The 71559-nt window shown below is 40.9% G+C and overlaps 3 protein-coding genes across 3 annotated transcripts; all 3 read right to left on the bottom strand.

Moving 5' to 3' along the window:
- Window positions 1-11396: 11396 nt before the first annotated feature.
- On the bottom strand, window positions 11397-15745 carry IFNG (interferon gamma). The gene is made up of 4 exons (XM_026074946.1): window positions 15555-15745; window positions 13545-13613; window positions 13001-13180; window positions 11397-11595 (listed from the first exon to the last, which is right to left on the bottom strand). The coding sequence occupies exons 1-4, from the start codon at window positions 15675-15677 to the stop codon at window positions 11470-11472; spliced, it is 498 nt and encodes a 165-aa protein (XP_025930731.1). The 5' UTR covers window positions 15678-15745; the 3' UTR covers window positions 11397-11469.
- A 23703-nt stretch (window positions 15746-39448) lies between these two features.
- Window positions 39449-46685, bottom strand: IL26 (interleukin 26). The gene is made up of 5 exons (XM_026075014.1): window positions 46515-46685; window positions 46045-46101; window positions 44398-44529; window positions 39621-39686; window positions 39449-39535 (listed from the first exon to the last, which is right to left on the bottom strand). The coding sequence occupies exons 1-5, from the start codon at window positions 46683-46685 to the stop codon at window positions 39449-39451; spliced, it is 513 nt and encodes a 170-aa protein (XP_025930799.1).
- A 16884-nt stretch (window positions 46686-63569) lies between these two features.
- Window positions 63570-65908, bottom strand: IL22 (interleukin 22). The gene is made up of 6 exons (XM_026074980.1): window positions 65845-65908; window positions 65508-65765; window positions 64660-64725; window positions 64422-64565; window positions 64123-64188; window positions 63570-63706 (listed from the first exon to the last, which is right to left on the bottom strand). Exons 2-6 carry the CDS (start codon window positions 65709-65711, stop codon window positions 63593-63595), a joined length of 594 nt encoding a protein of 197 aa, XP_025930765.1. The 5' UTR covers window positions 65712-65765; window positions 65845-65908; the 3' UTR covers window positions 63570-63592.
- Window positions 65909-71559: the final 5651 nt, after the last annotated feature.

Raw genomic sequence — 71559 nt, 5'->3', positions numbered from 1 at the left:
TTGATAGCACATCCAATCATAATTTGTAAAAATGCATATACGCTGACAATCATCAGCTCTGACTAAGCCTCTAAGCTCCCCCTGCTTGCCTGCCTGCATGCTAATTGGGGATACTTGGGCATGCTTAGATTTTCTAATCCAAGAGATACAGCCAAAGGAATCTATGCTTCACAGACTAAAGTAATAGGTTTTGTTTGCTCATTAAAGGCCAAATGTCTTACTTGGGAAAACTAGGAACCCTAGGAAACATTGCTTTTAAGGTTTTAAAGAACTGTTCTATGGCTGCTGCTTTTGTGTTTGTTATTCAAATGGCAAAAACATTTGAGTTAATTATTTCCATTTTCCTGAAGTCGTAAATTGTGAGTGTCTGCCTGTGTGTGTTTGTGTGTGTGTGTGTGTGTGTGTGTGTGAAAGTGAGAGAGAGAAAGAGAGATCTGTAGCTGAATGCATGCATGCTGGATCCCAGCATTATAGCAGAATGGAAAAGATCAATATTTTATTTTACATTTTTTTCTCATATATTTTCTAGAAAATTTTGGTAGCAGCTCCCTGGACAAAGATTATGGTTATCTGAGGCATCGGTACCGAAAGAATGAGACATTGATACCGATTCATATACCTATTAGTACCAAAGTCAGCGCTGGTCTCTTTGAAGCGCCTTTGACCTCACAGCCTACGGTATATGCAAGAGTTAGGAGCGGCCTGTGGTTTCACTAGCTATTTTTTCTAACAGAAAAACCTCTCTCAGAACTGCAGCCTCCACTATGGGGAAATTGGTTAGCCTCATATGGCACACCCTGATCATGTTTCCCAACAGCATAAGGGTGAAGCATACTACCAAAAGATTTAACAGTTTCTAGCTGAAATGTCCTGTGTCTAAGAGCTGAGGCTGCCTGTGCAAGTGGCACACATGAGCTCAGGCCGTTTGTCTACATGAATTTGAATTTTTATAGCCTGTAGAAATAGCCAGTTCAGCAAATCCATGGTATTTTCTGTAACTTTCTCATTAAGAGGAGAGTAGAGCAGTGAAACTCAAAGCTCACAAGGTTCCTGTTTGATCTATATATTTGTCTTGTAAATGATCCGACCAGCCTTGTTATCTTCACTTTGAGATATATATCTTGCTATTTCAAGAGGAATATTAGTATAATATTAAATATTGTACCCCACTGCATGAGCAACTTGGAATGAAAAAAGTAGGAAAAAAAGCTCCCTTTTTATCTTAATCCTTCCCCAAAATGATACAACAAAATATTGTTACCACAGAAACCATCTGGGAAACTCCAAATTCTATCCCAAACAGAAGTAAATAAGTCCTGCCAGATAAGTTTGGCACGAAATTTAAGTTTTACACAATGTAAATTAACAAACCTTAAAATACTGCAAGACCAATGAAACTATTCCCACAACTTCTGGAGTCCAGTTTGCCATCTCTTGGGACTTCTGTTTGCTCGGCAAATAGGTTTATTTTGAATTGTAACCTGAAGACTGCAGTCATAATGGCTCAAGAACATGAAAACAAGTCATTTCCAGCCAAAATGATACATTCAATTACTGCTCCAGCTTAAAGGCAAACAAGTAAACCAGCTTAGAAAATTAAAAGTTAATTAAGATAAAGGCATAAGTTGCTTCATTAATGCAAGATATTAAACATAGCTAAATCAATAGGTATAGGTTTCTACTTATGCAAAAATGCTATCTTCCTTAGAAAACAGATGGTGGCAGGAGAGGAAGGCTTGAGGAGCTAGGTGGAAGCATTTGGTGAATTGAGCCTCTCCAGAGGCAGCAGGCATGGAGGCAGGAGCTGCTCTGCTCTGCCCACCCTTGTGCTTGGTCCTCAGTGGCAGCCTGTGAAGTTGGGTTAACTCATGCCTCAGCCATGGGGCTGATGATTCAACCTGCAACATTAAAGGAGAACACGGCAATCCCCTCCGCTTGGGGCTGTAACCCCCAGAGCTTCAGGGCTTCCCCCTCTGGGCCCCCGGGAGATGGGGGCACAGACCTGTCCCCTTGAGAGTTCCCATCTCCAGGCATGCTCCTAGGTTCACTTAACGTCTGTGCAGTAAACACTCAAAATCGTTTTGCATTTGAGCATCTATGCAGCGTGCTGCCTTTGCCTTCCAGCCTCTAAATGCCTTTACTCCCAGCCACATTTTCCTTCTTATTCTTCAGCTGATAGAACCTGTTCTCATGACTTTCGCTTACCTTGCCTGTCTGCCTCTGCAGTACAGATGTGCCTGTCAAAAATTGTAGGCTGTCTGAGCAATTTTTAACTACAGTAGGTGATATCCATTCTAATGCAGATTTTTTTAAATCTGATTTTTTTAAAAGAATATGAATCATTAATTTTTTTCTTGTAAAGCATTATCAATTGATAGGTGATATAGTCCATGAATGATGAAATAATCTAATGCCCATTGCAATAATAATCATCCTTGACTTTTACATTAGCCACTCCTTTCCACTATTCTTTAATATCTTGGAAAAGTAACTATAAACTGTTTTTCTTGAACATATCCTTTCAGTTACTTTATCGTCACTTTACTTTTATGAGTCAGCCAGATGTTTGCTCAGTAGCCTTGTGACTAATTTAGTGTATTCTTTCTACAAATATCTACACTGAAGAGCAGATAAATAACATCATTTAAGTGCTACTTTAATGCATTGGGTTTGAACTCTTTGCTCCATTACTGCAAACTGGGCTCACTGCTTAGTTTTGACCATTACTGAGTAAGACCACGGTGGTATTCATTCACCTTCTTAATAAAAGCTTGTTCACCTCAAAATTTGCCACAGTAGGCTTGACCATCTCTGCTTGCAAGCCGTCCAGCAACAGCAGGTATGTAATGCTATGTATTAGAAATATGCAGGAAATAATGGCTCCTTGAGCCATACGTCTCTGTAAGCAGTGATATACTCTCCATTTCACAAGGTCTATGGTTTGCTTTTCTGTTGTTTCAGTTGCCTGTGCAAGCTGGAGGCAGGGCAGGGGTCTGAGCTGAGCTGTGTGCAGTGTTCCCAACAGGTCTGTTTGGAGGTCAGCCCAGGGGTGAATTTCTGTCCAGACAGCTCAGCAGTTTTTAAAGTTATGTTTCTGAAGAAAGAAAATTTGACTTGCTCCCAGCAGGCTGAGGCTGAACCCAGAGGAGGTGATATGAAACCAAGCTAAATATCAGATGGTGCTACCGTGTTGGATCTCTTCTGCATTTCATTTCAGACCTTCCCTCATCACAGTCTTCTCAAATATCTGAAAATTAACGATTCCTTTCCAACTGGTTTGTTTAACAGTTAAACTCAGCTGCATATTCCAGGTGCTAAGTACAAATGAATTAATTCTGCTACAGGGAAGACATTTTTCATGCGAGTTGCGTGAGTGCGTGCAGCATCTGAGTAAGATAAAATGTTATGTGGCAGTACCTTGTGGAGGCAAAGCAGGGCCATAGTGAAAAGAAAAAAAATCTTTCTTCTTGGGCTAAAAAAGACATTTACGAGCCCCAGGACACCTGTCCCCCCTTAGTGCTCTTTGGAGGCAGAAAACAATAACTATGCTTATGATGATATGTCAGAATAACAAAAGCTACTTGGATGCTGAATTTACTGTATGTATGTGCCTTACATATTCCTGGGGGAGGAGAGGTATTAAACAGGAGAACTCTTCTAACTCAAATAGAGACAAACTAAGAATAACTACCTAGGAGAAAATACTTACAGTAAAAAAGCAGCAAAACCCACAGACTTTCCTATGAAGATAAAACCAATTAGCCACAGGTAAGAAATAGCCAGGCAAGAAGTAAACCTCCCACACTTAGTTGTCAGACTTGTTATTTCTTACGTGGGTGAGGAAGAATATCTTCAAATAATGGATATTGCAAAAGATGAAAGGGACAGGACATAACCGTATCAGTTGACTAGATATTAACTAATAATATTTGATAGTAGCTCATAAGGTGCTGGTCCCAGCTGAAAGCTGTTAAATCAAGTTGTATAAAGTGAGTATGATCGAAAGAGCTCTTTCTCACAATTGAGAAGTCAGATGGACCATCCCGTGTCCTCCAAAAGCATCTCTTGTTTGAAACAGGACTTTCAACTAGGTCAATTCCATGGTAGTGAAAATGTCATTTTTATAAAAAGGGAAAAGGACAATATGTTTAGGTGTTCAATCACTTTTAAAAAGGAACTACACATGTTTATTTATGGCATGATAAATGCTTATTTGGATGCAGCTTTCACTCCTGAATAGAAACAATTTAGCTGAGATGACTTCTACTTTTCATCTGAGATTCTGGTTCTTTTTATGAAGTTTAAAGGTACCTTTTTTGACCATGTATGGCTTATTTTGGAGATACAGGGACAAATGCATGGATATTTCTTCTCTGAATTATTGTCCTCTCTAGAGAATATATTCATGTACCATTTGTGCAGCCCATACATGATTTTAGAATTCATAACAAGACTGTGAAAATGAAGAGCTACCTTAATAAAAAGGACAAGGTTTACAACTGACTACTTTTTTCCATTCATATCCATGTCATTAGCCACTTGTGATAAAAACCATCTCACAAGCATACCAAGATATTTTTTGCAGTGTTCAAGAAGCAAATAATTTTTACAATGTCTATGGAAAAAACATTTGCTAGGTAGGTAGCATAAACTTCATCAGCTGGATAGTGTGAGTGGACTTTCATCGTTGCTTGTTTGTTTCAGATAAGAAACCACAAAGATTCGTTGAGTTCATTTACCATTTTTCTTAAATTCCTCTGCTAATCTACAAACTAAGAGAACAAGTATATGAACAACATAGGGCGAATGGTAGTACTTTATATATTTTCTACAAATCTCTGAAAAATACTGTACACATTTTGAATTTAGTTTTTGCCTTGTATTTTATGCTTTTTGTCATTTACCAATAAATACAGCCCTTCAATAAAGTCACAACCATTTTATGCCAAGCATACTTGTGCAGGGCTAGAAGAGGGAAAGGAGTATAACACATTTATTTGTGATCAAAACCAAAACAATTTAGCTTTACAAAGAGTAATCTTTCCAGAATTAGGTACAAGGTGTTCCCAGGGTGCCAGGAGTGGCCGTAAGAGAAGCATGATTCAAGAACCTCAAGACTGAAAGACTGGACCGCACAAATTAAACAGAGCCCATGGTCTGTAGAGGTTTTCTGATTATGTGAAGCTAGTCACATGTTTTATACTTCTAAAGAGTGTATAGTAGGTGCAGATTTGAAGAATTTTGAGAAATATTTAGGGAAAACAGTAATATTATCCTTTTCATTAAGTGGTCACCAATTTGCTTGTACTACTTGTGAAATATTTGATTTTAAAAAATTAATGGAAGTGTAAGCAACAAATAATGTAAACACTGGCATTTATTTCTGATATGAATGTTCAGAATCTATACTGAAGTCTCAACCTTTTTTATATCGTTTCTTTTAATAGACTCATTTGTGTGGGCTCACCACTCAAAGGAAAGAAAGAACCTTACATCCTATTTGCCTAGAATTTGATTCAAATCATTTTGAAATCAAAGAGAATCTTTCCATTGACTTTAGTGAGCTTTGAAATCAAGCAACCCGTAACAGAATCCTCAAGTGGAAGAAAGCTGCACTAGGAATTATAGTTCAAGGGAACAGCATCACACTAGCTTTTCACTAGTAAGACTGAGTTGTTTAGCATTTGTTTAGCATGGTAGCTGAATTTCCAACTCATATATATTTTACATGTTAATTGTACTACTCAATTTAGCATCAAGCTTCCCTGAGGTAATGTAGTTATGTAAATGTAGCCCAGGTGGGAAGGAAATATTTTATAGATCACTGTAACTAAATTTAAAATTAATGAAAAAACATTATTTGCACAGCGTTTCTGTTCAATGATCCCTCTAAAGATGAAGCTAAAATGGAACATCTAAATCTGTTCCAAGAAGAACATAAACCATCAACATCTACAGTCTTTGAGGAAAAGAGAAATCTGTGGAGGAGGGCGCGAGTTCGTGTTACAGGATCAGCAGCTACAGATTGCTAAGGCAGGTAGACATGAAAATGGAGTAAGGACAGAGCTGTGCATGTCCTAGACAGCGATTTGCCAGTCAGCAGCATCTGTTGTTTGACCTTCAGGAGCTTATAAGAGGGGTAGGTGTGGGGGAATTTCCTCACCGCTGATGACATTAACAGCCTGAGGATAGCATAAAATCGTGAGTTCTGGAATGACTTTCCTTCAAAGTATCATTGGTTTGGGGTTCATTGTATATAAACCTATGGCAAAAGGGTGATACACTTTTCAAGAATACTTTTCTGCGGAAAAGATTATGCAAATAGATATATTTTCCTGCATCTCATTTTACTTACATAGGTACCATCTGTGATGTGATGAAAATACCTGAGAAGTGCTGAGTGCTGATAATTCTTATTAATGGCATCTTCCAGAAAACTGTCAGCTCCTTACAAGAGTGAACCTATAGGGAGCACGCTGAAAGAACAGTGTACCTGGCTATGAATACAGAGAAATCCTCAGCTATCCCCAAACAAAATATACCTATATGTATCATTGATCAAAAACTTCACACTGTGTCATACTTGTGTGCTGTTTATATCCATGTACTTGGCAGACGCATGGCTGAAAGGCAGGTCAAATTCTGTACGTACCGATCCCAGGAAATGTTGAATGCAGGCCTCCAAAAGCTGTTGGAGTGGCAATAACTCCCAACCATGGGCTGCTGGACAGACCAGGTTTCTCTGACCAGCTTGTTCTCTATTTTCTAAGATCAAGATCATCTTAGACCTGTGATTTAGGGGGAAACTTTACAAATGACACCTGTTTACCTGCAGGACAGCAGTGAGTGTGCAGTGATGTGGCAGGTTCTTGCCCACATTGAATAAGAGGTAACTTATCCCTCTCTCATCTTGGGCTCCCCCAGCATGACACTACAGCTATAGCCATCCTTGCCACTGATCAAGGCATTACTCTGCTTACTTCTGCAGCTAAATTTCTTGCACAGGCTTCCCTTACTCTTTCCCAGGAAGAGTTTGTTCGCTGTGAGTGGGAACCTCAGAAAGAAAAGAGGAAGCTGGAGGAGGAATAGCCTTATTTTCCTATTGTGCGCCAGGACGAGCTGCAACATAATACACTCAGAAGTCATATCTGTTGCTGCTGCCCGGCAGTTACGCTGCTCCTCGCCTACTTCAGCAGCCTACATACATCCTATGCATTGCCGAAGTTACTGTTACCACTGCTCTGTCCTACACAAGATGGTAGACAGGTGGGAGTTTCTGCATGAATAGCTATTTGGGGCTGAAAACCCCGCACTTGTCTGGCAAAAACTTCCACTGGGCAGAAAATCTTTTCCCTCATCTCAGGACTTTTTTTTGATTTGTTACTCCTGCTTCCTGCTGGGTAAAAAATCCATTGGTCACTGCCTGACCTGTGGATGAAGGTGACGGCAAGGACAGGTTTGAACCAACAGTGCTCATCCCAGGGTCCTGCAGGACTCACGGGTGAAACAGCTGGACTGCTGACTGTGGGACACAAGCTGCCACTTGAGTCTGCCTCTGTACCAGGGATGCACAGGGTGGGCTTATACGCTACAAATTTTCTAAAAGGTGCTGGGGGAAGCCCAGATAACTGCAAGGGAGTAGAGCTGACATCCATGCCCAGCAATACCGATACAGAGTGGGCCCATGGATGAATGTGGCACACAAGAGAAGAGCGGATGTGACGTCTGTGAAAGGAAGTCACGCCTCTCCACTAAACCAGCCCTTACTGAGGAGTCAGTGAATATGTAGACAAGGGAGAGCCAAATAACATAAGCAACTTTCATCTCCATAAGAATCTCAGTAAATCTTACGATAAAGGCTTCTCAAGAAGTGATGCTGTCACGTGGTAAGCAAATCTTCATATAAATGGGCAGCTGGTTAAAAGATAGGAAATAAGGGGTAGGAATGAGCATATGGTTTTTGCAGTTAAGAGGGTGCAGTCCTGACTAGGGCTTGTGCCTTTTAATGTAGCCATCAGCAATTGGGGAAACAGGGTGAACTGTGAAATACTGAAGTTTGCTGACGTACTAAGGTATTCAGGGTAATAGAGAGGAGGCCCAGATGCAAACAGCTGTAAAAGGACCTCAAAATGCAGAGCCACAAGGCGATAAGATGACAGATTAAAATCAGTGCCGACAATTGTAAAATTATGCACATAGCAAAAAAGGAGGAACAAGGAACAAGACTTTAGGATTACAACAGTTAGCTCTTTAAAAAGATCAGCTCTGCTCAGCAGCAGTAGAAATATCAGATAGAAGGCTAGGAACACGCGTTAGGGTCCACGACACAGAAAACATCACTATGCCTCTGTACAAACCCAAGGTTCACTTCGTTCTTGATATGTGGCACTGGTTCCCTGTCCCCAAAAGAATATAGGAGAACTGAAATAGTTTCAAAAACATTCAGTAAAAAGCATGGCTTCTACAAGGGAGGCAACTAAATAAACTAGAACCCTTCAGACTGAAAAAGAGACAACCGAGTGGGGATAAAATAAATGTCTCTAGATGGACGGGTGGCAGGGAGGAGGTGGAAGGGGTGTTCCTTGTCTCTTCCAAGGTAGAGGTGTGAAGCTAGCAGGTGTCAGCTTCAATACATACAACACACAACATTGTTTACATGGGGTTAACATATTTACATGTGCTAAAGGTTTACACGGGGTCAAAAAGTAGTCAGACGCCTTCATGGGGGAAAAGCGCCTGGGTTAATAAGCACAAAGCTCCTACCTCTGGCTTTTGCTGCAAAATTGCTGGGGGCTGCGGGAGCACCCTGGGGCCACACCGCTATCTGCTCACCCTGGTCTTACCCTCTTCCCTATCGCCTGTGCCCGGCCGCTGCTGAGTGCCCTGCAATGAATGCTAATTTTTGATCCAGCTACTCTAAACCCATGAATGCCTGCACCTCCTTGTCTGTGAGTGGGAGAGAAGAGGGAGAGGGCGAAAGAGCTATGCAGAAATAGAGAGTAAAGGCAGAATAAATGTGCTGCAGAAGTCACCCATAAACCACAGTGACTTTCTGAGCCAATTTTGTCTTTTCTTTTGATTTTCTGCTTTTCTAAGCTTAACTGTTAGACAGTAGATAATATGTTTTCACTCCCATGCGTACACATCTATTAACTCTCTTCCTCAGGCTGCACAGTTGGAAAAATTTGCAGTGACCATCAGCAAAAATGTTCAACAATTTTGATATGTTTCTGGTTGGAAATATTTAGGAAAGCCATTAGAATTCATTTCACACTGAAATTTAGTTTAGCTGAAAATGGTCCTGTGGATATGAGAGAAGAGATGACAAGCATTCATCTTAGAAATGATTCACCTCATTTGTTTGGTGTACAACTGAGGAAAAAAATATGTGGTCTTGTGGAGTCTGATTTTTATACCGTTCTGCTCTAACGCTATCATCATATTAACAAAGCAAAGCAAGGAATGACTAGTTCAGCAGTTGATCCTATGCACCCAGCAGAAATGGGTCTCACCTACTTACCCTGGATAGGGAAGGCTCAGGGGGAAGGCCAGTATCTGAGACAAATTGTTTGGGTTCTTTTGAGTGGTTATATAACTACGGCAGCGCTGGTGAATCTTTGCAAAATCTGGTGTCGGATTTATTATAAAAGGTTCGAAGATGTTTAAAAACTTTCCAATGGAACATAAGAGCCCTTCTAAATTTAAAAAAACAAACAAACAAACAAAAAAAGACACCTACTGAAATCAGGGTGTACAAACACATTTTGGCAGCAGTGCCAGCTGCTGCTCTGTCTCCCAGCTGTTATTCCCTCCCTGCATCCCTGCCTCTGTGACACAGCACTAACACAAGCAGCGGCACAGTGAACCAACCTGGGAAATGATGTGGCTGAGCAACAGCTTCCCCCCAGAGCCCTGATATTCTGAGCCAGAGCAGAGCCTGTGTCTGGCTAAGTGCAGGAATACGTGGGACGGCACAGCACGGACAGCGTCACAGACATGGGAACATGCACCTAAGGCATGATATCCATCAGGACAGATGCATATCTCTGCTGGATGTACAGCAGTGGCCTTAGTTATTTTTCCATGGACCCCTTTGGCAAGGTGCAGAAGGACTGCAGGCTGAAAAGTAATAAAGTAGACAACTTTCCTTAGAGCTTCTAACCAGTCCTGGCTCTAAATTCCAAAACCAGAGTATTAATTCAGTCAGAAGTGATGTAGAGACTCAAAGTAAAGATGCTTTAACCTTCTCTGCTGGTTTCTCTTTGTTTTCTTTTCTTTTATGTTATGGTATTAAGGAACAACAGGATAGCAAGCTGCTACAGCTGGCTTTGCTTCCCTGGAGGGCAGCTTTTCCCTTTTAAGCGGTGGCTTGTGAAATAGCCGTATGCAGAAGGACAGGTTGTCTATGCTAAATGCACACAGGAGCTTCTCGTGCTTAGCCCTGGAAAGGGAGAAATCCCACAGCGTTATTTCGCTTGTAATACATGTATGTCTGCGATGAGTACAAACAAGAACAGCTGTTTCCTACAAAATCAGTTCAAGTCTCCAGGATTACTGAGTCAGTCGGTTGTGACTGCAAAAGGAGGAGATGAGCACAGGTGCTCTTTTCACAGAGATTCTGGTAAATAAATATGCAAGCATGCTTTATTTTTTTTTAATTTTTTATTTAATATCAACATTTTTAAAAGCATTCATTGTGAAATTCAAAGTTTTAAATAATATTCCAGTACAAAAATATAGTCCCTGAGATAAAAACTTCCATACTACTACCTCCAAATAAATATAATGACATCAGACACATTCAAATGTTTTAATACAAAAAATACAGAACTTTTTAAAAATCAGTGAGTTGAAGTTAAGTCAGTGCATTACAGTCAGTCACATTTCATGGAATTACTATGTAGCCTAGCCTCCTAGTCACTTCAGTGCTTAACAGTAATCGGCATCAATAAGTTATCAAGGCCCCAGTTCAGAAAAGTGCTTCAGCATTTGCTTATCTTTAAGCATGCCTGTTTGCTTGAGTTAGATTTCCATACACTAAGCAAATATGAATGTATTTTCCTGGATAGAGATACTTCCCCAAATTGGTGCCTGCATTTTCATGCCAAAAACAGGTGAATGATGAGACTGATCTTACGACATCCCTCTATCAAGACACCACCAGATGGATAGCTGGGGACAGTATCATGTCAATTCAGTATTTCCATGTGGGAACTGGGTAAACATTGCCTCCTTCTGTATTTTCCAGTCAATAAACATATAACAGACAGGATTTTAAGACAAAGTCATTTCTCACATAGCAGTAGGAAGTATAAATACTCTGGTGTTTCTTTATAAATAATTATTTAAAATACTTAAATATTAATAAATAAATGTATATAAGAGCTGAATAAAAAGGTTGACATGAAAAAAATGTGCATCATAATTCAATTTGTACAATAGCTCAGTACAAAAGGCCGTATGATGTCATTAACATTTGCATCTCCTCTGAGACTGGCTCCTTTTTCTTTTGAAAGAAGCTGGGGTCTCCACTAGTGTTTGTAGGACGCTGAACAGCTCATTCACAGCTTTGCGTTGGATTTTCAGATCACTCATCTGTTTTGAGTAAGAAACAGAATGAAGGTCATGCCAAAAACTGTCATTATTTAATGCTCACATCCTACAGGCTATGCTGTTACCAGGGTAAAACACAGGGAAATCTGCAATTTTCAATTAGTCTACTACCCAGTTCCTACAACGAAGAGCCACCTTTTCACAGATACTGTTTTTTGCAGTTTCCATGTTATTCTGCAACATGCCACAGACCAACAATATTCTGTGAAATGGAGTTACTCATTAATTATTGATTCGTTGCAATGGTTTCTGAGTTACTCATGAGCAACTACCTCAGCCAGAGTATGGGCTGCAGGCCTCTGTGAAGGGCTTGGTTTGTGTCATTAGCGATCACGCAAGTGTCTTCAAAGCTTACAGAGACATGCTGTAACTGACCACAAATTTTCAACCTGATTTAGATAACAAAAGGCTGTGAAATGGTTAACATTTGACTTAAGGTTAAGACTGATAAGTGTGCTGAATGACTTCTAAAAGCCCTTTACTTTTTAGATCATTTAAGCCCATAAACTGGTAATTTTGTGAGTCCTTCTAGAAACATAATATAAATATTAATTATAAATATGCTCTGGAGCATGTAAGTAGTATGTCTCTCCATTAGGGTATTTAGAGTGTGTCTGAATGTTTACAAACCATCTTCATTGCATCAAAAAGTGAAATAATTCTACATTTGACAATCCCCACTATAATAATTTCCCTCATTAAACAAAAGGAAAATAACATGGAGACAAACTGAACTGAAAAATATGTTTTTTCCTGATCTGGGGAGCTGAACCTCAACCTTCATTCTAGGTTTTCTCTCTGTTTTGCTATTTTGAAACCACTGTTGCCACTAAATGGAAACTGAACCAAAAAAGCTTAATTCTGGCTGTTAGTACAGAATAGCAGATGAAGATCCAGCATACCCTCGCCGGCACCAGTCCTGCCTGGGGTTGGGGTTTGCTTCGTAGACCCATGCCCCATTAAATGCATGCCAGGGCCTTTTGACCTAGGCAGTATGAGTCACCATACATGTCTCACTTTTGTATCCCCACAACATAATACAGACACCGTGGAGGGCAGCAGAATTAAAACTGCTTTGGGCCCTGCAGCCGCCCCCGTCCCTGCCCCGGGGCGGTGGCAGAGGTGGGCAAGATGCAGCAGCCCTGCACCGCGGTGCCGTGGCAGGTGCCAGCAAAACCTCAGGAGACCAGCCCCCACACCAAAGCACCACACCGCAGACCCACTTCTGCCTGTTCAGCTGGAAACATCAGGTTTTCCCATATGAACTAATTTGAGCCCTTGGGGGGTTACCAGAGCGGTTAATGAACCATTATTGTCTTGAGTCAGACTCAAGCCTGAACTGGAAAATGCAGTTATGCAAGCCTTAGAAAGAGGGAAAGTTCCTTACCTGAAGCTTTGACAGGTCCATGAGGTCCTTCAGCTTCTTTAAGCCATCAGGAAGGCTGTTTTTCAAAGTGAAGAGCTCCTCAGATATGCGTCTGACATGCCCCTTCGACTTGTCGGTGTTTTCAAGCATTTCCAGGTACATGGAAACAATCTGGCTCAGTATGATCCTTTTTTCATTTCTCTGTTGAAAACAACCAGCCAAAGGAAAGGGCTGTGAGTGCCCATCAGCAGGAAAAGGATGGAAACTAAAATCCAACATCTAGGGGTTTTCAGTGCAGCTTAGAACAGGATGATGTTAAAGATGCTTTAACTCATCTCCTGGACTTGTCTGTACCTCTGGATCAGCTCATGGTGTGGTGGCATAAAGCACCTTGATCTTTACAGGGAGCATCTTTATGGGAGTTTCCTCTCTTGCAAGCTACTGAAGCAGCCCCTGCTCGTGTTTGTTCTACCCTGGCTGATTACACGGGGCTGGGGAGTTGCTTCATACCAAAAGTGTCTTGTAAAGCTCCTGAGATGCTTTGTCATATTTGGTTCTGACTCACCTCTGTCCAGTTTTTCAGTTTTTCTGTAAAAATAGGTCCACCATCAGCTACATCTGAAAGACTTGAGTTCTGCAATGGACAATATATATATCTGTTAGATAAACAATATTTATCACAAGGCAAATAGCATTCTCTATTCAAATAAGCAAGTGTAATACTGAAAAACACAGAAATATGTTTTTTGCACTACTGGCTTTCAGCTATTGCGATGCTTTTACTTCTGAGAAAAGTTGTGAACATATTCTCTGAGTATCAACTCATGTTGGATGACTGCACAGTACCAGAAATGTCATTAGTATGCTGTTCAGTGCCTTCTCCACCTATAACTCATCTGAATAGAGACATTTAACATCCCGTATTTTACCAATGATCTTTGCAAGTTTTGGTATTGACAGCTAAAAATAAATTTTAATGGGCACAGCAACTGGCTAGAAAATTGTTAGATCTGGCCTTGGTTTGTTTTCTTATAAGTCTAAGCCCCACCAGCACATAGTCTGCAGGCTCAAATTTATCCAGCCTTAGTAAAATCTCATATGGAACAAGGACAAATTAATTTTATTATAAAACTACGGCTTCAGACAGACTTGTAGATCTGTAGCGGTGGCTACCAAGAGGCTCGCTGGGCCCAAGTTTAACAATCAGGTGTTAGCTGCACGCTGTGGCAGATTATAGGAAACACAGAGCAATACAATTCTCCTACAAAGGCAAGGTAAAGTGAATCATTTCCTTTTCTCTCTCTCTCTCTCTCTCTCTCTCTCTCTCTCTGTGTGTGTGTGTGTGTGTGTGTGTTTTTGTATACAACAGTCACTGTTTCCTTTTTTGTCAACTCAGTAATTTAAATATTTGAGTGTAATGGGAAAACTTGCAGGCTGGTGGAAGCCTTGTAGGCTGATTGGCCACCCATGCTAAGCACCTTGCTGAACCTTGTTTTGCAGCTCTGAGAGATACCAAGCACCTGCTGGGGAGCTGAATTTTTAATTTCAGTGCAAAAAGTTCACCACCTCTCAGGATCTGTCCGACTTAGTTACATTTCTGGAGAGAATCCCTCCAATATAGGCTAATAGCAAATTTAGGATATAATGCCAATATTACAGCCAGTCTCCTAGCAGTTTGAAAACATCCAGTAAGTATCACCCTAGGCTTCTGAGGTCATTTCCTCAACTACTATGTTTCAACTTTTGTATAAACAAGAATTCTGGAGCGTTGCAAATCGCAGCAGACTCTTGTGGTTACTTTAATGCATTTAAGGAAGGAAGCAAACCCTGTTTTGAGAATAAAAGCTATTAATTAGAAGCAACTCTATTCTAGATCTCTTATCTCTATGACTAATCTCAGCTGAAGTCTTCTAAATGAAAATAGGTGAGTCAATATTAGTTATCAAAATTCAGTCTGAAAAGAGCTAATATTGCTTCATATTCCCACAGCATGAAAGCAGGATGGGTGGAGGATGCTAAAGAATAAGCAGTACCAACAACCTGTGAGCAACATATTAATAATAATTATTATTATGTCAAATAATTTAATTAAATATTATTGGTAAATAATGAAAAGCACCAGATGCAGCTGATAATTCTCTATTCTGATTATACTGGTAACTAATACTAACTATCCCACTAACCTTATTAACCTAAAACTAAAGATGTTTCGGTAAATTGCATCTGAATTGCTTCAAGTTTTTCTTCTTATAAAACAGCCCTTGTAACCAGTGGCTGAATGGAGCTGGGAGAAGCTCTTGTGAAGGAATGAGCGTCCCTGAAATAGACTTGAACTATTACATTAGTTAATAGCATTAAAAAGTGAATCATGGTAGTGAAAGTGATTAGCAAAACCAAATAAATTGTCCATATTCTTGTAAAAAAGTGATACAGTTGAAAAGTTAGTTCTATGATTACCCTCTACTGATACAGTGCTGCATTAAGGTCTATGACAAGCAGTGTTCAAATCTGGATAATATCAAAATCATAAGCAGCAGGAGAAGAGAAGAGAAATGCAATAGAAGATTATACTTACAAAGTCTGCTTTCAGGTCGTATATATCGTTTTGTAGATTAGCAAGTATTAAGCTACTTCCAAAACGTCCAAAATAAATCATGATGATAGACAGACCAAACAATCTGCAAGTCTGGGAAGTCATCTTCTCAATGATGGTTCAGTTAAAATGGTCAGATAATTTCTGGTAGATGTCAGACCTAAAAGCAGTGAGCTTCAACTTCTAATAGTTAAATCTTCTATTAGAAGAAAGCAGACGAATGAACTTCATGTGCCTGTCAGTGGTATTTATACCTGGTCTTGAAATTTTTTATTTCGTCAGCACAGGCTGTGTATATTTAGACAAGATAGTGTCAGATAAGAACGCTTCATTTTTGGCTAATCGAGGGAATCCCTCGAAAGTGTCTTTCTGAAAGCATGGTCCTGGAAAATTTGTAAGTGGTTCGTCAAATGGTAACATTTACGTGACAGATTCTGAAGTTTCTTTTACATGTGATTGGGGAAAAGGGGGAAATTATGATATGAGATGAGGAGTATTCATTGTGGTTCAAGCATACTCTTACAAGCCATCTGAAAAAAATCGTATCATGTGGTTAAGGGGTCAGTACAACTTCTCTCTGGCATTCTTTTAAAGTAACCACTGAGATTACCACTGAATTCTTCAGAGCCACATAGAAATTTAAATGTTCTCCTTACAGCTGTCCTTTTGTGAAACATCAATTGCTTTCTTTTCATAGTCTAAAATGTATTTATGCCTCTTTCTCAGTCTTCATCTCTGGATTCAAACCCAACTCAAGGAAAGTGAGGCTCCAACAACTGATGCAATGATGCATCATGTTAAGTCTTAGCCCCTGTAAATTCTTCCCCAGTTGTCTACAACCTGCAAGAGCAGAGTGTTTATTATTCAGGACACTGCTCTGTGCTTGGCAATAACTGATGTTCCCCACCTGTCCATTCATTTGCCCTTATGTATGTGGAATATGACATCAGAAAGACATGGATGGAAATAAGCCCAGCGGAAGGAGACGGAGAGACGGGATGGTCTCCAAGTGTATAACAGACCCCTGCAACAACTCTCTTTCTAGGGACACAGTTGAGGAAAATGTTATTGTAGAGGAATTGAACCCTGTTTGGTGGATATTGTGGAAAAAGAGCTCACTGCAAAGTGTCTTCTGAAGAAATCAAAGAAATTTTAGGTTTTAGCCCATGAACATAGGGTAGGCAGGAGGCTCATCAGGGAAAGAAGAGGAGGAGCCCAGAGGAAAAAAGAAAGATCAGGAAGAGGATGGGTATGGGCTCAGTTCATGGAGATTACAGTGGAGGATGTCTGCAGCTCATCAGAAACAGATGAGAATCAAATTATCCCCTAGCAAGTGTGATTTGAGCTCTCCATCACAGTCTGTGAGAAGGTGCCCAATTTCTCAGCAGCATCTCCTATTTCAAGAAATGACCACTAGCTCCATCAATGGTTTTTCATCTGCAGCTTGAAAGAGGACCTCCATCTACAGAATAGGTCTAAGCTGCTACCACTGTTGCAAACAGGCAATTGTCATTTTGCAGTGACAACAACAACAAAATATCACCAGCAATTGCAGCCCCAAAAGCTACATGGTAAAATTCCCTGGGAATAGAAGCATAGACAGATGGCACACATCTCACAACAGATGTGGCACTGCACAGACATTATGGCTTACATATGTAAGTGTGCTTAGGGTAGTAGCACTATGCAATGCCCATCTTGTTTTTTTCTTGGAAAATTAAAACCCGGTTAAGCAATGACTTGATTGCTGGAGGTGTCACTGCAGAGGTGATATGATAATGCTATTCAGTGCTATTCCATGATGCTTCAAAGCACTGTAAAAGATACAAAGTCATCACACTAGAAATTTGAAGCAGATTCACAGATGTGCAACACAGTGAACAGCAATGCAAACCTGTCAATGATGTGGAGATATGCGGGTTGCTTTGCAAGGCAAACACAGTCAAGTGCCGTGTCGAAGTAGTAGGCCAAATGTAGGTTTATACATCTATGAAAACCCAGAGATTTTATAAGGTGGGAGATGTGCTGAGGCACATCTACTGGCCCTGAGCCCATGGAGTCAAGCAGGCAGAATATGTAATTCCAGAAGCTGAAAGCTGAAGACGGCAACACTGTCCTCTTTTGCAGAGAACTGTTTATCCATAGTGACTGCGCCAGGTTGAACTGCCTTGTTAAGCCTATCCAACATGCATCAATCAGCTGCAACAGTTTGTACCTCTCTGATGACCTCACATCAGTCTCCCATTACTGAACAGAAATGTTCTGCAAAGCTTTTAAGTATAACAGGAGGTTGAAATATCAGAAAGAAGGGGTTTCTCCACCTCAGCTTTTGTAGATGCTGATTAAGAGCAAACTCCTAGCTTTGGGGGGGAGTGTCATATGGTGCATTTCATCGCTAGATCTCCTCACCTTTCAGAGGAGGCCACTGCCAGTCATCCAGTTTTGCAGATAAGAAAATGGAAGCACAGAGCAATGGGATGATTCATGATCATTCAGCATCCAGGAAAGACGAATCTAGGAACACAAACGAGGTGTCTATTGACATATGCCATCACCCTTCTCCAAATCATCTTGAAACTAGGCAACAGCTGACAGCAGGTGACCAGAACATGAGGGTCCTAGTGTCTCAGGGATCCTGCTTCCCTCCCAGCTCTGTTCAGCTTCTCATTCTCTGAAAAAGTGATGAGACAGATCACCATTGTCTAGTATATGTCTTGTTGGCCAAGGACTGCAAACAGTCAAATTGTGAGGAACACTCAAGTTCAGGTAGTTCCTCTAAACTGCCTTTTCTGGTCATTCAACATAGTTACAAACAAAATAGGGTGTAACCTGCAAATGTCTCCCCATTACTAGACAAAGGCAAGAGCCTAAGAGCATCCAATTCTTCATGCATGTTCCTTAGTACATATCTGTTGAGTGCACATTGGATAGAACTAGGACCAGCAATACAAGCTCTTTGCCTGAGCACTAATCCTAGTCCAGATAAAAGAGATGTCAGAATACATTCAAATCTTGTGCCATGTATCATTTGAGGGGTTCTTGTATGGAGCTCAGCTGTCACAGCTGGGTTGTCATCTGTTCCAAAAGCAGTAGGAAATGAAACCAAGGCATTTTTTCATTGTGCTGCCTGGAAGTCATCTGACTGTTCATGCAAAGCAGAGGTTTCACACCTTTTTGTTCAGGCAACACCTTACACCAATTACCCGATGATGTCCTTGCAAAGTCATGTCAGATTTCATTGCGACCACTGATTGAAAGTTTTTCCCTTTCATTTTTTATCTTATGAGAACTCTTCAGAGTGCTGGCCAGGTGGTTAGCAGGGAACTGCACTTAACAGCCTGGGAGATCTCTTCCAGACTTTCATTTCTGTGAAGTGCAGTGGTTCTCTTACCACTGCCCAAGGAAAGAAGCCCAGAGTTGGAACAACCTCTTTGAGCTCTTGTGCTGACCTTGCATGACACTTCACCTCTTTGTTTCACTTTCCTGTAAAGCAGATGTAGTAAATCCTTCTGTTCCTGCTTCACAATATTGGGGGGAATTAAGGAGTTTAAGAGGTTAAAGTTTGCTTAGCACAGAGTAGCAGTGCTATGTAATTGGTGAATATTATTATTCATGTTACAACTATCTGCAAAGTAGATGTCTTGATAATCAGACTTTATGACTTTGTAACTGACCCAGATGAACACACAACATGACAAACACTTTTCCCTACTGAAAAAAAAAAAAAAAAAAAAGACCACCTGTCCCCTGTAGATACGGATATGTTTCATCAATACTACACACAGTAAAAGGTGGAGCTGTCTACCCCTTGTGACCACTAGGTGTCTATGATTTAAAGGATGTTTCCAATAGCTGATGATCACTGGGCTGAATTTCTTTAGGGATAATGTTGTCAAGAAAACAGCTATTTTCTTTTATTTAAAAAAAAAAAACCTGAGTTACAAAATCTGTTCTCTTTCTGAGGCAGACAGGTGGAGTTTTGGGGGAATTCTACAAATATTTTTTTCCACTTGAAAATGCTGATCCCTTGAAACAGAAACTTTTCATGGAAGAGAATTGATTTCATCAGTCTTTTTATTATTTCGGGGGGGGGGGGGAAGGGGCAAAGTTCTGAAAAATCTCCAAATGATCTGTTTTGGTATTTTCTAAGCAAAATGTTACATTCTGCCCATTCTAAGCATGTTTTAGAGATGTTGTTTGAGAGAACTGGAAAACCAATTTGTACCAACCCGAAATACGGCACAAGGAAGAACTTTGGCCTCTATTACACACTGTTGTTTGTACACAATCAGGAACGAGAAAATATATATCATAGATTCCTCTTTCCATTCGCTAAATTCCATTCGACTGATCTTTCAAAGAAAGGGAAGAAAGTGGAAGTTAACACCTGGTGGTGTTAGACACCTACACAGATAGATGACTGAAGAGATTATTAGTTAATGGATAGAACTTGAAGTGATTAGAGCGTAAGTTCAAAATTATTAAAAACATGGTACTCTGACTGACACAAAGCATATTTTTCATACTTCTCCTTCCGAATTTCAATGTGGTAAGCCTGTGTGGGATAGAAAAAAGTTTGTGGGATGGGAAAAACTTTCCACGCAAAAAACTAATAATTACTTTCTAATTAGTAAGAGGAAATAACTGCCCTTTCATGGTCTGGGTACTCATCTGCCATGTAAGAAAGACAAATTCGATCCTTTGCCTTGCCTGGCCATGTTCAAACTGAAGACCTGAGCACTCACCCTCTTCTCCCCAAGCAAATGTCCCTGCCATCTGTGAATAACTGTTCTGGGTTCGATTTTCTCACACACTGCTGTGGGGCTTTTGATCACTTCCAAATACATCACTGTCGGTTCTGTATTGTCTAGAGACACCAGTAATAGTATAATGTGCCTATTCAAGACTCCAGTAAAAGTAATTTTGTGGAGCATGTGGAGATGACAATAAAATATTTATCTCAGGAGGTCCATCACCATTAGCAGCAGTTAATTGCCTTGTTTATAAAAATAAACATAATATTGTCTTCCTCTCCTTTCTTTGAAAGGCCCTTCCACTAATGTGCGTGAGGAATTCGGAGAATGGAAAGAGGGATCTACAACATACATTTTCTAATTGCCGATTGTGCATGGACAGGAATATGTGATGGAGACCAAAGAGTCTTCTTTGTATGTTGAGCCATATTTCAGGTTAGCAAAATTGTTCTTTCAGCTCTCCAAAAAACACAGTTTGGATGTATATATGAATCATAAAAAGACTGTGAGTTACCAGTGTGAGCTAGCCATGAGAAAGTCAGATGCAAACCTAAAATGTGATTTTCCTTGTAGTAAAGTAAGAAAAACAATGATGGCATTGTAAAAGACAGTGATGGAGAAACACGGTTTGAATTCTTACTCCAGACTTCTATCGTTTGGAGTCTTTTGACATATCTCACTCCTGATTAACGTGGAAGAAAATTCCAAACATTATTCAATTTTAGTTAAAGGTGATGTCAATGGAAAAGCAGCACAATTGTTGGCATAGCAGCAGCCCAAATCAAGGCTGGTGCTGCATGAAATACCTCCTGTGCTATAACCACAGAATTTCTATGTTTTTTTCACATTAAACCTTTCATTTTCATCAGCTCTTCTTCATTCTTTGCTCTTCCAAGAAGAATAAAACATTTACTCTTGAAAGTTTTCTGTTTCCAGTACCATAATATCCTTTGGAAGTACTGACGGTTCTGAACATTATATCATGACTGTGCGGTATTTGTTTCCTTTTCAGAGTCTCAGCTTCTTCCGTTATGTGATTTCATGGACCTTGGGGTTTATTTTAGAGTTTGGGGGTTGACATTTTTTTTTCTAATCACTTTCTAATCATCGTGATTGCAGGGAAAAGATTGAAAACAAGAAGCAAATAAAGCAAATAAAACCAATAAGGCAAATACAGCAAATAAATTACTATTTAAACATAAGTATTTTGAAGGTCTTCCTGAAGACTTTTGAATACTTCCAGCTGGGCTTTGTAGGCAGTAATGGAAGCTACAACATTAATATTTTTGTTTTTTAATGTGATCCATACAATGCTATCTATGCAATGCTATCAGTACAATTTACTGACTTCAGATAAGGGACTTTGTGCCTTGAGGGATGTAAAGTCTTCAACAGAAGAAAGATATATCTTACAAATATATTTCTCCTCTAAAAAATCTTCCAAGGTTTTCTGATTCATCCCTAAGAACCCTGCTCTGAATAAGGCTAGCACTCTAGTATTTCCATGAGTATTTTCACAAATTTTTCCATTAGTTTTAAGGCAACATTTTAGCCAATTTTAAGAGAACTAATTCATGAAGAACCTAATTCCACTGTAATTTGGACTGACTGTACTCTGGTTCTGACTGTCAGCTATTTTCTCTGAATATATATGCATATGTCTATCTTTGCTGACATTAATAGAAAAGCCTTCTCGTAAAAATATGTATCTAGGTGTGTATATATGCATGCATATGTATGTGCATGTAACTCTACGTGAATACCAACATGCATTATTTTTATGTTTCTTCCTATGTCTGTAAGAACAAAACCTCACAGAGAGAAGAGTGGGCCAACCAGGAGCGGCAACACGATTAGAAAGGAAACGACCACAATATCAGCCCCTGTCAAATTATGAGTCTAGGTTCCCTCAGGAGCTCAAGGCATCTTTCCCCGATCCTCAGTAAATGAAAGCATGCTTTCCACTACATGCGATTTCTCCCTTCAGAGACGTCTGTCTTATTTTCACAGTCTACTATTCAGGTTCATTTTCATAGGACCAGGTCCAGTTTCAAAAGAAGCCAGAAAGCCACTTGAACTTCTGCATCCAAGCTTAAGGACACTACCTTGCTGTGCCTTGGCAAAAGAATCGTGTTGTTTTTAGAGAGGGAACCAAAGGATGCAAATCTTTAATCATCTCTCAGTCAGTTATTGTGTGCACTGGGTGAAACCAATTAGGGGTCTCCACTGACCTCATCAACACCTGGCTTACAAAGCCTCCCAAAAGAGCAGGCACTCTTCTGAAAGTTCATTGCAGATTGATAAGGGAGCTATGATTTCCAATGCTATCCATCTCATATTTTCCATGCATTCTCAATATTACCTCCAAATGGCAATTTTTTTCAGACTTTCCACCTGTCAGTGAGGCAGCCCCATTCATCTTCCTATTGTTAAATGTTTACTGACTCGTCTCCATGTGTTGGTTTTTGTGATTCATTCCTTCTTCATATGTTGATTTTGTCTGCTGCTGGCTTTTATTTGTGGCAGAATTTTTTTAAGTTTGATTTTTAGCAAAAAAATTCAGGTTCTCATTGTACAGTTACTTTTTTTCCACAGTTTAAGCATCTTCATCACACAGACGTGTTTCTTGTTGAAAATTAACATGCACATTTAAATTTGGAGTAAAATACTAGTGAAAACAATCCTGTAATACGTTCCTTTCTTATTGCATTTTCTAACTGGGAATGCAAGCATTTGGGGCTAAGATCTGTTCATTTTCACATGTTAGCCACTACACAGCTTATAACAATTAAATAAGATGTATATACATGTAAGCATAAGTGTGTAGGTGTGGGCATATGGTGGAGGTTAACTCGATGATTTATTGCAAGCATCAATAAGAAAATATCCACGGAATGTTTGAAAACAGCCTACGGAGTGGACATTTCTTGTCATAACCATTTGGAAATGTCCACAGGAGGTTTTCTAGCAGAAGTCTACTGTGTGATGCAATCCTTTCTTCTGAAATGTTCCAGGAGACAGTTTGGTGGGGATTCCCCTTGCCCACCATACACTTTAGTGCCATTCATAATTGTGTGACTAAGCAAACCAGTCATCTCTACTCACAGAAAAAAAGTAAACCAGTATGCAGATTTGATCCTACCTGTTTCTGTCCTGCCTCCAGAACACTTACGAGCACACAAGAAAAGCAGTCCTACAAGCAATCCATTCACAGGTGACATTTTACTTAAAACTGAGAACAGTTTGGTTGCAAAGATTTTCCAGTTAGATTCAGAATTTAAAGCTGAAAGAAATATGCAAGACCCTTGCTCTTTAGAAGCTAGAAAATAAACTAAAGAAATGCTTCAAACCCCAAGTGCATTTCCTCTTCATCTCCACAGGAAATAAGACTGCCTATAAAAAAGCTACTCTGGGTCATGTGTAGATGCACTTTATTTTAAAGTCACACATCTTATTTTTTTCAAAGGCCTAAACTAGCAAATACACAGTGCTCTCAATGGACACCTAATCAGATTGCTTTAGGAGATGTGAAGATTTCATTAGCAAATGAGCTAATAATAAATATTTTAAAAGCTAAAGAAATGGGAAAAGTAACATTCTGCTGTTTTCTTGAAGATGTTATTGAGTGTCTGCCCCAATCTAAAACAAAGCAAGACTCTAAAAGTGGAATAAAACAAACAAAGATAGGAGAAGAACAAAATACAATCCCAAATAGCATGTTTTAAAATAATCAAAAGGCAAGTAATGTGGCAGATTGGGTTGCCAACCCTCTTCCTAAAGAAATGAAACTTGGACAATTTCTCTAACTCTCTATCAATTCCTTCCCCTTTATTAACTTTTGAACGTATTCAGTAATTTGATCCAAACTTGAGAAAGAATCCTAAGTCTCACCGCTAATTTAGCCCTTTCAGCTTTCATTAAAATTGACAGCTTAGCAGCAGCAAGTTTGTTCTACTAATCAGGGACTACATGTTGATATTTTAAAGTGTCTGTATGAGTTACATATTATAAGGAGTTGAATAGCTTTCCTTATGCAGATTTCTGTGTAAACACTAATGCTCATGCTTTACTTTTTGCCTGAGTAATTATATGAGCCTCTGTGGAACTGCTCACAAGAGCAAAATTAAGCATGAAACTTTGCAGGATCAGATCATGGTTTCCAGAAGTGCTGATCTTTGTCAGATCGTTTAAAACTACTCTCATGATCATCCCCAGTCACCACACTTTGGGTTGCACTGGGGGGCAGTCTTGGAGCCTGCAAAGTGGATTCCTTTTGTATAAAATTAAACTGGAAGATGTATTCAGAAACTCACCTGGCAACTCGCAAAAACTATCAGCTCCAGTTGTTAAAGGGCATTCAGTTCACCAGACTGGTCTAGAGCTTGTCCAAAGTAAACTCAAAAAAAAAAATACAGTGTGTAAGTTGGGCCCTCAACCGCAACTGTTCGACTTACAGAACAGCTCCTACTATACTGTTGCTCCTGCTAATGCAGACTTAGGATATCTTGCACAAGTTCTAGGGTTGTTTTTGAAATATTTTGCCCTGAAGTTGAATGTTCCAATGAACAGAAAGCAAGGAATTAAATAAAATATATCTTATACTAGATCTTCAACCAGATTAATCAGACACAAGTACACAGATAGGGGTACAGAAATTCATGGGAGAAGTGATTGCATATTTAAAAATAGTCACTTCAGTGAAAGTCATGAATCTTCTCTTGCTTGGGCACACACAGAAACCTATTAAAACACTTCTATAATCCCTATCATTTCATCTTGAGTTACACTCAAGAGAGGCTGTGGTGTGATGCATCTGTTCCTCCTTTGCTTCCGAGGAAGTTGGACTGTGTTTTAAAAGGGTCACTGATAATGACATATAAATCATCTGAGTAAGGAATGGATTCACATGGGTTTTCTAATCTTGAATCACAGGGTTCTGCTTCGTTGGGATTCACATGTTTATGTAGTCGGTAGGTCTTTGTGCAGGTCAGACATGCTGTAAGAATAATGAAAACAAAATAGTAAAGTAGCAGCCATGCCTGGAACACAGATGACAAAGTTTAGGAAAAGCCAAAGCAAAAACAGAGATGGTGGAGAGATTTTGTATGCTATTGAAGGAATAAATAGTCAAAACATTAAAAGGAATATCATGATAAAGCAGAATGGGGTTGTGTGAAATACCATAGTAAAACAAGATCTTCTGGAGTTGTATTAGGAGTCTGCTATTCAATCCCGTTTGGATGAAGATAAAATATAATAAAATAATAGTAAGGGAAAATGTATCATTATGGGAGATGTTATTTCTCGGGTTAAAGACTAAATAACAGCATGAGTTACAACTTTACAGGTAAGATAAGTCTGTAGCAAAGGCTTTTTATTTCAAAAAGAAACACTTTAAGTTAAGCAAACTAATCACTGGGTCTGAAAACTTAGGAAAGTGAATGTGAAGCAGGATTGGAGTTACTGCAAGTCAAAAGTGCAGAATTCTTCAGCATTTGCATCCTAAGAAGAAGAATGCAACTGTCTGGAATATAGCACTGCTGAAAAGGACCTGGGGATCCTGGTGGACAGCTGAACATGAGCGGGCATTGCATCCTTGCAGCAGGGGAGGCAAAGTGTCCTGGGCTGTAACAGCAGGAGTACAGCCAGCAGATCACAGGACATAATCACTCCCACTCTGCTTGGCACTTGTCAGGCCACACCTGGTATAGTGCACCCTGTTTTGGTGTCCCCCCAGACACTGAAGAATGGGAGAGGATCCAGCAGAAGGCCGCCAACGTGATTACGGGATTGGAGACCTTGACATATGGAGAAAGGCAGAAGAAACTGGTTTTGCCCAGTCTAGAGACGAGAAGATTCGGGGGGATCTAATCCTGTCTACTCTGTAGCTACCTTACAGGTAGCAGAAGACTGTAGGTACTCTCTTCACACAGATGCATGGTTACAGGACAAGGGGCAACAGGCACAAGTTGCTTCAGGGGGATCTTCACCATGAGAAAAATGAAATATCAGAAAAGGTTGCCTAAAGAAGTGGTGGAATCTCCCTTGCTGGAAATAATCAGGACTCAGCTTGACAGAGCCCTGGATAACCTAAGCTGAGGCTTTGCTTTCAGCAGAGGGTTGGAGCAGGTATCTCCATAGTTCCCTTCCAACTTCAGCTTTTCTATGATCCTATGCTGATGAGAGCAGCCAACCCAGATAGCCACCTCCTAAAGAATAGAAGGAAATAGCAGAGCCCTGAGGGACAGAAAGAAGGGCTGATCAGCAGTGATAACTGCATCTTGGATGTCAAAAAGTGGTGTGGGGAAAGAACTTCCCAAATTCACACTAAATTACTCCATGTAAAGACAGGCAGGAAAGTAGCAAAACACACCATAATCATGTAAACAAGATGAGCATAAGGAAAGAAGTGAGGTTGGCACAGAGTAAGGTTAAGGTTGGGTTGGAAGACTGTATACAGTGTAGACCCAAAATTATATAGATGCTTCATCTCAATGTTTAATACAGACAGGGATGTTAAGAAACACTGGAAAAGGTAGTAGGTGAGCAAGATGATTTTGACAGCCACTACGTAGAACATGGAGGCAACATTAGGATGGCTGATAGTGATAGCAATGGAAATGATCTTTTTTGAGGCAAAAGCAGAAGCAAAAAGGTAGAATCAAAGCTTCTCCCATTGAGGAAGCAAACTGAACAACTGGGCACATAAAAGTGAAACTGCAGTAGGAAGAAATTTTAATCAATCTGTCAAATGAGGGATAGCACCATCAAACTGGAGAACAGCAAATGTAATAGCTGTCATTAAGGAAGGGAGAAACAACAAGCTAGACAGCTATAAACTTGTTAACTGACAAGAGTGGTGTGCAAGGATTTAGAACGAATTATGAAATAATCAACCATTGAAGACATGGAAATGAAAGGATAAAATGCATCCTGGGTTTATTGAAGACAGGTTGAACTGAGAAGAACTTGATTTACTTGAGAATGGGATTAATAAAATAGGAGGAAATGTGATAGTAGGAAGTGCAAGGTCAGGCATGTGGACTCTACTCATGAGAAGCTGGGAGCATGTCCCTTGGAAGATGAGAACAACTCAGGTGCACTACTAGCTCTTCACAGGAAGTCTCTATCAAGGCAATGTGTGATTGAAATAGAAATTGTGAAGGTAAACAGGGTAAGATATTTCCAGGAGAGGGAGGAAGGGAATAATGCCAATGTACAGTTGTGCATTAAATCAGTGCCATAAAGGTGAGTTCAGTGTAGAAATGGTCCAGAAAAGGAGTACTGTGGTGAGTAAGGGAATTGAGCTTATATTTTATAAAAGAAATCTTGAAGAGTTTGGCTAGTTCAGCTTCGAAAAAGAAAAGGCTGAGAAAAGACATAAATGAAGTCTAAACTACTCTAGAGTGGAAAAATAGAAAATTCAGTAAGAGTCATTTAATCTAACAGAATAAATGTCTACTAGAAGAAGGGGGTATAAACTGGCCATGAATGAATTTAGATCAAAAGTTAGAAGAGGGTTTCTGGCAATCAGAATGCGAGATTCTGGAATAGTCTTCCCATAAGAATAGGAAAGGATTCATAGTTATAAAAACTTCTGGAGCATCTTGTCTGGCTTCTTCATAACATCTCATTGCACCACAGGGTTTAGCATCTTGTGGTTAATATAAAATAAAGCTTGAAAGAAACAGACAGTTTCCATTTACAGTCTTAAGTGAAAATTTATACTAGTTGGTCTGGTAAGCTGCTGTCTTATCTCTAGTTCAAGGCAAACTGGATTTCCTGATTTTAGTAACAGCAAGTAGATCTTTTTGTGCTTTCCTCTGTCTGACTGAAGAATCCTGCAGTTTCTTTTAGTGTAACTGCAGTCTAGTTGGTTTTTCTTTCTCCCTTTCACAGGCTTAATGTAGTCTTTAATAGTCTTCAATGTTTTGCTTTTACCAAAAGGCACATTTTCTTATAACTGTTTTTTAAATCTTTTGCAATATTTCAATGTTTTAAAGAAATGAAAAGTTGAAGCAGACTCAGAAAATCAATAGTGAAACCACATGCACAATTTATAACTTTCTGCTTCCTCTCAGTAGTCATCACTAATAGATGAGTTCAGCACTTGTATTCACTCTTTTTGCCATAGTACGATATTGACTGTTTGTAATCATTCTTAAGTTCTTTTACAGTCACTGAAATATCAGTCTTAGATTTCCAGATCTGGGAATTATTCATTATTAGAATGCAGCCTCCCAGGACATCTGTGTGGCCTCTAATCTTCCTGCTATAAAATCTCCCCCAAAGATTCATTTCTTTTTCCTCTATATAGAGGAATATGAACCACGATCTTGCTTTTGGTGGTCTAAAAACACCTTTTGTTTGTGGGGAACATATTGATTAACTGAGAACAGTTTCTATCAGTGAGATATTCTCCTTATTCATCCTCTGGTATCAACAGGTCTCATGCATACCAATTTTGTATTTTCCTCCAAATCCCAGAGAAAAATAATTAAAGCTGTCAGAGTGGTAATCAATAACCATAGGTCTGCACGTGTTGATATTTCCTCATGAGAAATCCGGTGATGTGGTCAGTCATAAGTTTACAGGTATAAGAGTACAAAATCTATTGCTGGCCGGGAACTGGATAACAAAACTAATTTTGGCAGAAGATGCCAACCTGTTGAATCACTTCACCAGAAGGTGCCAACTGCTGTTGAAGCTTTCTTGAGAGTGAATTTAGGATGAGAATAAAATCTGTGGTGAGATATCACATTACAGCAGGTGATGCAGGGGGCTTTTGGAATATGGGCAACACAAGTCCATGTCACTGGGTCTCAGAAAGGCCAAGCTGCTGACTTGAGTCACAGCCCCATGTCCTAGGCTCTGGTCCCTCTGTCTAGCCATTCGCAACCCATGACTACCGCAATTTTCTCCAAACTTTCAATGTCCACAGCTTTGCTCAGGTAGAATGGGAAATTTTTCAAAAATTCCCAAAAATTTCACAGGGTGGGAAACCCACTTCCATTCCACCTCTAGCTGCAAACGAGCCCATAAATGACAAAAATAGTCTGAAACTGAGAAGTGGTGCGGTGACCCAACGATTGTCCACGTCACAGTTCCCCTCCCTGTAGCTGAGGAAGGAGATAGAGCACAGGAGCCGTCCCAGGAACGGGGGTGATACTTGATATCCGCCTAAAAAATTCTGAATTTAACACTCATGTAGGCTGTTCTTCTCCAGTCGTCGTTCTAATTGTCCGCTGGCTTGGAATTCACATCGGCGAGCGATTATACAGAATTTTACGTAAAACACCCTTTCCTCTGCTGCGGGTAGAAAAACAGACTGCCTTTTCCACTGACAGCATGTGGTTTCTCATTCACAAAAAATTTTTCCTCACATAAAGAAGGTTCATTTGTAAATACTTTATCAAGTGAGTAATTTACCACACCTGTGGTTTATCTCTGTGAGCTTTCTTCATCACTTGGAAAGTGCTACTGGTTATTCCCTAATCATTATACAGGAACAGAGAAAAACTTTTACACTGACATGACAAAATTTGTCTAGGAAACGTAAGTCACTTCTTCGCTCGTGGTTAGGGACAACAGGCTGGGTTGGCGCATACCATTTTTTCTTTTGGGGGGAGGGAGAAAACAGGAAATAATCGGTAACATTATAGTAACATTGGTCATGGGCTATCGAGCTTCACCTTCAGTGATAAATCCACCCGCAGGGTATTTTGCTGTAAACTACTGCTAATTGAATCACTAGGAGAAGCAAAAAAACTCCCATCACCTTTGTTTCTTCGAGGAAGTTATTTCCTTCTCATCAGCTCAGTAGAAAACATAGTTGCACCATAAGTACCAAAACGACTTAGATGAGCAGCACTGTGGGGAGCTGGAAGGAAATGTATCAATCAGTTAATGTTAGCAAGTAATGCACGTTAATAAGCCAGACTGTGTTATCATATAAATGTGTCTGAAAGTCACCGAGGCCTTAAAGAGAGCAAAAATATGATGATCAACTAAAAGGCTGTTTGAGAACCAACAACAAATATGCATACACCTCCAAGAAAAATTAAATTCTGCGCGCCTGGTTGACACTGGCCCACTGGTGTTCACCAGTTAACTGCATATGTTGCAGATAAGATGTTTGTAATGTTCAGCTTAGTCAGTTTGGGTCTGGCAAATACTGCAACCACAGCAAATTAATCCACCTCCGCGACTGGCTGCAGGATGCAAGTTGGTGTTGGGATCAGTGCCATAGCCGGGAGGTGCACAGCTCTTGATCCCGAGGTCTGTTAATACCCCAGTGGAATTCTTTTTCTCCATTTTTCAAGGCATCCTGACCTGTGATTTTCGGCGAGTTGTGGAAGGCGCTTCATTCATTGGTGCTGCTGATGGAGAAGCAGAAACTGTGGCCAAAACAAATTTTCTCTGTGGCGACATATTTGTGGTCTCAAAGCAAATTTCAGCTCCCATTGTGATGTCTGTGATGAGACTATTGAGAGCTTCCTTGAAGCTCCTTATTTAGACCAAGTCCTGTAAACCTTGTCCAGTGACAGCACTGCCCTTGCAGATTACAGCCTTGGCTTGGAAAGAAAACAAGATAGCTTTTTGATGCCATTGCCTCAGTGTCTGATAAAAAGTGCTTGAAAAAAGCAAAGTGCATGATCTTCCTCCAGAGTTATCAGCAACTTTTATGCATGGTTCAGAAGGAATGAATTGTCATTGCTGAACACATTTATGCATTTCCGAGATAATTAAAAGTGCACAAAGTGAGTATAATCATTTCCAGAACCAGAATGGACTGTAGAAATGGCAAGAATCTTCCCCACAATGTCCCTCAGGTTTATTCAACAGACTTTCATTAATTTTATCCTTTTCATAAGAAACATTATGTTTCCCTCTTACTATTTTAAAATTGCAGGGCCTGAGCATTATCACAATTATAGACTACTCTGGACAATGTTTTTATAACAGTAATGAAATTAATGTCTATGTGCAACCTCATTCACAAGCTGTGATTGAATTTTATTCTTTTCTCTGCAACTCTTTGGCTGCTGGAAGCTCCACTCCTTGCTGTCCTTTAATCAGATTATTCTATGTGCAAAATATAGCAACCCATTAAGGTTAAGACTGAGAGCTGAATACTCCATACTCATGTACTCACCTATTATCACTCTTGTTCTTCTATACGCCCACGCCAGCTTCTTCCGTTTCCTCTTTCTTAATAACTTCTCTCTCACTAAACAATGTTAAACTTAGATTTTCGTAGGATTTTTTTTTCTGGTGGATGGATAGTAGGCTCCCAGCATATCGCTGATTATTCAAAAATCAGGGAATAGTAATCAGATAGCTGTTATTTATTACCATTAAAAAACTTAAATTTTCAACACATGAGAAAAAAAGCATCACAAAATGGGATGAGGAGGTGAGGCACTGTGGTGCTCTGGAGCAGCATCTCCAGTCTTGCTGTGGTGGTGGGTGAGCTAGCTGGGCACACGGGCGCTATCCTGCTTCCTCCCCACCATTGCGAAGCACCCAGCGTCCATGGCAGAGGAGCAGGGAGTTTTGCCTGACCCTTTTACAGGTTGCACAAGGAAAAGCTCATTGACGGTGCCCACAATACAAGGCGAGGAGTGGGAGTAAGAGCAAGCTTAAGCATGCTGCTTTCCATGACCTCCAGGGTCTCAGCCCACGTCCCTGACTCTCAGCCCCACTGAAAGGGGAGCTCGAAGGGCTTTGCTCGATTTCTTAACTCTAATATCACAGAGATGGCAGCCTGGGGTGGCAGCATGTGGTGTTACTGAAGGGGGTGTTGTATCTTTGCATCTGTATTCATTTCAGATGAAAAATAAAAGCCTCAATGTCGCTAGTGAAGTGACTGCAATCTTCTTCAGAAATAACTTACTACAACAGAAATGGCTGCAATTTCTCATCTATTTTATTTCATAATTCATTTGATCTTTTTTCTCTTAGAAAACCAATTTTTGTTAGATGCACTCCTGCAGTTTCTCTTTCACCTTGCACAAACTTTTTATGGCAAGATAATCACATGTAGTTTTCCTTTCTTTTATGGAAATAAAGCTCCTTGTCCTTCAGCTACCTTTTCAAGGAGCTGTTGAGGGCCAACAGTGGTCACGGGATCAACTGTATTTGATCTAGTTATATCTGGATATGCAGGTGGGTTTGCCAGGGCGAACTAGGGGACTTCTGGGTATCATGTGCATGGTTTGGCAGCAGAAGAGCATCTCTGAGGCTGCACAGTCCCGCTGCTCACACTGTGGCTCATCCAGCTCTGTAATTCTTTATTTTGCCAGTAAATGATGTGATGGCCTTTCATAGATAGCCTTTTATGGATCAGTCTTGGAGGTTTTCAAGATCCAGCTGGATAAAGACCTGGGCAACCTGGTCTGACCTTGTAGCTGACCCTGCTTTGAGCAGGAGGTTGGATGAGAGAGCTCCTGGGGGTCCCTTCCAGCCTGAATTACCCTGTGATTCCAGGGTTATTGTTGCCTTCAGAGCTGCATTCCCATCCATGGGATTGAAAAAAATTTTATCCATCAAGTTTTGCAAATTAGCATTCAAACCTACTCCAGTCGCATGTTGCCAACTTCTTTGTACCATGTCAGTCTCCAGCTTTTATCGATAGTATATTCCCATTGCCTTCCTTTTCCTTCCTACCACCTGTTTTTACATTTCCTAATCTCTTTTCCATTTGAGCCAATAAAACAGGAATACTGAACTGAATACTGATTTTAAAATGAAAACTGGATGTAAGGCAAGAATGTTTTCTGCATGTGCTAATGCAGAGTGTGTCTCCTACAGCTCTGTAGCTACTGTCAGTTTTCACTAGCAGGTACCACAATAGCAGTCTTTACTTTCAGTAAAAAGAGCTTGGCTAGAGATGGGGAAAAGGGACACGTACCACTCGCTGCAAAGTGACCACAGCACTATCCTGCAAGTGGTAGTGTCACTTTTCATTTCCAGTAACAGCACTTCCTGAACAGACATCCTGCCTCCCTGCAGCACTCTCCCATTGATGCATCGTCCCTGTTGAGGGGAAAGATGACGTGTGCAGTACCTGGGCTCAGTGGCTATAGTGGGCTGTTTTGGGGAGCATCTTATTAATCATTAGACCAAAATATATGCATTTCATCTTTGGTCACACGTCTTTGCAGTGATGAGGTCTCTATTAAAGTCTCTGGAAGCTAGTATCTGTTGTAGCATGAAGAAATGGTGACCAAATGGCCAAATCTAACATAAGTTAGATCAGTGTCCAAATCCCATTCTTATTCCTGTGTTTCAAGAAGAATTATCTTCCTTCTAATGCTGTCTGAAGGAAATTATCACAATGCCTCTTATGGACGATATTATGATACCAGCTCACAGCTCCAGCTATGAAAAACTTGCTGTGAACTGCTCTGTTTACAGCAGAGCTTACTTATTAAGAGATAGTCTTTGACCTGAGGAGTTTGCATTGCAGAGAAGAAAAAAGCAAGGTAAAATAGAGAAATTTTGTACTTGCTCTTATCTTTGATGGAAATTCTGTTGCCTTTGCTGATTGTTGCTGTATTATTTACATAGCACCAGTGCTATATGTACAGCTGCCACTTTCCACTAGGTCAGTGTTTTTCAAGAAGTTATGAGCTAGTGATAATTTTAACACACAGCCACATGTTCTTCATTCTTACTTTTGCAGTAACAGAGTCACAAAATACCCTTTTTTCCCTGTCATAAGAGTCACTATTCCAAAAAGGCAGTGAAAAAATGTGATAAGACAAGCCATGCTTAACAGTATTGACACTGATCAACACCACACTTAGGCATTAATTTCCTTCTGAGGATTTTGGTACCCAAAGCAAAGATACATTAACTTATGCAAACGATAGCTGCTTTTTCCATTTTCCAAATGAGAGCAGTGCCTTAGTAAAGTGACTTGCCTCAGATCACACAGGAATTCTGCAGCAAATTCAGGATCTGAGTTCATGTCTGATATATAACTCCAGTCTTTGGTTGTATGCCCATCTTTCATTTCCTGCATTTAAAATTTCACTTCTAAGTAAGTTTGGGGCAGCTGGATAAAAAAAAAAAATTTCTGATGCAACAGTATAGCTATCTCAGTTTTACATTCAAAAAAACTACTTGTGAAACACAATCTAACACTTTCTCCATTAACTGAAGAACCAGAAGTAAGCTGGGACCAACCTCAGTCTTGTTTTATAAGAGTGACACCTAGAGTTCCATCTGAAAAATTAAAAGGCTTTTCTTTACTCATCTGATTTTGAAAGGCAATGAGCTTTTGTCTGTACTCATTACTTTAAACTGTCAGTTAAGTTTATTTAATAATTATTATTTTGCTATGTTTTAATGAAGATACCACACAGAATATGTTGCTGAGTGGCCTGTATCAGGCATCTGTCATTTATTGGAACACTTCTCTATTAAAGTTTTTTATTTGCAGGCCCCATATTTTGCCTGTCATTCAAGAGTGTTTAATTGCTTTGGAAATACTGATTTGTGTTACTGCGTGAAGGCGTGCACCATGCCCAGGGGCATTACTGCTTTCATTTTATAGACAGGGCAACGGAGAGTCTGCGATGTGTCTCAATCCGTACAGAAGATGAGGGCAAGAACCCCCATGCCCTGAGCTCTCATGCAGCGGGACAACCAGATTTACGCATCAGACAGACGGAGGCAAGGGGACTGAGTCCTGCTGCAAGCTGATATCAAAATCCTCAGCTCTGGAAGGTCTGACTGGCTCCTTGACAGGACAACAGAGCTCACCAATGCTGACTCAGTGCAACAGCCGTGTTTGCCTTCCTTCCCCACACCGCTGAGAGGCACCGCACAAATCCCTAAGGGAGAAGGTGATACTTGTGGGTTGATACATAATTAGGTGAAGCACCTAAGTCCAACTGGAACCTGTAGAAATTAGGTATCTAATTCATTTAGGCTCTTTTCGAAATACCTCTGTCTGTTTCTTTGTGTGTCACCTATCTATGTCTACATCCTGTCAAAAAACAAGCTGATGTGCTCGTTATTTTTAGCCACTTCAGCATTTTAAAGAGCTGTTGCTATTTTGTTCCAGAAACTTCTTTTCGACACCAGAGCTGAGCATGGAGCTCATATCCATCTTCACTCCTTATTTCAGAAGAAAATGTGGAAAAGCTGCACCCACCCATTGCAGAGGTCTTCTGGAGTTTTTCAACTCCAAACATCCATGAAGGGAAACAAATAACAAAAACAGAAGTCCACTGAGTGTATGTGATAGCACAACAAAATTTCCACAAGAAAATCTTCAGAAATCTGAATCAAGTGAAAATATTGCCCATGGATTCTCCAAATTAAAAATAAAAAGTTTTTTTCTGTTTGCAGGTGTTACTTGCTCTCTTCTACTCCAAGGAGCAGCAATTGCCCTTGCTGCTATGGCCATGGGGGCCTCTGTGCTGAGACCCCAAATCCTGGTTACTGCTCCCCACATTGCTGCCCAAGTGCCCTCTGTCAGCAGCAAGGATGGGATGGTGATGACGGATGAAGGCTGAGATGGCTGTGCCCACAGACAGTTTTCTATTCCATATACCACAGTTTGGAAAAAAAGCATTAAAATGAAAAGCAAACCTATATCCCACGAACCAACAGATGAGCTTTGTGGACAAATCCATGAAAAAGGCCACTATTTTAAATTAAAATTATGTCCTTGAAAAGTCATGGTGTTAAATGTGCCACCTTTGCCATTGTCCCTCTAATTAACCATTTTCTTTTTAATTGAAAAGACACTGTGTAAGTTGCAACCCTTGTGTTAGCTAGATATTAACTGGATGCAAAAGCTGCAACCTTGCAGACCAGTACTGACTATTGACTCTCGTTAGGCTCCACAAGGATGGTGGGACTTTCCCACTCTGTGGGATCAGGCAAACCAGAGCTGCTTATTTTTCTGGTTCTTCCACTGCCCAGATCATCTTGAAACGAGCACTGGTGCCTTGGAAAAACTTTCAGGCTCCTTCTCTAGCTGTGCGTGGCCTGGGATGGATACTGCTCCTTCGGGTGCAGAAGTCCTGTGTCTGCCCTCATCTTTCTCTGCAGCCTCAAGTTAAAGATGCTCAGCAGCAGCCTGCTGAGCCCTGTCCCCACCTTGCCTGCTCCTTTTCCCTGAACATGACATTTTGGCAACAAAACTTAATGAAATCTAAAAGAGAGAGTTAGGTTTTCTGCATTTCTGCCTCATTAACCTCCTACATGTCGTCTTACTGCAAAAGGAGAGGAGTGTTCCAAAACAGCAAAAAAAAGGAAAGTCAGTAAAGTATAAGTAATCTGAATTAATTTCACAAAATCTTCTCAATCTTCTCACTCTCCTCTTTTACTCCTAACATTGTCACCTGGGCAATCTATTCCCAAACTGTCCTTCACCTTCTACAGCTGTGGAAGCTGGAGAACAAAGACGGTATGAAAATGTTGATATAGATCAAAAAATACAGACTCTGCATAGGGAGGTTTTCAGTCACTGTCTGACTCATTTTGTGAGAAAGAACATTGTCTTATTCTTATCTCGTATTTTTTTGAGTCTGTATACCTGATTTTCCATCTTTGGAATACTAAAGAGAAATGGAATTTACCTGAGAGTTGTCCGCAGCAGATACTGTAGGATTTTTTCCTCCTTTTGGGGTTCTTCATGTTATCCCTCCTTCCCACCAAGCCTTTGGGATATATGTAATCAGATGAAATTATGGTAAAGGAAGAAAATGGTCAGTTACATAACTGTGAGACTAAACCAGCTTCCGTGTTTTTAATGTGTTAACAGGTGTGTCTAGTCAGCTCCTCTGAACTGGGATGCTTAAAATGTGATGACTAAAGTCAACACAGGGACATCAGGAGGCACCTGCAAAAGTGTGTACCCATATCACGGCAGTGATAGCTGAACTCTGGAGTACATCAAGCAAGTGAAATGCACCATTACTTCTGTCTCAGCACCTCGTTCAGTCAGTGCTATTTCCCAAGAGCATTCACCACTGTACTTTACCAGAAAAATATTGTGCATTTTAGCATGTAATAAATACAATTGCTTCATGTTAATTGCTAGAACGCCAGGCTAACAAGCCAGTGCTATGGCAGTCCATTGCTCATGTTGAAAGGCTTGTGTCTTCCTTCCATGGTTCTTTGTATTAGACTTAAATATAAAGAGATTGCATTTGTTCTCATCTAAGATCAACACTTGCATCTGTTTGAGATCATTTGTTATAATAAGCCCCAATGATTAAAAATAATGTATTGTCGTCAGATGCTGCTGTTGCTGAGATTTGTTGAATGCCTTGGCAGGCTCCTGAAATGATGGCATCCATTTTTTATCTTTTTTTAATAAGTAAAGGGTATTCATGACTAACTTGCAAATTGCAAATTAATATTGCCTTTCTTTGGCTTTTGTCACTTGTGGTCAGTGTCTATAATTGGAAAATCCTGCTGCTGCTGTGTGTTGCCAAGCTGTTGAAGGAGGTGGAAGAGAGCCAGCAATGCTCCAGGTCTCTGAGTCACCAGAAAGGACAAGGTGTACATGGTTTGATCACCAGGGAGGGCTGAGGTGCAGCTGTGGAGCCTGATGGTGCTGCAGGACCTGTGGCCTGGACCCTGCTCTAGCAAGGGCTAGCAGGTAGCTCTGAGCCTCCCAGATGCAGGTCACAAGCTGGATTCACTGCCTGTCTCCTGCTTCCTCCTCTCCAGGGTGCTGCGCAGCGGTTCACAAGCTTAAAGCTGAGATGATGCTCTCCTCATCCCTCACCAGCCATTTACAGTTCAACTGGAAGAAGATTAACAACCTACTGGCAGCAGTTCTGGCCCCATAGAGACTTCAGGAGTCGAGTAGCCAGTTCATCTCCCCTCGCTCCATCCATCGCCTGTATGGGAACCCAGCTGAGTCCCTGAGTGATCTCTGAGGGAATACCAGTAAAGGTGTGCTGAGCGCTGCCTTCAGAGAGCACATGGAGTCACACCCTGGAGCCATAAAATCACCTGTCAGAGATCCAACACCACCAGCCCTGGACTGCAGAAGGCCACAACGTGGAGGCAGAACTGGCTCAGGCTTCCTCCGTGTCAGCACACTGATGTGTTCAATACACCAGACATACCAGTAACTATGAGATCAGAAATTCTGCAGAATTTCACCCCGTGGAAGTTCAAATGAATGAATTAGAAATATTTTTTCATTACCTACCTAGTTTCTTCTGGCAAGTTTTAAAATATGTGCGAAAACTAGGACTCCATCTTAATTCTGTATTATATGAAAAACCTTTTGCAAACCATTACATCATTTGAGTAATAATTTCTCATAAATCTCACTGAAACCAATTCACAATCCCGGTCAATTGCTCTATCCACTTACTGCGTTTTCTGTATTGCACGATCTCTGGTAGATCATATGACATCTGAAAGTCATGCATAAGGAATAGACCAAACTTTTGTCATTAAACAGAGCATTTTTATTAGATATCAATTATTACCTTAAATTAATAATAATGATAAGCAGCATATACTTAATTTTCTTATTTATATATAGAATGGTTTGTGTATACTGTTATATATCTATAGCAAAGACAAAAGATATAGTACAGGGGGGAGGGATTTTTAAAAGTGTTCCACGTTGGTTTGAACCTGCATTTGATAGAATCAGTGTCTCCACGGTGTGTAAATAGTAGACCTGAGAACACCTTGCAGATCAGAGTAGATCTGTGTTGCGATGGTCCGGGGGTGGCACAAGGCATGGCTAGAACGTGCCCACAGCACCCGGGACATTGTGTCTGACCTGCGGGGTAGCAGATTTCAAGTTACACTAGTGTGACGTGTGGAGGGGCTGCCTGTGAGGCAGCGAGGAGGCAGGCAGGACACTAAGTGCATCGTGCTCGTAGCTGCTCTGGAGGTCGCTCTTTCACTGCACAACAGACGTAGCTGATACACCAGACCAACTCTGAAAGCTCTTGAAAATCCCTCTCTTCATGCAGTCGTGGTACAGAGGTCCTCCTTCAGTGTGTTGGAATTACCTCCAGGCCAATCGTACATCCATCCGGCTCTCAGTTCATTTTCAGGTCTTTTGGGTAAGGATCCATTCTTAGTACAAAAGCGGCTTCTTATCTGTCAATTCCTTGTTCTTCATATAACAGTTTGTATGTAGGCCTGAATCCAGGGAAGGAGAATATCCAGCTCATGGATGGCTTTGTAGATTCCCTTCTCTCCAAGCTGTCAAGAAGACAAAGATGTTAGAAAAGAAGCCACCTACAGCTCCTGAAGAGTGCAGCTGGGAGCCAACACCTCCTGCTCTTACCTTATGAAATGTTCTCTTTATTTTTTTGACAGCAGAGGTTAACCTTGTGGATGGAGCACATGGAAGCTGAAGGCATAAGAAGAAACCAAAAGAGCTTGATGCAGCAAAGATGCTGGTGAAAAGACATGGTGATAGGGAAGAGTTGAACCTATAGTGTGACATGATTAGGACTACTGGTAAGATGTGTGCAGTCACCATCGTTTCAGCATCCCCTGCTACAACAGATGTGTTATCTTACCTGTGTACTTATGGGAAAGATGAGTTCACACCACAGAAAACTATAAAACTGGTACCGGTAACTTTTCTTATTAGATGCTTTCTACTTATCTCAAGGATCCTTGTATCAACTCCAGTTACACTTTTTGTACAGCGCAGACTTGCTGCAAGATTCAAGGCCATTTAACTTTGAATCTTCAGAAGAAGCAAACCTAAGGGCAAAAGATCTTTGCAAAGTACAGAGAGCATTTTGCATTTTTCCAAAGACACTTTAAAAGGGCTTACAACCTGTTTACAGAGTTAATGCTTCCCCCTGTTTTCCTGCCCATCCTTCCACTCTGTTTGGTTAATCCTACACCCTTTTATCAAGTTAAATTTTTCATTAAGATCACTCAGAGTTGTGCCTGCAGGACCATACCCAACTCCCCATCATCCCATCCAAATACCTCAGCAATGTCCTTTTTGCAGGGATCCATTTCTGGTTTCCTTCTAGCCCTGTTACAGTATCAGAGTTGCAGGACTGTATTATCACTGCAAGATTTTGGTTGGAAATTGGTTTTCAAGCAGGAAAGAGAAGAGCTATTTGATTCAGTTCATCTTGCAGAAACTGAAGGCTGCAATTCGGGAGGGGGCACTTGCCCGCAGCACTGCTGCGGTTGCTGCGGGGACCCTCAGCAGCCTGCAGCAGGTTGCAGCGCTGGCAGCAGTGATGGGAAACCAGGGCAGCTTTGCACTGCCTTTACAGTCCGATGGCGGCGGGTGCAGGGACACGCCGGTTTTAAACCAGCCAGCCGGGACACGGCTCTCAGTGTTGCTACAGCAGCGCAGGTGGCGCGGGCAGCCGGGCGGCACTGGGTGCTGTGCCGTGGTGCACAGGCCCCCAGCGCCGGCGTGCTGCCAGGAGTGCCTTAGGCACGGGAAAACCTGCTCCAGCCTGAGATCTTCAGGGGAAGCTAGGCTAAACAAGCATGTGTCAGTTAAAACTTAAAGGGGCCGGTCGGCTAGGCGGTACCTGTGGATTTCAGCCGAAAAGCAAACTTGCTCAGAAGGGCGAAAAGCTGAGTTTGGACACGCTATTTCAGAGCACTGGTCTGATGTTCAAAGGGATGTTCAAGAGCCTCTTGATTCCTGTGAGAATCGGGAACCCCCTCCGGGGCACCTGCACCTCCCTGCAGCAGTGACCCGGCCTGGGAGCCCCTCCAGGGTCCCCCCTAAAATAACAAATCCCCCGCCATAGAAAACAAGCCCGGGAGCAGGGGAGCGGAGGAGCGGGGAGCAAAGCGGTGCCGGGCAGGGGAGCGCCTCGCCAGGGAATGCCGCCACCCCGCAGCCGCCCCGCAGCCCGCCGGGGCCCGCGGCCCGTGCGGAGTGGGGTCAGCACTGCGGGCCTCCCGGCTGCACGCCCCCTCGGCTTCCCGAGGCGCGTCTTCGCTACGGCTTTGCTGCTCCCCCATTCTCCCGGCTCACCGAGGAAATGAGTTGTTCTTTCAGGGAAGAAGGAAAAAAATCCAGCGTTTTGGATTTGCAGCCAAAGGGCACTTTTTGAAAACAGAAGCAAAGATCCTGAACTCCTACGAAAAGAGGTGACTCCACTGAAATGGATGGTGTTAGTCCCTGCTTGTACCCCACACAGAGGTTCTGAAAAAGAGCACAAATATCTGTTCTGTCTTGTCACTTCTACCTTTTGCACTCACTAAAGTCACCTTGCAAAATGAAAATAGAAATAAAAGCATCTTTAATTTTCAAACCTTTCAAAATCGTTTATCTGGGACAGTTTGTCCTGACTTGGGGCTTTCTTTAAGGTCAGCTTGTATGAGGCAGGTTTCCACAGAAATAATTTAGCAGCAGAACTAACCTTAAATGACAGTGCTGTCTCCAGAGTTAATACACATTGCAAACTGCTCTTCCTGCGTAAAGAGCAAGTAAACAAATGAGCAAGCAAGCAAGCTTGCTCATTTACAGCTAAGCTACAATCTCTGCTAAAGGCCTATGGGCTCTGTCTTAAACGATAGAGCAGCAATTAAAAATCTTGCAATGGATCTATCAGCTTCCTGCACACCACTCAAATGCAATAAAAAAACTTTCATAACCTCCTACTGATGCAGGAGCCTAAGTCCATCCTCAGAAGCAACTTCACACTGTTACTGGCACGGTGGTGACATGGTAGGGCTCCTAGGCACATAAACAGGCTTTTGCTGAGGCGAGGGCTGCTGCAGGTGGGTGCTCCCAGTGTCTGAAGCAGAATGTACGTTCACTTTACTGTGCAGTCATACTATAAACGACAAAGACTCATTTCATTGCAGGAAAGGGATTTAGAGTTTTTAGTACCTATGTGTTTTTCGAAAACACAACTCAGGCTCCTAAATCACTTATTCTTTTGAAAATATCAATGATCTCTTGTTTGGACAAAACTAGGAACCGGCAGGGTAAGAACCATAGTGATGAGATTATACAAAGACCTTGGAACTTGTTTGTTAAAATTTTTAAATAGCATGCATTCCTCTGTTGCTGACTGAATTAGAGTTCATGAAAAAAAAAATGTATATAAAGGTATTAGTGTTTCCTTCAATTGTCTAAAGAACTTCGTCCTTGAAAGATGATAAATTCCTTGTGTATGTTGCCATGGTGGAGATCCCTTCTGATATGCATCTTACATTTCAATTAGATAATAAAAACTAAAGAGCTTATGTAAATGGAAAAATGAGTTTGCTAATTTATTGAGGAATAATGCAATGGAGCAATCCCAAGCTTTGTATTAGCAAAGGATGCATTATTTTCAATCTGTTCACAGTTTCTATTAACCTTTCATATGGTTTTATACTGCTGTTTTTAAATTAGTACAAATGATTTAAGAAATGTTACAGTTTCCAGAAATGAGAAAAATAGTCTAGAAAATTTATCAAAGAGCTATTGTTTTTCTACTATAAGAAGAAGTCTTTTCTCTCCTACCAATATTTTTTCAATATAGAGGATACAGAAATTTAAATTGTAAGATATTTAGATTTGTATTGGGTAAAAAACTGGCATTAATTGTGAAAAAGAATACAGGAGCTTTGAAAACGCCACAGCATTTTGCCTCCAAACATCACAGAAGTGAATGTGTTAGTAAGTTATGTAGCAAACCCCAGACAATAGTAGTACTACAAAATAGCTGATATTCTTAATTCTGTCACAGTTAATAGCCTGAAGTCTTCAATATGTACTAGCACTTGTATATGGCATAATTGCTTTCTCAGACAAGAATGGAATCTCTTTAAATTTAAAGCATATTGTAGCATACAATACCTGGAATTTTGACAAAAACACAGAAAATTACAACAGCGTGTTGAATACAATATAATGTCTGTAAGTTGCAACTACTGAGCATGCCTTTAAATGTAGAATCTGAAAGCTAGTGGGGTTTTCTCCCATTGAAATTTGAATCTTTTTATATTATACAAATGTTTCAAAAGTGTGCTGAGCTGTAACACTGCAAGATCTCTGAAGCTGCTTATTTCTGAATTGCGAGTATTTGCGTGCATGTAGACCTAATGTCCTTTTCTTACATGCTACCACGCAGTTCAGATTAGACGAAGTTTTACTTTAATAACATTTCCTTGACTTCCCATCTCACTTTCATTCTTTAAAATTACCATAGACATTTGCCTGGACATTCATGGTTATATTCACCCTAAATCACAGTTCACTTTTTGTGACGCTGCAACCTGTGAGACTAGAGGATCTCAGGGAGAAAAAAAATAACCATAGGACATGAAGTTTTAAGGCACACCCTGTTGTCATGTGCATAACCTTAGAAATAACAGCCAGGTGGCAAGACCTGGCATTGGTAGGGGGTTCTGCTAACTCAAGTGTGTGTGGCAAGGCTGGGAAGAAATGACCTGTAAGTGACAGTGTTGTGTTAGCATTACCCTGTAGTCTATATGCATATTTGCCTGGGCAAAAATGTGCTTTGTCTGCTGTCCTGGTCTCAGTTAGAGGTGGGATGGTGATGGATATTGGTAAAAGTGCCTCTTCCCTAGGACACTTGGATCCACTCTGGGAACTGGTTGCCAGTGTGCAGTATCACTACCTGACAACCTGCTCCTACTTTGGACATAGCTGACCTTCATCAGCTCTTTCAAAATTCAGTATGGTGGAACAGAGATGACATGTGAGTTAAGATTACACATATCCAGTGGGTATGCTGTTGAAGAAGGAAAGTATAACAAGTATTACACTGTGGAAATACTAGGAGCCACATTTCTCCCTATGTTTACCCTGCCTCTTTGCAGCTTGGTGCTCAAGGGCAGAACCAGGCTCTACCACCAGGAGCAACAGTTGGGTTATCTCCAGGGCACCTCCACAGCCTTGCACACTCCCCCCACAGACTCACTCCAGGAGGAAATGAGTGGTGAGATCTTCCCTGGCTCAGCAGGGAAGTCCTCGGGAAGCTCCATCCTTTGCAGGGTGGAGCACACTGTCACTCTGAATTTCTCCCTCTGCCTGCTGAAAGAGTATGACCTAGCCCTTTTCTCACCTTTCAGATAGACAAAGTTCTTTTAGCTCTCAGGAATATACTCACACAGGTGCTCAGGTTCTCTTGCAGGGCATGGAAGGCACTAATAACGTACAACTGTTCACTTCCTACTCCAAGATGAGTGAAAACATTTTTCGCATAGAATGACAAGAGCTGATCTCGAACACTGCAGTTTGTCTGAAAACAAAGCAGGGGAAAAGTTGCCTAATGAAAAACTCGGAAGCCAAGTTTGGCCTAAAATTTCAGCCTTGTAAAAATACAAGTGTTTAGAAAATGTCCAAACTATGAAAACACTTTCATAAATTTTAGTATCCTATTAGTTTGCTTCCTTTGTTTTTTTAAACAACTGAGTATAACACTTGGTTTCTGAAGGAAAGGCAGGAGGATGCTGTGCTGGCAGGGAAAGGAATACAGGCAAGACTAACCATAAACGGAAGTAACAGCAACAAATCTATTTAATACCCAAAGCATAGAAGGAAGATGAATAGGGGAATTAAGTCAGATCATCTTGGACAAATTGTAAGTGTAATTGTGCAGGTAACAGAGAACAGGTTGAGGGCAGGGAAACAGGAGACCTGAGTCCAGTTCCTCCACATCAATGTCCCATACCATTCGAGATGCTGACGGGTATCCCACCCGTCCCACAGCTGGTGCTCCAGAAGAGACTGGTCACCCTCTATGCCCTGTGTCATACCTTCCTAGCCTGTGTGATGTTTTGGATACCCAAAGGTATTTCAAATGATTATACGCCTATATTTAGGCAATTGAACCAAGGATCAGGTGTGAAATTCCCACAGCAGTGGAATTCAGCTACGGATTAAGGCATCTGAATGGGAAAGTCCACATGTAGGTGCCCACAGGCATCCTAGGAGCCAATATTCCCATGGCGATCAATGAGATCCAGCGGAGCCCAAAGGCAGATTTAGCTGACAGGCCTATAGGTCTCTATTTAAGGGCAAACTGACTCCATCAATGCTATTGACTAGATCTCTGTATAAAGGAAGCTAAAGTACCTCACACACTTGTAGTCACCCAAGTTCGGTCTCTCATCCCAAGCTGAATTGCACTGGAGGACTCTAATCTCTCTCTCCCAGGGCTCCGGCAGAGGACGAAACCCACAGCAGCTCTTTGGGCATCCCGGATGCTCTGTGGCATCACTGGGCCATCTGCAGCACTGCACGCCCTCAGCAGAGTGTGTCTCAGCTGCTAGGATGGCGACTGTGGCCCTGGCCCTCATGTAAATTGGTTAGTCCCCAGAAAGCATTGCTGGCGAAGACTGCACACAGCCAAGTTCACATGGGAGCAGCAAGTGCTACACAATGAGCAATGAGCACGCTCCTCCTCAACACGGCAAACGCCCTCACCCAGCTCGCCCAGAGAGCGCCACTGCTATCTCCTAGAGACAAATGCCACCAGCCAGGCTTTCCACACCCACCTCTTTCTCCCCGTACCATGCTCACCTCTCTCCTAATGGCCCATAGGAAAATCCCTTTCTGAAGGGTAAAGGTAACGCTTGTCCTCTAAGCAGAGGAGTTGATTAAGTACATGGCCATCATAAATATAATGTCCTTCACAATTCAACACAGCTGACTTTTGTGTCAACTGTCATTCCCTTTGATCACACATTCATATCTCTACAGACCAAAGGAGAAACAAAGTAAGAAAATGGAAAACTAGTAGTATAACTCTTACCATAAACAGCATTTTTGTTGTCTTTTTTAGCAGTCTTGTGTTCTTGATGACATCCTTCTGTAAAATACAATGCACTAGTATTAATTAATCTTTGAAAAGGAAGGGATTTTTATTGTGGTTTGCACAAAACTTAGCTCTGTGCAGTAGTGATTCATAGCTAGGGTTGCTGGATATAATAATAGTGGTAGTAATGATGATAATAATCTTATTCATATGTATAATGAGGACTCATCAAATCTGTGTTCCATTCCCAGCCTAGCTGCAAACTTCTTCCATGACCTTGGCAAACTCATCTCGCTGCTCTATACATCTTCATTTTCCCATTGTTAAGAATGGAATAGCAGCATTACCCTATCTCTCAGACCTGTAGCAATCGTTCAGCTGTTAAGGTTTCCATGTACTCAATAATGAAGCTGCCAAAGAAGCATCTACAAACAAAATTAACTTTTCAGCTAGTGGGATCAACTTACGGGAACAGATGATTTTAAACTAGTTGCCTTGATATACAGGTTCTCTGTCACTTGGAAGAGGAGTCCTTTTCGGCAGGTATGCTTTCCTGTAGGTGACCTTTTCCCTTCCACAATGAAAAGACAAAGCAGAACAAAAAAACGCCCAGATCTGAAAATAGAATATACTTTCATCTTCGCTCCCAAATCTTCGTGCCTCTGTTACAGTCACAACAGCATATGTGATACAGCAAGACTGGTTAGATGACAGAGGTTAACCTAATTTTGTTAACCCTCAAAGTAGCTTCTGCGCTGAGATGCTCACGTAGATAACCTCTTGCTTATGTGCTGGCTGATCAGTATTGTTGCTGTGCTTTTTTATACATCTTGCTCCACTTTCAACAAATTTGACCACAGTCATCTGTGACGTTTTCTAAACGATAGCTCCATATTTACTGGCAGTAGGGTCAAGGTTTCCCGGAAAGAAGAACTTCCCTCTCATGTGAGAAGTCTTCTTTCTTTTAAGTGGTGGTCAATGAAGAAAAAGTAGTTAAGCTGGTTAGTTTGCTTTTGTCATAAAATTCACCAAACGTGAAATCTTTTTTGATTTTTCCGCAAAACTTTATAGCAGCACTTTTCTTAAAGGTAATGGCCCAGAGATTAAAAAAAAAAAAAAAACTTTGCTAATTTGCCCTAAGAAGCATTAAAAGGTCAGTTATCTATAAAAAAAGTTGGACTAAACTGCAATTAAAACTTCACTGTCCGGTCTTTGAGAAGATAAGTGTTTTGTTTCAGGGGCACAGCAGTGAGTAGCAAAGGAGTTTGCTGCCTATTTTGGTCTCTTTAGTTAGTCTTTTGTCAAAGCACAATTTGTCCCCTGTAGAAGCAGCAGGTTGTTAAAGCATGAAGGGGAGGGCTCTGGTCAAGCACTGGGACGTGCCTGGGTATCACGATGCACCCAGAGCATACCGAGAGCCAAGGTTCACTGAGAAGGGACATGGAAGATCCCAGTGTGCCCAAAACAGAGGTGGCAAAATTAAAGCTGTGGAGTCAGAAGGTCACTTTTCTACAGGGATGCTCAGATGGAGTTAGTCAGTCTGTGTCTCTGGTCTGCTTTTGATCCAGACAAATGCTGAGGTCTTTAGGGCAGTCTGAAGTGAAATTGGAAGAATGGGATAAACAATTTCAGGTACAACTGCATATATGCAGCAAACACTACTCCAAGGATAGACTTGGAAATCCTGAAGTAACACCAGTGATAAGAAGCTGTTAAGCCAGGGAAGGGTATAAGTTAGCTGTCAAGACCACCAGGACTGGCTGAGTTGCATGCGAGAGCAGGCAGAAAGTAGCTTTTCATAAGGCACAGCAATACTTCCATTTTTATTGAAAGTAAAAGTAGATTCTTTAAATGTTCACATAGGAAAGAGCTTTTTATTCCTTTAGTGTCTCAAAAGCAACACAGAAGGGCTTAGGCAGACCAGGGAAATGGTTTAAACTATAGCTGAGACCCCTCAAGGAGATGTGGAGTTGCCAGTGGCAGTGGCAGACCTGCAGGCCATTGCCCAGCTGTGCAACCACCATGGCACTGGCAGGCTGCCCCAGGAGCAGGCATCAGCTAGTGCCCCCCAGGGACCTGAACCAGCTCTGGGAGGAAGAAAAGTGAGAAGAGCTGGGTAATAAACTCATCTCTGCCTTGATCCAGCTAGCCGTTTGCACAGGCAAACGTGCATGCAGCCCCTGGACCCAGCTGGACTCGCATCCTGAGCATCCCACCCATAATAGCTCTGGAAAATATATTTTACCACAGGACCATCCACACATCCCAGAAGCTTCTCCAGCACTGAAGTGCTCACAGGGTCCAGGACCGAAAAGAATTGCTAAGGGCCGGGAAGGAAAGCTTAAGCATTTGGAAATAATGATCTGGAGAGGATGAAGAACTGTGTGCATCTTAGTGCTCATTTAAACTATGGTCTGCGCCTAAACACTCTAAACACTGTCACACTTATTAGATGAGTTGTACCAAACCTCACTATACAAGGTGGGCAGACAGCAGATTAGCTGCTTACTCCTAGTTTGTTCCTAGAAGGGGATCTCAGGCAATAGCCAGAACAGAGTCAAAATGCAAAACTGCCTCAGGTTCCCCAAGATGCGGTACTCCCCTGATCAACAGTTTTCCACTAAAATAAATGGGACACATAGCCCAGATGTAATGGCTTTTCACAAGAAAATCAATAATTTTCGACATCTCTGAAACTTCCGATGTTGCTGGAAAACCCTTTAGCCCACAAGTTTCATTTTGTCTGTTCTGTGAGCTCCTATCACCGTGCTTAGAGGACTATAGCAGTAATGCCATTACATTGGGTTCTGGAGATCTCCACGTGTGAATCAGCAAACATCTTAGTGAATATAGCTAATATTTCAGTTAGGTGGTGCAGAAGGGTGGTTGCCATATCTAAAAAAAAAAAAAAAAAAAAGGAAATAAGGCTTCCTAAGGTTTTCCTGTCATAGAAGGATCGTGGGCACCGTTTGATATCAGATCTTGCAAAATCAGTTACACTTTCAACTATTTTGAAATGGTAACTTAATTACTACTCAGAGAACCACCTTATACTATAAGCTTCTCAGTTTGTTACCCGTTCAGAGCAAAGATGCTTTTTTCTTTGGGGTCTCATTTAGTGCTTTGTACACTGGATTTGCCTGCCCACTTTGGCACACAGGCATAATTATGGTATAAATAACAAATAATATTGAATACCAACGAGCTGGGATTACGTGGTGTTTAAAGTTATATGAAGCAGTGGAAGAAACAAATTCAAGGTCACCCGCCCATTTGGCGACATAGACAGAAAAGAGCTGCAAAACTTTGTGTGAATGCTAGAATTGGCATACCCAGAGCCAGACTGTGGACAACAGCAAAACACACAATGAAGCATGTTGACTTCCAAACCTAAGCGGGAACTACAGGACTTTAAGTTCGGGAACTGATAATACATGGGAACTTCATGTGTTACAGTAATACAAAATGTGTAAAATCATGATGATAAGAACAAAAGAAAAAGAAAAGGACCGTGAGAAAATAATAAGAAATAAATTTAGAACTAAAATTTTGCTTCAAAGAGCACTAACAAAGTAGCTAACTTACTAGAGAAGAAAACCTTGCCCACCTGGGCTAGGGAGTAGGTTTCAAAGAAGTCTGTGAGTAATCTACAACTGGGAAGCTCCCATGAATGCAGGCCCAGCGCAAGAGACCACCAGCTTGGAGAATAATCTTTCTTTCATCACCTTATCATTAAGATGGAGTTGTCTTGATCTACATGAGTTAAGTAGATACTGCTAATATTATCTTGATTTATGTAAAATGAATAGATACAACTACTTCTACCAGAAAGCAACATTAATCTGTATAAGGTAACAAACATACCTACTGGTTGTTTTCCAACTTAACTGGCTTTCTGATCTCCATCCATAAAAAGTCTTGACTCGCTTCTCCCTTCTGAGACCTTTCACATTTTCTGATTATTTTATTTCCTATTAGCATAACTAGAACTAAATTAGTCATGTGCTTCCTATAAACATTACTGACATTTGCTTAGCTGCTGCTAATATTATCTCGTGGTATCTCTTAAGATTATTATTTACTATTTCTTTTGTTCCCTTTTCCTGTTTAATACACTTAAGTCTTCTAAAAAACAATAGGTCTACATGAAGAGCTGCAGTCCTAGGGCTCAGAAATGTGATTGGATGAGTAATGATGGAGTCCAGCTGGATTTTCCAAAAGCTGTGGGAGATAATACCCATCCTACTGTATGACAAAAACTGAGCAACTGTTACAGAGGAAAGTTTGGAGTTGAGAGATCCTAGCATCCAAACCTAATTCTGCAATCACCTTAACACAGCTGTAGTGAACGTAGGCACATAGGTAAGCACAAAATGCCCACCAGTGTTTAAACACTGCTTTTTGTAGCCTTCTGTTAGTGTCTGAAATAACAGGAGCCTTTGGAGCTGCTATAGATTTTTCACAATTACTGAACAATTACAAGCCAAGCTTTCAGACATGGGTGCCTAAATTATCCATGCAAACCCTGGGCATCAATGATTCACTGCCACCAGCTTCAATATTCATAAAAGGCATGGAAACAGCTGAATAGCATGAGCAGATGGTACTAGCAGCTCCTGCTTAAATATTGTACATATGCAGCTCTGGTTTGGAAAAAAACCCTACATATTTAAAATTGAGATAGTATAAGAAAGTCTGCAGATAAACATTTGATGCCCAGGATAGGGTATCAGTTTGGTGCCTTTCTCATCCCTAACCATGTAATCACTGCACTTGTTCCCATGGGGCACCCGTGCTGCAAGGTGCCTGCCCAGGTGCTTCTCACCCTGTGTATACCCACCACAAGCAGATTTTTTTCACTCTGTGCCTTAAACAAACTTCACAAAAATTCTAAGGCATTAAGTAGAGCAGCAATCAGACTCACACCTAGGCAAAGAAACCAAACCAAACCAAAAAAAAAACCCCAAACCCAATTACATTTCCTCTGGGGATTTGCATCTCTTTGCACATTATGAGTAACATCTTATGAATAGTCCTCAAATGTGAATTGCTGTAAAACATCCTGGTAATCTTCTCTCATCTTCAGGGAACAACATGGGCTTGTTCAAGTGGCTGGTGTCCCTATTCTACCGGTCTGGTTTTGTCTGTGTTTCAGTTTGGTAACAGATTGCCAACAATTGCCTGTAAGACTAGTTTTATTTCAGCCATCTGACAAGAAGATCTCAGTATGCTCAGTCTTTTCAAGGACAAATTACAGAGTATTCAGAGTCCAGTTTGGGATCACTGAGGTAGCAAAACTAAAACTTTCCTTATGTGCATAGACAATAGACAAGAGTTTAAGTTTTCAAAGCAGTAGTAAATTTTATAGTCAACAATTAGCTGCATTGAAAGAATGCTCAGCACTCCCTGAAAATCTCAAGATGCCTTTCATATATCTCCAGTTGTGTAATTAAAAATCCCCAATCATTTGATGGCTAGACAAGAATTTGAATTTGACATAAAACCTATATATATATATATATATATATATATATATATAAAGTCTATATATAGACCAGTAAAGTGTGTGTGTGTGTGTGTGTGTGTGTGTGGACTACAGATATAGATATAGTGTGTGTGTGTATATATATATATATATATATATATGTATACTGGTCACATTCTTGTAGTCTGATGACTAGATCTCTATTTGAGAGAAGTGTTTATTGAATACGAAAATGTGTTCAAGCATATTCACATCATTTCCATCAACCAGTTAAGTCATCACACTGAACTACAGTGATTCAGTCCTTCAACTCTTCAGAAAATGTTACAGTCTGCTGCTACCAAACTCACACTAGGAAATCCCTGTACAGAGGTATTATTGCAGTGTTTACAGATATACTCTGCAACAACAGCTAACTCAACTTCCCCACATAGGCAGACAGCTATTCCAAACTCTTTATTTTCTCTTACGAAATAGAGGGACATTCAAGAGTCTGTGACCTGCTTTTTCTTGTAATTTCATTACAACTTTATAGAAAGTTTGTGCTGAAATTATAAAAGGAAAAAACCAAACTGCATGGAAACCCAGGTACAGTTCTGGGGGAGGAGAATGCCCACAGCTGATAGACTGGTAGAAGTGGGTCAGTTTGCATGATACCACTTTCATACCAAAAAACTTCTCTCTCCTGCCACCTCTGTGCCCCATTTTTCACAGTTTTCTCTCTCCCCTGATTTTTTTTTACCCTGCTCACTCTGTTTTTCACACATTTAAAACTGAATTTTTAAAGGCTTTCTCCCCTCCATTCTTTTATCTCCGTATATCCCTGAGCAGCTTGGCAATGCCAACGAAGGATGCCCGGATGGCTCCGTGAGTAATGTCAGCTGGGAGCTGGCCTGGAAGACTGTGAACCTGCTGGACTGACAGCCTCCATTCTGGAAAGGTTTCTTTGTGGTGGAGAACGATATTTAAGATATAAATAGGGCAGACTTCACTCAGACACAGCTTTGTCATTACTAATGTAAAGTTTTGTGAGAAAAAAAATTTGAAATGTAATTTATAATAATAATGAAATGATTGAATTTTCAGAAAATATTCAGCAACTGCCATGTTAATTTACACAGCGATTTAAGTAACCTAACCAGGCACTAGTGAAAAATACTGGAATAGACTCTTTCAGCCAGCACGGCCATGTTAATAGCAGACAGCAGAACAAACTACATTACAGAAAATCATTATAGGTGATATCTATTTAGCAAAGCTAGTCTTTCATTAAAAAAAAAAAAAAGGAAATGTTTCCTTGCAGTGTATTTATATAGTTTCAGCAAAGAACTAAAGACATCCATTCGGTCTGGAGCTGAAGGTGTTTTGTTTAATGAAATTTGAGCCAGTTTTAGTCTGCCCTTTTGAACTCTAACCAAAACTTACTTACAGTGTAATGGAAAACATTTGCCAACCCATCTCTTGGGAGACCTTTCCCCTCAGGTGAGATCTGTGCCAAAACTCTGGCTCCTGTTGGATTCACGGCCACTGTACGGCCAGGAACTGAGGACTAGACCGTCTTTGTACTGCGTGAGCAGAAATTAGTAACCATCAGGCTGAGTGCTCGTGGCTATGAAATGTCCTCCAGCCTTACAAACATCTCATGCTTGATCCTCCAAAAGTAGCACCAGAAAATGGAGACAGGGAAAGCAACAGCGCAATAGGCAACCAGACAGTTTTTCTAGAGCATTTTTCCATTTTCCATTCCATTTTTCACCTCCTTCTGGTGAGTTTAAACCTGTTGGTAATAGCCATGCTTTCCCCAGTTGCACTCCATGGTGCCCTTGGAGGCAGTCCTCAGGCCCCAAAAAGTCTGTGGTCTTAAGTCAGAAATTACTGCTATGCTGCTGTCTTTCCAGCTCTCATTCAAGAGCTCTTTAATGACTCCTGACTTCTCCACTTCTCACTGCATGTCTGCCTTCTTTGTTAAGTGCTGCTTTCAATGAATCTCATTAGCAGGAGCATTTCATTAGTAGGATAATTTTTTGTGGAATATTTACTTTGTTTAATTAGCAGGTATGATCTTATCTGGCACTTTTTGACAGAGAAGATATAGGGATTGAATAATGATTTACTCATCAGAGGTTCATTTTGCAAAGCATGTAAAATTCTACTGGCACAGGCCACATAAATGAGCACTATAGAAATATCTAAGCATAGAGTAAAATCTGGGCTTTTTGTTGTCAGTATTTATAAAAAAGAGATCATATTGTAGAGACTTCTAAAAGTTAAAGAAAAATAAAATATCATACAATATGAGTAGCGCTTAGAGAGAAAGAATGCATCACAAATGTCAAAATATGCATTGAGATTTTCACTTAAGTTTAAGGAAATCTTGAGGGCTTTTTCCAATTAGGACAACCAGGAAACTTTATGTTACTACCTAAAAGATAGCATTGCTTATTGCAATTAATATAATTAAGTTTAATTCAGTAGATATTAATGATGATAGTGATTAGATCTAGAGACCCAGGAGATACAGTACAATGAACTTCACATTTTCTACATTTATAAGCTATTTTAGAAACATAGGAAAAATACTGATTTTATCCAACTTCAGAGAGTTTTAGTCTTTAGCCTATTTTTAGGCTTTACTCTTTACTTAGTTTGTAGCCTAAAATGTAAAACCATGCACAATATTTTAAGTTACAGAAGAGGTGTTTTACAAAAACCTACTTAAGAGCTTCTTAAATAAATCAGAAATATTCCATATTCCATCTCTTAACATTTATAGATGTAGTAAAGTTATTAGGGAATCCTTATGTGCAAAATTATAGACACCTGGCTTTAGAAACTCCCATGAACCCAAGTAATTTTGTACCTGTGACAAAAGTTTAAACATGCTTGTAGGAATGAATTGAAACTAATTAGAAAATTGTTGTGGTTTTACTTATGAAAATATCAACATTTCATTTTTTTTACATATAACTCCATAGTTTCCAGTGAACAACCAATGAAAGTTGATTTTTTTTTTAATTATTTTTGAATACCAGTACTGGGCCTTTCATTTTTTGAGCTTCCAGGAGAAAATCAACACTTCTGTAGAAAATCAGTAAAAATGTTATTTTCATCACAAATTTCATTTTCTACCTGGGGATAAAAAAGAAGATTCCAACTGAAAAATGTTGCCAGCCTTAACCACTGTTTCAGAACAATCATTCTCTCCAAAGAAAAGAAGAAAAAAGAAAAGAAAAGAAAAGAAAAGAAAAGAGGAAAAATACTTTCTCATCATTCTTGTGATTATTTGTACCTGATACATCAGCAGAAAGAGGTTACATCTATACCTCTCTGCCCTGGCTGGGAAAATCAAATGTTATAACAACAGCCTTGATTTTAGAGACTTTCAATCTAGCTAATAAAATCTTTCATTGTATTGGTACCCATACGGGGAAGAACCTTTTATCAGGTTCATTGCAAACATTTTGGCCCAATAACAGACACCAGACAAGCTCTTATGGGGTTGTAGAATCATTTCCATGCTTAAATTAGATTATTTAGAAGCAAATTTTTCCACAGGAGAGTTCCTTTTCTTGGGAAGGAATACACTGCCAGTACATTTCTCTTCACTCAGCCTAGCAGGTCTATAAAAATCACGAGATTTGTTGCCTTGCTTTTCAACCAACCTGTTTCAAAACTTTCAGGAGAGCTTTGAAAAGCATCACAGGTCTGAAATGTTAGCCAGACCCCTGAACCAACTGAGGTTTATTCTTACTAATTTGTCACTTTTCTGAAAACAAACATTTTATTTATCATACTCTCCTGTAACCACACTGCAAAGAACAGGAGATAATTTATCAATCTGCAACCTTCCTCATATCTCGGTTCTGATAATGAGGTTACAGCATAAACCCAACCCTCTTGGCCAGAACTTCAGAGAGCAACTCTAAGAAATTCTCTGTTTTACTTTGCAGAAATGCAGAAAAGATGAGTTGCTCTCTTCTTCCTATTTTCAGAGAAACCTCACACATTCTTCTCACACAAAACACACTCTATTATAAGTATTCATTTCCAGTGCTGCTGAGTTATCAGCATGAGCAGTGTTAGTAGTAGAAGTAGTGTTAAAAGTAGCAACGGAAAACAGTTAGGAAATGAAAAACAAAATGTAAATTTACGTTCGTACTACCAAAATGTTTCCAAAGTTAAATAGCAGCAGGGAAAGCTTTTCATTTCTTGTTCTTTCTCATGCCAGTAGCTTGACCCGTGAGCAGCATTGCTCACAGAAATCCAGGGAAGGGGTTTGTAATGCCCGACTCAGACACCTGGAAGCTGGATGTCCAAGTCTGCGCTCATCACCGTGGGCTCCCTCCGTAGCTGGTGGAGGGGAACAGGCCCCCTCGGAGGGCACTTGGCCTGATCTGCCCAAGATCCTCACAGCAGGAGGAGCTGGAGATGTCTGCCTCCACCACAGGCTCTGCGGAGAGCTGGGGGGACCACCTCAGATGGAGCTGGTTCGTTTTCTGACACCTAAGCTGGAGAGATGACTCATACTGCAAGGTGATCATCAAAGTCAGCAAAGCTTTGGTATTTTGCCAGTTTGCAGGATCGGGGTCTTGATCACTGATTTGCTTTGTATTCCCCGCTGTTGCCCAGAAGTCCTTGTCATATAACCACCGAATCACAGACAGATTCAAAATGAAATTGTGACACCGCAGCTGTGAACAGCTCCCCGTTTGGAGCCCTCACCTCACATATCAAGTTAAACGAGAAGTCAATGTTAAAAAGTTAAATGTCTACAAATTCATCATATTGTTTGCCAAATGCTGTGCTCAACAAAGGCAGTATTCTCCATTTTTGTTATCAGTGTAAAAAGGAACATTATCAGTGTAAAAAGGAACATCAGAGTTGACAATCCCTAACCCTGGGATTATCTACCTAAAATCTCAGGTACCCAATTTTTTGTGCTAAGATATGAACAAAGGGGAGAGAACCAGAATTTTCTTCTCCTATATCAAGAATGGCAAGAGTCACATTATAAAGGAGAACTGCAGGAGCTGGTCAAACTAGAAATTTTAGATATATGTTTGGTAAGAAGTATTAACCCCAAGACAAAGCCTGGATAGTTTTAGTCCAAAATGAAAATATAAAGAAAGGTCTTTGCAATGGCAGACAATGTATAATCTTAATCTTGGAACCTCTGACTCCCAAATAAGTGTCAGTTCATTGGAGTTTCTGGATCATGCCTTCCATCAGAGCACTCTGATTGTTCACTTCCATTTTAACATCTGTATTGAAATCTTTCATCTTTTCTTTATAGCATAATTAACTTAATACACAAATTACAACTCTGATGTTACACACTTTGAAGTCAATAGGAGTTTTCTTTTTATCTTCTGTGGGAGCAGAAGCAGGTACATGATGAGCTAATTCATTGGGGAGCTCTTACAAACCAAGACCTAATGCAAAAGACAAATCAGAAAGTCAATCTTCAAGACTGTGTAGCTTTTAGACTTTATCATGGATATGTGATTGACCTTTCACAGCCTAATGAACATCATCACCACTCCATAACTGTACCATAGGAGTTGGAAGCTCCCCTCTTTTGGAAAAGTATTGGACCAATGACAGTGGAATTTGGCAGTTTTTGGAAAACAATATTGTTTTGCACTCAGTTATATGAAACTAGGGCTACAATTTCCATTGAAGAGCTTTACTGGTTCTTGTAGACACAACCATACCACAGTTTCAAGTCAGTTAGTCAAAGACACATTTTTCACTCCGTGTCTTCAAAATATTTCATTTCATGTCGTTGTGAGTAAAATAGAAAATGTTTTTAGTTTGAAAGATTTGCCGCTTCTCCTTATTCAATCTTAAAGAAGAAATATGGCCTGATCTTGTAAATATTTAATGCTCTGCCTTAATCCTTCATAATCAAAAAATGTTTATATTTAGGTGTCATGAGTTAATTTGCTGAAGACAAGTGGACAGTTCTTCTCAAGAGAACTTTTTCATCTTCTGCTTAGAAGAGGAAAGGGCTAAAAATACCATCCTTTCTAAATCATTCATCAGTGTATTCCAGATGAAAGGACAGCAATCGATATCTGAAAATTTGGCCAGGGATTTGGAACTCAAAGGCTAAGCTGAGAGAGATTTCCTAGACTTCAGAAGAACTTTTCTCACTTACATAGTAGTTTAACACTTTTGCTAGTGGTGAAATTGGTACAGCTCATCTGATAAGGTCTGAAGCTGCATGTTAACCCAGAAGGTGTTACAAATGGATATGCATGAGTTAAGAACTCTGTGTGGCCTCAGAAATGCCATCAGCCTCACCATAGTTTGCCTTTGGCCATTCGCCTCTCACCCAAATAAAGCTTCTTAAATGACATAGAATCCTGGTCTGGACCCTTCCAGAGGTTACATTATTTTCCAGCCTGAAAATGCTGGCTTCTGTAGCATGTCATTGAATAGCTGCCTGTCAAGAACATCGTGGGTCCCACCAGACTGTGCTGTAGGTTTTCCTTTTTTCCATGGTCATAATCTCCCACCTGGCAGCATCATTCACAAGCCTGAGATTGACTTTAATGTCTCTACTAATCCTGCTTCACATTAGCAGCCTAATTCTGCTCCATATTACACCAGTTCTACATATATCCATTGGCTACTGACCATGGCTGTGACTGAAAGGGTTGTCAGGCACATACGGTTGTTCACTGCAATTCACACCATCTTCAAAGCAGGATTTAGCTAACTGTTTGTGCTTTAAAGCATAGGCTGACATAATCGCATGCTGCTGGTTGACCACCAAGATACTTTCAGCTCTTTACATTCTCCAGAAAATATTTCCAGCAGTAAATTAGAAATATCAGCACCCTCTATTCTAGGTCACTTGAAAATATATATTCAGATGCTGAATATGTAAATCTCATAACTGAGGAACACTCTTCATTATACATTTAAGAGACGTTTCTTAAACTGTCACCAATACTTACTCAGCAGGATGTGGAAATTTCTCTTCAAGCTTTGGATTCCCCTGTCTTCACAGTATGAAGTTTCAGAGTTAGTTTAAATGTTTTAGAATTATCTATGTAGAAAAGAGTGTCTGTTCTAGTCACCTAATGTGAGTGAAGGAGAGGGAAAGCCAACAAAAAGCAAATGAAGGAGGCAGCTCTGGCAATTTTTGCTCTGGGAGAGGTCTTCCAGCCTCTAGGATGGAGGTGTCCTCAAGTAAGGATGTAGAGCAGGTGCACTCCCAGCTAGGTCAAGGACCCCTGGGAATTACAACTATTAGTCCATGACTTGGGGGGAGAGGGGGTGAAGAAAGGAAAATAGGGCAATGGAAATCAGAATCGTGTGAATAACGGAGTTTCAGTTTGGTGACCCAACAGAAAAATTAAACCAAAAAAATTCATTTGGGGTCAGCCCAAAGCACTTGTCCAACTCAAAATGAAACAGCTCATTTTGCTTTCAAAACTTTTTTCATCCTTTGAAAGAAAATGTAGGTAAAATTCTAAACAAAAACACTATTTTGAAAAGTAAAGCTGAAATATTTTATTTAGAAAATGTCAAAACGAAACATTTCAGCATGGTTTCCTTATTTTGCGCAGTAACTATTCACTGAATTGAAATCGAGCTTGCCTGATTGAAAGTACATCTTTATTTTCTTTTGATCAGTAGCTGTTTGTCCCAGACATTTCCCTTGGTTGCAAGGGAAATCTCTGACTTCTACTTCCTTTGTCTGTTCAGAACCAGCCACCACCCGCAACCCTTCACACACTCACAAACCACATGTTCCTTGCAAGAAAATCTGTAAAGTAAATTCTGCAAAATTTGTTGTGTGGCATTTCCAGGGCTCCAGCTCATGCGGTTTCCATGTTAATGTCTTCCACCCGGTTGTTTTCAAGGTTGGACAAGTTGATAAATAGGTGACTGTTTCTTACCCTTTGGTGGACAAAAGGGCTTTCATTTGTGTTTAGCCCCAGCATGGTAAGCTTGAGAGATTGATTCAGCAGTTCTGGGTAGAACAGCTCAGAAAGGACAAAGTGGAAGGGTCCTAAAAGAAGTAGAAGAAGGAAATATGCTATTATCAGTTTGTGAAGAGGTGGTATCAATGAGGAACAGCAAGTGTGATACATTCATAGTCTGATCTCCGTTTTCAGCCAAGGAAGAAAATAGGTACTTTTAGGGCACAGTCATCCCATTCTGTCCAAAGACACAATCTTTATAAACTTCTAACATAGGCCCGATGAATCACATGTGGGTAATTCCTATTGCCCTCCATTGACTATAAAGGGAGCCTGGAGTGAGTAGCTCTGGGATAGGCATTTCCCCTGTAGCTGTCAAAGGTCAAGTGAGATGAATTTCCCAGTGGGTGTTTAACCTCCCTCCTTTTGCTGTCAGCTATTGGAAGTTTAAGTGATAAGATATAGGATGTCAGCCAAGTGTTCCTGACAGTATCATCGCTTATTCCACAAGAAATAAAATAAATATCCCATATGATATAGTAAAAGGTTAAACCCCTAACACTGTAATGCATTGTCAAAGCCTGGCTGGCTGTCACTGTTGGGCCACTTCTGCCTCAGCTGTTAACAGACACGTAATTCATATGTTGTGAGATAAAATATGAAAGAGTGCAGAGCAAAGCCAGCCATGCTGATTGTGTCTAGTTTGACATGTAAGAGACATCTGTCAGCCAGATGGATCATATCTCGGTTTAGTACATGAGTTCCCACAAGAAAGTGTTATAGTCTCAGTTCACCATAGACCTTGTTCAAACTGGGTATAGGTGGATGCTTGTATCTCAAAATCACTCTGGTCCAGGACCAACATGGGGCAGTTTAATCCTGTTTTACTGCCACCTCACTTCAACAGCTGATGTGAGACATGTTGATACTAATTGGTTTGGGGCTGTCTTTCACTTCTGTTTGAAAGGAAATGGTGAATCTACCAAGGCAATAATGATTTCCCACCACCATTTCTCCCAGATATCTCTTGGCTCAATTCATAAGGCTTATCACTCTCAAGCATATGGAAGCTCTTTTTTTCTATCATCAGAGGTGAAGGATTTAGTTTTATAATTTACCTTGGAAGACCAATAGTACTAGAATTTCTTGAGACATCTCTGAAAGTCTCTTGTTCTGCCCATCTCTCTACCATATCTCTACTGGACCAGTAGGAGATTGCAGTATCTAATCATCAGGTGTCTTCTAGATACCCTTCTAGCAAACATTTTTCACACAGATCATCCCGGTTTATGGATGATCTGTAACAAAAGAAGCAAGAGGTAAGACAAGTAGAGGTAGAAATTTCATGCCAAATCTAATTTCTGAAATTTTTAGCTGTGGTTGTGCAAGAATCAAACCAGACAAAGTCCTCTTTTCCACCATCATAGCCTCTTCAACATCTCAGTTCATTTTCTGAGTTGTCAGTTATGCCCAGGCTATTTCGAATTAGCAGCTGTTTGCCAATAAAGTCAATAGGACTAAAAGCTTACTCTGCCAAGGTGGTGGCAAAGCACAGTTTTGAGGGAGAAAGTGTCTCATCTTCTGATGGGCTTCTTTCAGTCAGTGGTTTCCCTGAGGTGCTGTATTTGCAGAACTTCACCCCCCACACCTGCACTGTTGCCTCAGCTGCATCCTTTATTTGAGGAGACTCAGGTTTTTGTTTTTTTTTATTTTAGAAAAGGACAGACTACCTGTTGCCCTGAAGGAGGAAATGGTAAGGCTTTACTCAAGCAATCACCACTTGCTGACAACCCACTACTACATCTTTTCTCTGTTTTTTTCATTATTTGGATGTCTTTGACCTCTTTAACCTTGATTCAGCCACTTATGGAGCTGGCTGTACCACAGCAACTCCTCTGTCAGTGCTCCTGTCCTGGCAATGGCTTCATCTGGTTTTCTTAGATATAGCTGCTGTCTTTGTCCAGGGGACTTTGCTGACTGACTTGCAGATCCTGATGATGATGGATGAAACTGCTCTCCAGTGGCTTTACTTGTTTCTGTCTAGGAGATTGTATCAAGAGCAGGCACCAAGCACTTCTCTTCTGAAGTGCTCTCAAACCCCTGACACTGCTTGGTGTGTCTATGCGGCAGTGAGACTCAGCACTCTGCCTATTCAGTTAGCAGCTACTACTTGCCTGTTTCCAGCTCACCTGACCCAGGGGAGACAGTGTTGGACTTTTCACCAGTGTCTAGTCAAGACAGGATCTTGTCTAAGGGGATACTGAGGCAGAATGAATGAACCAGACCAGTGACTCCAGGTACAGTGCCTGGTGCTCAACTCAGATAAGATGGCAGCGAATTGGGGATAGCAGGCAAGCACAGTCACTGTCAATTTTACCTCATCAAAGCTGGACAACTGCAGTGCGCTACTGGCAAGAGTTCAAAATGACCTTTTCATTAGAGCAGGACATCCTCCAGTGAGGCTGGGAAACAGTGACTGTCACCTTCTCCAACCCCTCTTAAGTCTCACTCATTGGTCTAGAGTAGTTCCACAGGGGACACAGTGACTCACTGAGCCCAGCATACCCAACTGAGTTTCAGAAGAGGCCTGAATTAAGGTTTTTGAGATGATAAAGCAGTAACTGTTTCCTGTCTAGCTAAGTGAAGAATTAGTAAAGTTTAATGTGACTACTTCTCACATGATAAATTGCATTAGGGCCATTGCATACAGTCATTTCTGTCATTTTAAATACAAATGCAAGCTGTGTCTGAATACATCCACATCCTCCGGGAGACCCTGCTGCCCCAGAAGATGTAGGACTGGTTTCAGCCTTCATTTCTGTTTCCATAGGTTGGGATAAGCTTGCACTGACTTCACAAACACTAATGGCTCTTCCACAATGTGCTACCAAAGAGCAGGGTGTAATTCAGCTTTGCAACATATGGAGCTACACAAACACTGTAAGGCAGCTTCAGGTCCCCTGATTAAGTCTTTTTGATACAGGGAAGAGATACAACCAGCAACCTCAACCGACACATCCAAATGTCCTCTAGTGGAAACTTTCAGAATAGGTGGGGTTCCTTCACTTTGGCTCTTTCCTGCTGCTTCAATGAGCAGTGTTTCATTTGATCCAGTTCCTCTGCTTCCTGCCAATACAAGGTGAATTGATCCAAACAGTCCTTTAGTAAGAAGCTGACCCAGGTTCCTCTGTAACATGGCAGTGATGCTTTTTCTCCCACCACATGCTATAAGACAGGCTGGCCCACACTCTCCCTGCTAAGTCCTGGCTGGTGATAAGCTGAATTTTCAGCCTTATGACGAAGAAGCATTTCACCAGACTGAGCTTGCATCCTTCCTGGATACAAGCATACAGCCACTGGCCCAGCAGCCCCACAGGCACAACATATGTCATCTCCCTAGCATTTGAGTAAAAGAGAAAAGCTCTATAACACAGCAATATTTGAGGACCAAAATATTTATTATAATAAATTAAAGAATAAGCATTTACAAAACAATCCACCTGCATATAAATATTATACAGCAGTTTTAATTTCATAGTTCATTTAAAAGACTCAAGTGCAGTTTCATAAATACATTTCCTTGACTATTTTTCAGCTAATCTGTATAAATAAAAGCACTGAATAATTATTACCTTAAAATAAGTTACCATTAAATATGAATGACAAGACTAATTTTAAAATGAGTCTGAAATATCTACTTTTCAGGTAAAGGTCAGAAGGGGGCAATATATGCAAGGGAGGTTTCCAAGTTAAAGGCTCAAAACATCCCGGCTATGTATCACTGCCTACCTTGAACAAAGCTGATTCACAGCTGTCAAGTCTCAGCCTACAAAATACAGAAACAGTTGCCTCATTCCAACAGGGATTAGCAGGACAGAAATGTGCCTTTGAAAATAACTAATGTGCTTAGTTGAAATGAAGCTGCAAACGCTGTTCTGGAGCTTTCTTCTTCAAAGAAGGCACCAATATGCATCCTGTCTGTGCCCACTTGGCTTGCTATTTTTGGTACTGGTAAAAATATACAGCATCTAGGGGTGTGGGTTTTTTTCCATAATAGTTAATCAATTTGTTTCATAGTAAGAGTTTCTTCAAGCCCCATCTTCTGGCCTGATTCGCAATTCTTTCAGTTTTTCTTCTTGCTCCCTCCCTTCTTTGGGATGTCAGTACATGCATTTTCTATGTAGTCAAACAGTAAATCCAGTTCTCCAATGGCTTTATTCTTTCCATTCGCTCCCAACTGGAAAAGAGCAGAACACAGATTTTTACATGTCATTATTACTCAGAAGACTTAAATATGCATCTAGGCTTGTCCCAGTAACTGAATCTAGAACTTGCTCTCCTTATTCTCACAAGTAGTTATATTAAACTCATTATACCATAATGTATGAACTAACTCATCCAAATCCAATGTAGTATTTATATTTACCTGCAGCCTGATTTCTCAAGGCCAATTTTAAATTACTCTAACCTTTGTGGAAAGTTAACAGGAGCAGTGGACTGGAAGTGGAAATATCACTAATCCCCTCTTTAATGCCACTACAGGCCTCACCTCTTAAATAGACTCCTGAAGTTCATTTCATAATTAGGTCAGTCTTAACTCAACTGAGCGACTGGGGCTTGGAACTGCCATTTTTAAGTGTTGAAAAAATGTACCTGTTTCATTTTGCTTTTCATTTCTTCCAAATTCTTTTCAACATGCTCTCTGTGTCCTGAGAATTTCTAAAAAAAAGAAAAAGAAAACATCCAGAGGTATTATTGGCAGCTATATTCAACAATATGTGGTTTTTTTCCCTTTTCACACCTTTCTATTAAGCTCCAGTCAGATGTCTTTGATCTGAGGTTTCCTTTCACATCACTCACTGCCTTTTGCCACTTTTGCAACATTCTGAGATTCAGGAGCAGCACTGAGAATCTCAGTGAACCCAGGGGTAGGGAAACCCGACACTACTTACACATCTGCTCAGCTCTGAGGTCATGGATGCCAGGAACTGTGCTACCTCCTCTGTGTAGGGATACTGATCCTTGGCCTCAGACAGGAGGACATCCTTCACGATAATCTCCACAACTCTCTTCATCATGTAGCAGCGGTTGTTTTCCTACATATGCAAGTATGAGGTCATGTTAAATCATTATAAGAGATCAGCGAGTACTGCGGAGGGATGCAGAAAGCCTCTTGGGTGCAAAACTTACCTTGATGTTGACATAGAGTTGCTGTCCAATGAGCCTGTTGTCTGTGTCCTGGTCTGAGACCCTGGCCTAAGAGGAAGAAAGAAAAGGTCATATGGGGATGGGAACCTTAACTAAAATTAGTAATAAACCCTAAGGTGTTCATCAGAAATAGTCCAGATGAAACAGATGAATGGAGACCGTAGAAAGACAGTCTGTTACAGGTGGATAAACTTGGGCAATATGACTGTTTCACCCTCTAATTGTGCGAGACTCAGGGTCAGCATCACTGGAAAATAAATAAGCAGAAGTCTGAATTCATGTCCCTCTCATAAATGTCAGATGTCATAGTGGTTATGATGACTAAATCAGATGTCTGTGATGGCCAGCTTCATCATGGCCCACAGTGCTGCTGGAGGTGCTGCGGCACTCAATGGTTGCACATCAGTGTGAGGCACACATGGGCAAGAGCAGGCCAAGAAACCTAATGAAGTAGATCACTGCAAAATGTCTAAGGACATTTCCGGCCATGACTGTAGTCACAGCCAAACCTAGCTCTGAATGGACTGGGGGAAAAGAGAAATTTAAGCTCATGTTTCACAGCTGTTGGCTCAAGAGAAAGGGCTGTGTTCTGCCAGGATGTTGCCTTTCCCTCTGGGATGGAGAGGAGGTGAGGCAGCAGCTTCCCTGGCTACACAACTAGCAGGCAGCAGACCAGCTCCCTGTGTGTAGAGTTCTGCCTCACCACAAATATGCGCTCTGCTGGAGAAGGGTGTGAGGAAGAGAAAGAAATGCTGCGGACAAGAAGCCTGGGCCATAAGAGGAGAGGAGGTTCTCAAGTTCTGCCATGAAGGAAAGGTGGGTTACTGTACCATTTTAGCCAAGGTGTAGGTGCGATTCCTGATGTAGGGCTGCTGGAAGTTGATCTTCCTGAGTCTGCAGGCATGATGGGCAGTAATAGCCACTCCTACCCCTTTTGGAGGCAGAGGGCTGGTGAGAAGAAGAGGGAGACAGCAACAGCAGCAGCAGAAGATCCATCCTGTGAAGCACTTGGTCCAGGTCTGCAGGGAGGCCATGGATCACGACCCAAAGTAGTCAGCACCAGTGGGCTGCAGCTACGGCGTTCAGCGCTGATGAGAGAGAGCAGTGTTAGCATCAGAGAGCATGGGCAAGGCAAAGCGAGAGAGGCACGTAGACTGCAAGCCTTACCTTTGCTGTGATTCTCGGTGTGCTCTGCAGGAGGTGAGGTGCACCTTATATAGGCCCATCATCATCCCTCTCAGCTTTTTTTTTTGGGTGCTGGTGGTGAATTAAAAATGACATCAGCAAGTCTCTTACTTTCCAGTATCCTCTTCTGAGAACTACCTAACCACTACAAAACCCACAAATACAACTTCAAGGCCATTGTAATCTTTAGTTTCTTATAAAACAAACCAAATTTTAACACAGGGACAAAGCAGGGGCTTTTACTGGGGTAGGAATTCTGAATCCTTTTTACATGAAAATAATTGTGAAGTTTATGGTTCTGTGCCTTCAGTCTTGATTGTAGCATGCTAATTGGATCAGCAATTTGAAGGCAGATTTTATAATTTACATTTATTTCTGTTTGTTATCTGTGGTATAAGACTGGTGCCCCACTGGTGCTGACTGATGTACATGAATGGTCAAAGACTGCACCAGACCTAAAGAACTAACAACCTACAATTCCTATTCTGCAGATACCCTTCCCACACAGTGGTCCACTGAAGTCACTGGCCATCTGCCCATCACCGTGCAGTTCTCTTTGAGAGATCAGAAACTAAGCAGGACCGCATTTAACACCCTCCTTGTCTCCAAATTCCCATTTTCCAAAAAATGACCCATATTCCAAGCTGTTACCAAGTCTAATGACCAGAACTGTGTTCATGCACTCACTTATCCTGGTAATTTCCACGTTTCTGATCCTGTGTTGCTAATGTAAAGGCTTTGCAGTAGAAGAGCTGCACCCTGAGCCCAAAATACTGTGTGTGATGTGAAAGGGAAACTGCACTCTTCAGAGAGTAATGTGCAGCCCAGCTGAGATGGTGATGCATGAGCACACAGAGCTGGTACAAATGCAAACTCACGGTCATCCAACAGCCACAGTGCAGGAAAGTTTCAGCTCTGCAGCTGAGTGAGAACAGGGCATCCCTGGGGCTCTCGGCACAGGCACAGCTCAGCTGCAGCACCAGCTTGTGCCTTGTTATGTGCAGGAAGGTAGAGCAGGAGGAGGACTTTCTGGAGGTGACTTCTAGGTAGGAACTGGGGAGAAAAGGAAGGGAAGTCCTGGGGAGGGGCAAAATAAAGAGGGGAGAACTTGCCTCTTACCTGTTGTCAAACTCAGAGGACATGGACCTCTCCTGTGAGCTGAAATACCCAGCTCTTCTCCTTATAACCAAAAGGAAGCAGTTAAAAGCCAGTGGGCACCAGACTTTTACACTTCAATCTCCCCTGATGCATCCATGGGACGAGGTCATCTCCATGTGCCTCAGTTGCCTTCACATACCCACGAATGCAGCTCTGCACAACTGCATGACCTTGCCCTGGAGCCACTTGCAGCAGAGCTGTCATCACCATGTCCCTTTCCTTGCCTCTCACGAGGTATCCCACCTGTTTGCATGCTGCCTGCCAGCCTCCAACAGCATCTGGAGTGCGGCAGGCAGCGGAAAGGGAGACCAAGGCTGGGCCCAGGATGTCAACAACCTCATCTGGGCTCAGAAAGTGCCCCAAGGACATTCAAGAGTAACTCTATAAACTCCTTCCCACGAAATTTTCATTTGTCAGGCTAATAGGCCCATGGGGGAGTAGGTTAATGAGAAGATGGGAGGCTGAGACATACTTAGCCAAAAGACAGACACTGAAGACCAAACTTGGAGAAATCTAGATGGAGGGGCTGTTTTGAAGGTTTGGCCTCCCCTGAAAAGCGCTTCCATGAACTCCTCCCCAGGTGTTAAACACAGTCCACAACCAATATCCATTTCTCTCACTTCTCCACCAGCTGATCCAGCAGTGCGCAGGTCCCCATCCCACAGCAAAAGCTGTGGCTGGACACTCAGTCTTCTTCCAAGGGTGGCAGCACCTCTCCCTGGTCCAGCGCCGGTGTCCTCCAGCCACTCTGGATCCCTCCTCATTCAATTTGGTCACTTGCTTGTGCCCAGCATAAATCCCATTTTGCCTGACCTCTTCTCTCCGGTTCAGATCCTGTGGAAAGGGTTTGTGGCCTGCGTAATCCAGTGCTGTGATCTTTGCATCTGCTCAGCCCATAGGAGGAGCTGATCCGGTTCCAGGGTTCCTGCACTTCCTGAGAGGCATTTGAATAAGGTCAGGCAGAAGGCTGAAGAATTACATGATGAATCTTTCCTTTTACCTCTTTTATTATACAGTGATTACAGGATCTTTTCTGTCTGTTTTCTCTAGCACTGCAAACCGTAGAGAGGAACATACCTGTATTTATAGATGTCGTGAGTCTCTCTCCCATTTATATTGTTAGCCATCTCTCTCTGTCATACTGCCTTTTGGCTGTGCTGTGATGCCCTTCTGAGGCTTTCTAAAAGGTTTTGTCTCATTTGTTTAGTTTGCCTCCCAGCTTCTAGTATTTATCTTTATTTTTCCAGACACTGAAATGCTCTTTGTACATTATTTCGTATTTTACAAATTCCCTTTTCATGACATTCTTAAAGCCTTTGCATTCTTTAATCTTGGAGTTTGTAATTCTGAGTTTTAACAACCTACCTTCCATCTTTCTGGCTTGCTGTGAATATGGCCCAGCTCAAAAATGAACATTCAAAATCTTGCCAACCGCTAGTTTTAGCAGTATGCATGGTTTCCCTGCTCATCAGTGCACTCTGCCTCTTTCCAGCCACCACCACCCATCGCCAAGGACTGCTGGTTCTGGGTGCGCCATTCAGTTACAGTACAGTTATAGCTATGGTTACAGTTATTCCCTGTAATATGTCAAGAAAATTACTTTGGAAATAGAGATATGCCTCCCCACAGTCCGCCACTTCTTTTACGAGATTGCTTTTAACAGGGATGTGACTAGTCACTGCTATTGCCTCTTCTGATCAGCTCATCATACCCTAGATAAGAGATATGCATTTGGCATTTCATCTTAGAGAAAGATGGGGCTAAAAAGCTATGAAGCCACACCACTGGATCTCACTCCAGTCCTCAACTCAAGTCCAGAGAGGAAAGGAGGAATAAGAGGCTTTTCTGTTGCAGTTCAGAAAGAATTTCTTTCTTCTTGGTCGAGGGGGAAATCCAATGAGCCTCTAAGGGCTTGAGCCAGGAATGAAGGTGGAGCTTAGGGAAACAGACCCTTTTGCTTACTTAGGACCCCACTCCCTGCACAGGCTGCTCTGAACTGAAGCAGCAGCCTGGTGGAGAAAAGCTGCAAATGCCACATTTGATTTTAAAATGGGGGACCCTGGCTGAAAATAATCACTGGTGGTAGAAAGAATTAAGTGAAAAATGTTCTCTAAAGAAGGCACCTTAAAGAAAAGCAGCCTTTCTCACTAATTCTTTGTTATGTTAACATTTCCAAGTATTCTAGCAAGTGGTATGGCAGCTGATACTTTTCTTAGAGCCTGAACTAGTGATGTCTTGTGATACACAATACACTCAAGCTTTTCTTTATAAAAGTGTTTTCCAAAAAAAAAAAAAAAAAGTTGAACTCTCCAAGGTCAGGGAAAAAAAAGTAAAACAAAAAAAATCAAAAGTCAATTTTTATTTTTATGATTTTTTTGTAGGTTTAATGTTATTTTTAATGGCTAGCGATAGTGCTTAAAATACAAATTTCTTGCAAGAAAATGTACCTGCTATGGTTCTTTTTTAATTCAAAACCACCAAAGAACTCTGACGTTCTTTAAAGTATCCTCTGCTTTTTTTAAAAAACTAATTACTTTAAAAAATAATTCTGAAATTGTTCACAGATTGTATTTTCTCCGCCGTGATGCCCCAAGAGTTAAACGTCTATCCCATCACTGACCTCACTGATAAATGTTTAAAGTGCAACTACATGGAGTTTCCCCAATTCATTAAAAAACCATAGTGGTTGAACATTCTCGACAATGACTTCTTGACCCATATTGAACACAGAGGATTTTTAGAGGAGGACTGGAACTCTGCATCACATCGGCCTCAAAAACCACAGACACTTCCTTCTTATTTTGAATGAGGCCGCAGGTGAATAACCAATACTGTACTTGGATGTTCACCTGTTATGTATCACTAGCACACTGGCATGCAGAGTTTTCTTGAGCTTTGATACATTTTTAATTAGCTAGGATTATATTGCGTTATTAGAAACATCCTCAGGATCAAACACTGGGCTAGAAACATTGTCATGAGAAAGCACACGGAAGAAACAGTCTGTGTATCTTTCTATGGTGTCTTTTAGCTGAAGGTGAAATTCTCTCCACTTAAATACCTGTATGAATGAACCACAGATCACACAGTGCTTAAAACTTGAAACTGCTCAAAATCTGTCTGGAGACATCCCCAAGTTTCAGGTCACCCTCTTCCTCTTCACTTTGCTGCAACCCATTTGTAAGCTAACTCTTTGCATTTTATCTGAGTTCTTCTATGCCAAGATTTTTCCTAGACTTTCAAGCTTGAAAAGATTAAAGCAGACTTCAAAAAATCTTTCAGCTCAAGCTCAAGAGCCTTATTTTAGTCAGGTCTGCCCAGCAATGAAAGCATCAGCAATGGAAATTGATTCTTCTTTATCCATCTCAAAAAGAAAGCTTTTCCATAACAGTCATTCATTATGGAAACATCCTAGTAAGCAGGCAAGTTTCTTCTGGGCACAATCATTAGAGAAGGCATAAGGGATTAATTTGCTGTGGGGGAAATGATATCAACACAGAGACTGCGAGACCTTTATATTTTTGCCTTTTTCATGATAAACTTGTAGAAGACACTGAGAATTTTTTGGAAGGAGGAGGATGGTGTTATTAAAACTGTTTAGCCCAAGAGTGTCAAGGGACTTTGGAAGATACTCCTGTGTCAGGCCTCAGCACAGACGCTGCTGACTCAGGCTTTTTGCAGAGGATGTGCGATTCACCTATTCCCCTTGACAGTAACACTTTTGTTACACCATCAGTAACACATTTCCTCTGACAGTAACACTTTTGCTTATGTATCGGATATTCCCCTGAACATCTTTGCTTCTGACCTTCACTTGGTCCTGTTACATAATTTCTGGGTCTATAAAGTAAAAGATGCTACATAAGTATAATAAGGGTCATAAAATTGGTATTTCATATCATAAAAAGGCTAAGTAGAAAAGAACTATTAGTTCATTATGGTCTCAAACTTAAGTTATATTACGGGACAAACTTTGCTTTAAATAATTTTATTCTTCCATCAGAAATACTGATGTAGCGGGGCTCCAAGAGAAAGCCACTCAGAAACAAGCTGACAAGCTGTATACTGAGACAACGATATACAGTTGCAGCCGACATTACTGCTCTTACCCCAGGAACACTGATGTGGTAACTTCTATTGCAATGCCAGGAAGATTCAGTGCTTAATTTGAAAATAAAACCAAAAAAACCCCAACAAACCAGCGTCAATGGAAGTGCAACAGATGCTAGTCCAGTGGTCCTGCTTCAGCTGACAATCAGTAAAGCATAAACAAAAGTTGCAACAGGACTTGCTGCAACAGGAGGCATCACAGCTTATGCAGAAGGGAGAAAAGAAAATTCAGACCATCTCAATGTACACAGCTTCATGCCACCAAAGGTACCACTGTTAACCACTCCACCATATTACTGGTTCTTTTTAATTCAGAAATTAAAATCAAGCATATATTATGAGACTCTGTTGCTTTATGCAGTGACCTACATATATCCAACTATGTCTTGAGAACAGTCAGATCAGGTGAACTGAAACTTCTGTGCTTCC

Source organism: Apteryx rowi, unplaced genomic scaffold (assembly GCF_003343035.1).
Source record: "Apteryx rowi isolate R43461 unplaced genomic scaffold, aptRow1 scaffold_4, whole genome shotgun sequence".
NCBI lineage: Eukaryota > Metazoa > Chordata > Aves > Apterygiformes > Apterygidae > Apteryx > Apteryx rowi.
Note: the sequence above shows the minus strand (reverse complement) of the source record. Positions and strands in the feature narration are given on the sequence as shown.

What these genes read in the sequence shown, in the direction of transcription:
- IL26 (XM_026075014.1), bottom strand. Translation starts at nt 46,685, where the DNA reads ATGAAAGTATATTCTATTTTCAGATCTGGGCGTTTTTTTGTTCTGCTT. An exon ending in AAGAGAACCTGAGCACCTGT is followed by an intron (nt 39,687 to 44,397) that starts GTGAGTATATTC and finishes TTATGCCTTCAG; the next exon opens with CTTCCATGTGCTCCATCCAC. An exon ending in TAAAGAGAACATTTCATAAG is followed by an intron (nt 39,536 to 39,620) that starts GTAAGAGCAGGA and finishes TCTTCTTGACAG; the next exon opens with CTTGGAGAGAAGGGAATCTA.
- IFNG (XM_026074946.1), bottom strand. Translation starts at nt 15,677, where the DNA reads ATGACTTCCCAGACTTGCAGATTGTTTGGTCTGTCTATCATCATGATT. An exon ending in AACTGAAAAACTGGACAGAG is followed by an intron (nt 13,181 to 13,544) that starts GTGAGTCAGAAC and finishes TGTTTTCAACAG; the next exon opens with AGAAATGAAAAAAGGATCAT. An exon ending in TGGACCTGTCAAAGCTTCAG is followed by an intron (nt 11,596 to 13,000) that starts GTAAGGAACTTT and finishes TACTCAAAACAG; the next exon opens with ATGAGTGATCTGAAAATCCA.
- IL22 (XM_026074980.1), bottom strand. Translation starts at nt 65,711, where the DNA reads ATGGCCTCCCTGCAGACCTGGACCAAGTGCTTCACAGGATGGATCTTC. An exon ending in CCTCAGAGCTGAGCAGATGT is followed by an intron (nt 64,189 to 64,421) that starts GTAAGTAGTGTC and finishes TCTTTTTTTTAG; the next exon opens with AAATTCTCAGGACACAGAGA. An exon ending in TGAAAAGCAAAATGAAACAG is followed by an intron (nt 63,707 to 64,122) that starts GTACATTTTTTC and finishes GCTCTTTTCCAG; the next exon opens with TTGGGAGCGAATGGAAAGAA.